The sequence below is a fragment of the Carya illinoinensis genome, chromosome 13, assembly GCF_018687715.1.
Source record: "Carya illinoinensis cultivar Pawnee chromosome 13, C.illinoinensisPawnee_v1, whole genome shotgun sequence".
NCBI lineage: Eukaryota > Viridiplantae > Streptophyta > Magnoliopsida > Fagales > Juglandaceae > Carya > Carya illinoinensis.
Genome location: NC_056764.1, coordinates 34,160,099 through 34,221,046, shown reverse-complemented (window position 1 = coordinate 34,221,046; position 60,948 = coordinate 34,160,099). Strand labels below are relative to the sequence as shown.

The 60,948-nt window shown below is 34.7% G+C and overlaps 4 protein-coding genes and 2 long non-coding RNA genes across 9 annotated transcripts in view; 2 read left to right on the top strand and 4 right to left on the bottom strand.

The window, feature by feature from the left end:
- Window positions 1–686: 686 nt before the first annotated feature.
- Window positions 687–20,267, bottom strand: LOC122292705. The gene is made up of 3 exons (XR_006236993.1): window positions 20,041–20,267; window positions 5,728–5,799; window positions 687–1,080 (listed from the first exon to the last, which is right to left on the bottom strand). It is a non-coding gene; the product is annotated as an uncharacterized LOC122292705 (long non-coding RNA).
- A 3,790-nt stretch (window positions 20,268–24,057) lies between these two features.
- On the top strand, window positions 24,058–27,264 carry LOC122292704 (probable cytokinin riboside 5'-monophosphate phosphoribohydrolase LOGL1). Its single transcript, XM_043101181.1, has 7 exons — window positions 24,058–24,213; window positions 24,352–24,449; window positions 24,639–24,669; window positions 24,763–24,862; window positions 24,999–25,069; window positions 26,356–26,499; window positions 26,944–27,264. Exons 1-7 carry the CDS (start codon window positions 24,118–24,120, stop codon window positions 27,004–27,006), a joined length of 603 nt encoding a protein of 200 aa, XP_042957115.1. The 5' UTR covers window positions 24,058–24,117; the 3' UTR covers window positions 27,007–27,264.
- On the bottom strand, window positions 27,176–30,235 carry LOC122292703. Of its 2 annotated transcripts, XR_006236992.1 has the most exons (3): window positions 27,868–30,235; window positions 27,462–27,546; window positions 27,176–27,323 (listed from the first exon to the last, which is right to left on the bottom strand). XR_006236992.1 is itself a non-coding variant. In XM_043101180.1 (2 exons), exon 1 carries the CDS (start codon window positions 29,546–29,548, stop codon window positions 27,872–27,874), a length of 1,677 nt encoding a protein of 558 aa, XP_042957114.1. In that variant the 5' UTR covers window positions 29,549–30,235; the 3' UTR covers window positions 27,362–27,722; window positions 27,868–27,871. The 2 variants fall into 2 exon arrangements, 1 of the variants encoding a protein (XP_042957114.1); XM_043101180.1 differs by lacking the exon at window positions 27,176–27,323 and having other exon boundaries at window positions 27,362–27,722.
- A 5,492-nt stretch (window positions 30,236–35,727) lies between these two features.
- On the bottom strand, window positions 35,728–39,402 carry LOC122291490 (IQ domain-containing protein IQM2-like). Its single transcript, XM_043099222.1, has 8 exons — window positions 38,443–39,402; window positions 38,233–38,347; window positions 38,086–38,151; window positions 37,901–37,989; window positions 37,705–37,795; window positions 37,372–37,611; window positions 37,133–37,234; window positions 35,728–37,018 (listed from the first exon to the last, which is right to left on the bottom strand). Exons 1-8 carry the CDS (start codon window positions 38,913–38,915, stop codon window positions 36,188–36,190), a joined length of 2,007 nt encoding a protein of 668 aa, XP_042955156.1. The 5' UTR covers window positions 38,916–39,402; the 3' UTR covers window positions 35,728–36,187.
- Window positions 39,403–48,292: 8,890 nt separating this feature from the next.
- On the top strand, window positions 48,293–54,120 carry LOC122290795. Its single transcript, XR_006236555.1, has 4 exons — window positions 48,293–48,669; window positions 51,730–51,832; window positions 53,029–53,141; window positions 53,929–54,120. It is a non-coding gene; the product is annotated as an uncharacterized LOC122290795 (long non-coding RNA).
- A 3,837-nt stretch (window positions 54,121–57,957) lies between these two features.
- The window catches only part of LOC122292103 (transcription initiation factor TFIID subunit 7), a 6,429-nt gene continuing 3,438 nt past the window's right edge, over window positions 57,958–60,948 (bottom strand). For all 3 annotated transcript variants that reach the window (XM_043100325.1, XM_043100324.1, XM_043100326.1), the window contains exons 3-6: window positions 59,935–60,068; window positions 59,291–59,410; window positions 58,814–58,883; window positions 57,958–58,354 (exon numbers count right to left, since the gene is read on the bottom strand). In XM_043100325.1, coding sequence (XP_042956259.1) covers window positions 58,191–58,354; window positions 58,814–58,883; window positions 59,291–59,410; window positions 59,935–60,068 — 488 coding nt within the window. In that variant the 3' untranslated portion in view covers window positions 57,958–58,190. The remainder of the gene's footprint in view (window positions 58,355–58,813; window positions 58,884–59,290; window positions 59,411–59,934; window positions 60,069–60,948) is intronic.

The following is a 60,948-nucleotide window of genomic DNA, read 5'->3' as shown; positions in this document are numbered from 1 at the left end:
TAAAAACGCTGCAATATCTCAATTGCAGCGTTTTTTAGTTCCTTGCACATTCGACACTATAATCCTTTCTTTTTTGATCAATTGCAACGATATCATAAAAACGTTGCAATTGATATCAATTGCAACGTTTTTTTTCCGTTGCAAATTAAATTGCAACACGTTGGAAATGAATTATGAAATTCGTATTAGAAACGCTACTTTTGAGCAATTCCAACGACATTAATCCTTGCAAAAGCTCAAAATAGCGCTGCAAATACCCCATATCAGAAGCAACGCTTGCCTCCTTCGTTGTATTTAATATTTTTTACAAGGACTAAAATCGTTGCAAAAGATCAAAAAGCGTTGCAAATATCCCATATCAAAAGCAATGCTTGCTTCATTCGTTGTATTTAATACTTTTTGCAAGGACTAAAATCGCTGCAAAAGATCAAAAAATGCTGTAAATACCCCACATAAGAAGCAACGCTTGCTTCTTTTGTTGCATTTTAATCTTTTTTCCAAGGACTAAAATCGCTGGAATAGATTAATTGCGACGAGTTTTGAACGATTTGCAACAATTAAAAATCGCTGGAAATACCCAATTACAAAATTAAAAAAAAAATACTACTGAAATTGTAGTAGTTTTTTTACACTTAAATATAATCTGCAAGACATTCATACATTCATCCAAATCCACTTGCACACTATTTCAACTAACAACTGTCCATTCCTTACAAGTCAAATGGAACTCTTACATGAATCATATGTTCAGTACATTTAGTATACAACAAACAAAAAAATGATCAGTACATATTTCTGCAGCATAAACATCAAGTCGAGCCTAAGTGCACTTTATCACTTTCAACTAAAGTAATTGCTCCCATATTCAAGAAAAGATGCTAGGCAGTAATAGGGTCTATGCTCTTGGCAATGGTGAGTGGAATATAGCTTCAAGATCACTGTAACTAGTTGCAATATCAGCAACTCTCTAAATATATTTCAATAGATTATGATAGAGAGACAAAAAATAGAAACAAAGGCATACCTGTATATGAGTTTTCTGGAAAGACACAACACCAACAAATTAGTAGAACAAAAAACCTGGAAAGATAAGAGCATGAAGTTATACAGACGGGAAAGCCTTATTGTAGGTGAAGAATGCATTGAAACCTACTTTCCATAGTAGTTGTAACACATCAGCATCAATCTAATTTATTGATCTCAAAGTAGAATTCCATTCAAGTAAAGTACAACTTTTTAATAAAACCTCTTTTTCATAAAATTCTGGAAAACATGTGTATTGTTAATATTAGAAGCTTATCAATAACTATCCAAACCAAAACTTCTGTGCAAATTTACAAACAATTTACTTAGATATTTATTTAGGTCTCCGCTGCTTTCAAACTACACTTTTATGATTGAGGTAGAGATAATTATCCATAGGACTTGCAGCCACAAATCTAAATATATATAGATTAAGCAAAATTAGAAATGATAATAATTTATGGGTAGACATAGCATAAACACAGGAGGAGATAATTCTTGATAAACCATAAAATTCTAATGAAATCCTTAGTTGTTATCTTAGTTATTAGCTTGAGTAGAAGGTAAACAAATATATACTGATCTCTACTAGTTTAACACATAAAAATGGAGGCCTAAACATAATCAAAAAGTGATTCAACCTTAGGAAGAATTATTGTTAAAACTATAGCAGAACTTTTTTGTAGAAACTTTTGGCATGGAACAGTTAGCTGTTTTCAGTTACAAAACTTCTTTTATTTCTTTTACCTCCATATGATGTCCATGTCGTGCTCGAGTACTAGGATGCATGATCTTTGAACTTTTTTGTTAAGTTCTCTTAGTATGAAAAAAATAAAAAATAAAAATTCTTACAAACTTAAACTTGTATTCACATACACTGCCAATATACAATCTTTTTTGCCCAAATACTTGGTCCAAATTTTGATGCAGTGTCGTGGTTTTGGTTAGAAAACATGTAGAAATCTGATCCATATATAGACAATCAGATGCAAGCAAATAGGACAACAGTAAGCTACCAATCACGTCCAACATCCCTAGAAGATTTTGTGGGTACTTTACATCTTAAATCTTGGGACTAAGCTTTTGCTTTTGAACATAAGGAAGTTGACAAACAGGTTCCAGACTGAGATACTACCATAGTAACACTAGCATGTTGATCTTTTTTTGTTTATGTTGTGTGTGTGTGTGTGTGTGTGTGTGTGTGTGTGTATTTATCTTTTTTCACACAGTTGACATTTCCTTCACAATAGTCGAGCAAAAGCCTTAATCTCAAATCTTGTAAAATAACACAATAGAATGAGAAAAAAAAAATAATGTGACCAACTTAATTTCTTTATGCAAGTAATTGAACATGATTTAGATAAATATTGAGTAATAATGCTGGGGACATCTACAAATCCCAAACTACTTACAACAAAGAAGATTGAACAACAAAAGGTTGTAAGCCACACACTTACCCTTATTGTATGGCCCAGAGAATTCCAAGTTAGAAAAAAATAACATAGGTTAATAAGTTGGACTAATAGACAAGGCATAAACATGCACAAATTAAGTACATAAAGTCTAGATGATTAGAATAAAATAATGACAAACAGACAAATGAAATTAGAATATGAACTTAAATCAGTTTTCATCATTATATAAGTTATATATATATATATATGAGTATACATTGCCTAACTATATCTAATACCGAGGAGTCCTTCTCTTTGCTCTGTGAGAGTGATAGAGTGAGGTGAGAGTTTCTTTGTACTTTGGTGCAAATTCATAATCTTCCATTAAATGGTATGAACCAGGAGGTTGGTGGGCAAGTTGGAGCCATCATTGGAAAGGTGCTGAAAGTTTATGTGGATGAGGAAGGTTGGGGATGGGGCAGGTGTCTGAGAGTTCAGATTGAAGCATTGTGGACTTATACAAACCATTGGTTCGAGGCAAGAGGATTACAGTAGGGGGGAAGTCTACTTGGGTTGATTTTAAGTATGAGAGGCTGCAATCCTTTTGTTTCAAATGTGGTGTTCTGAAACACATGGGGAGGAGCTGCTCTGGGCAATCTAATGATATCAAGCTTCAATATGGACCTTGGCTAAGAGCTCAACCAATGAATTCTACTATTTTTGATGCCAAGAGATATGGTGTTTAGATGAGGCTACAATAATCTTGCCTTAAAGTTGGGAGTGTTTGTACTTTACATATACAAACCTTTTTCACAATCAGCACAACTAATTAGAAGCAAAATCAACACAACCTCATCGTTGTTATTAGACTTGTTAAACCCAAAATTTCAACTTTTGTGTAATTATATATTTACACATGGATTTTGATGATAATAAATGAATTCAAAGAATAAAGAAGTCTCAACCTCAAGTTGTCTACACAATGGAGTCAAGCACATCAAAAAAATAAGCATGAGCAAGAAGGGAACAAATTCACATTAAAATTATAGAGTAATGTTGTAAATATCTTCAAAATTCGAAATTAGGATTAATGCTCAAAATTAATATTTTATCATAAAGTATTAAAATACATTTTTCACATGTGCATGAATATTTTTGAAAATTAAATTTGAAAATTTTGAAAGATGATTGACTGTCATCTTTTACATGTGCATGCCTTGATTAAAGGGTTGAACTTTGAAAATATTAAAGATGATTGATTGTCATCTTTCACATGTGCATGTTTTATTTGAATATTTTCAAAAGTGATTGATACTTTTTTGGACTTATACAAAAGGTAGATGATTTTGTTTGAAAAATTTGAAAAGTAAAGTGTGCTCATTTTGTCATATGCAAAAAGTAAAAGATTAGGTTTGAATTTTTTGAAAAGGAAAGTGTGCTCATTTTGTCATATGTCAAAAGTAAAAGATTAGGTTTGATTTTTTTTAAAAGTGAATGATGTTGTCTTTGACAATTGAAAAAGAAGAACCTTTTATTTGAATTTTTTGAAAAAGTGAATGATGTTGTTTTTGACATGTGAATCTTTTTAAATTTGAATATGAAGTCTCATATGCCTATAAATAGATCATTTGAGAGCTTCACATTCACAACACCAAGAGCATACAACATTCATTCAAAACTTTCATTCTCTCTTCTCTAAGCATTGAACATTAATCATTGTTCATTTTGAGAGATATAGTTTGCGCTGTATTGTTTTTATTTCACTCATTGAGGAGTGTTTTCTGATAACCTAGCCACTATCAGCTTTTGTATCAGAAAAAGGGTGTGTATCAATGTTTTGAATACCGTAACGGATGGCGTACCGGTCAAGGCACTGGAACGAAATATTTCGGTACCGGTACCGTTTCGTGTACCGTTTCGGGATAGTCGATATATAAATAAATTATATATATAAATATATATATAAATTATATTTCAAAATAATAATCTATATATGAATAAATTATACATGAATACACATGTATATATAAATTATAAATAGTCTAATATGAATTGGGATAAAAAATAAGATTATAACTTAAAAAAATGAAAAAAAAAAAACATGAAGGCCGAATTACCGAAATACCGGCCGGTACAAGCCGAAATACAGGCCGATACGGCTGGTATTTCAGCTGGTACGAAACAGGTACCTTACCTGTACCGGCCTGGTGACCGGTACGGTACGGTACCAAAAACACTGGTGTGTATAACCCTTGTGCGTGTAGAAAGTATTCTACATGGGGAATAGTTGAATCACCACGTGAAAGGTGATTGCAAGTGTAGAGGGTGTTCTACACGGATCCTTTGTAGTGGTGTTGTTCAAAGGTGTAATAGGTTTCTATCTCCACCTGAAGGAGGTTGAATAGTGAATTTGGGAATCCTCAAGGGGTAGCTTGAGGCGATGACGTAGGCAGTGGGGCCGAATCTCGTTAACATATTGAGTTTGCTTCTCTCTTACCCTTACTCTTTATATTTATTGTTATTTTATATTTTGTTTATATTTTATATTATATATTTGATTTAACTTGTTATTTTTTTTAAATACAACTCAATTTACCCCCCTCTTGTGTTAGTCATCTGGGCAACAAGACTCATAGAATAAGCAAAATCAATATAAATGAAGAGCTACACGTTTCCTCAAATTTCTGGATTCTTTTTTACAATTTTCTTTAATTTAATCTAAAAATCTTTTGGATGCCAAAAAAATTCTATTTATAAAAATAGAAATCATATGTGCATTGCATGCCTAGTTTTCTGTGGGAAAACAAATAAAAGATCAAAAATAGCTTTCACAAAAGATGCAAAACAACACCTTATAGAAATCTTATCCAAACAACTTCCTGGAGCCATTAATCTACATGCACCTACCTTTTTCTAAACGGAAAAAAGAAACATATAACACATTAACTAATCATGTTCAGCCTACTTTCACTAAACTCAATATAAACGCAAAACTGGACTCACAAAACTGGCCCAGATAACCCTATTGGATAAAAGGTAATCTCCATACAACTTCCAAATATATCACAATACCATTCAACTCCTAAATTCTAGTAGCTATAAAATATCTCCAGAAAAACATAATTAAGTACATAAAGTCCAGATGATTTACGATCCACTTCGCCCATTATTGTAAAAACTTGGAAGGTTTTTTATATTCTACAAACTGCCATCTAAAGACAGTAAAATATTTCAAAAAAACTCAAAACTTAAAAGGACCCACAATTATTAGAACCAGAGAGAGAGAGAGAGAGAGAGAGAGAGAGAATACCTCAACAGTCCAAAAGAAGAAATCCAGAGGTGTTCTTGATGCCAATCACTATCAAATGGACTGGATGATCACCTTTAATAAACCACCAGTCATGAGATGGAGAAAGGAACATTCTTTAATTAATTGGCACAACTTATATTGCATTCTTTTTAATTTTCTTTTTCTTCTGCATCTCTTGATGTTATGTTATAATGTTCCAAAGAGAAATTTTCTATCATACACTACTGGAAAACATTACTGTAAACCCACAGGTTATATTTGGCCAAACACTTTTCACCTAAAACCAACTAGGGAAAATCAACTACAAAACACTTTCCTTACCTACTCTTCACTTAGGGAAAATCAACAACAAAGCACAACCTCAACCCATTTAACTTCTCTCCATACTTAGCACTAAGCCAAAACTTTAAAACTACTCAAATTAAAAGCATTTATGATCAATTTATGAACATGACTAATAGCATGATTGCTGTCCAATAAAGGCCATTAAGTTTTCTACATGAAAGATATATAAAGATGGAGTGGTAGGTTAAAAATGTACAAATGATAGGAAATTACTTAGAAGTCCAAGGGAACAATGACCAATAAGCAAAATCTTGAATTTTCACCACAAATGGCATTTGACAGCTTTTTAGTAACTTGTTGGAACCTCAATTAAATGAAGAGCTAAAGTTCACAAGATGGATGGTTTTTGTCCCTTGTTTTTAATAGTTTTCATACAAACAAATATCTTTGGTTGAGCAAAATGGGGATGAATGGACTGCTTGAAGCCCCAAAACATAGTGCATAAATAATTTTCTGCACTAGCATGAACAACTAGCAGTTTTAGTACATTCATGCTCTTAAACATCCCTCATTTAACTACAATCTCAACTACATAAACCAATCATGTTCAGCCTGCATGCAGGAATAGTCTCCAGCATCCATGAAGGCATTCGAGAGTGTACCTAATGTTATAACTTTTTCATCATAAACAACTGAATCTAAGGTTGGAATCCATTAAGAACATTAAGTTAATGTGTTAATTTAACTTCGTCACATGGCAATGTTAAAGTAGAAGTTAAATTAATAGGAAAAAACATAACATCAGTTGAAATTTTGATAGTATGCACTTGCTTATGTTGAGGGGTCTGTGTTCACCTTATTTTTTTCAATTTTAGATAAGCAACTCTCTAAAACTGAGAATGAATATGTATATATATATATATATATAAGTATATGAGCTCATTGCATTTGGTTACATGCATGCATTATTGTTGTTTTCAGTAGCTTAATTATAAATTATCCTAGAGGATTATTAGCTTTAATTACTTGGTAAAATGTGAAACAATAAATTGATCTTTGTTGAGGGAAGGGCCACACGCATACAAATTAATTAGATTGCATGTGGTACTGAATGTTTAGTAATAATCATCATTCTATCTACCTCCTCAACATTTTCCAATTTAATATTGAGACATGTTCTGATATACATCAGTTTGGTGCTTGGAGACAGAGTTCAGGATAGTTGGGCATTTCTCAATTATGTATCTTTATGAAGATTTTCTTTGGCAAAAAGCGTTAAAGTTGATTGAGGTTGTTGTTGTTGTAAATCTTATTCGAAACTGGAGATCAGGGAGTCCATTAAGGGGCCCTCAAATTGGGAAGTGGAGGGGTGCTTTTCAAAAATAAAAAATAATTACTGTAACAAAGATGTAGGTGAGGATGCATAAAACATGTCAAGAAAGGAGTAAAGACAGCTATTAGCAGAATATAGGGGTTTTTTTACAAAAAAAATCAGATTCAGTTTTTTTTTTTTTTTTTCCTTCCCGTGTTTGAGAAAAATGAGTTTTTAGGTTGTCATTACCATCCCTTTCCATTATTCCTATATCATGTCAAGGTGCAGCACTATAATGGACATGTATGGATCACAAACTCTTCAGATGTGTACCTAGAAAACTAACATAAGCGCATAGGAAAGCAAGGAACACAGTTTGAAAGTGGTTCAACTAGAATAGGGAGTCTTTTCTCCTTTGAACACATAAGCTCACATTATACATACACAAACACATAGGCAATTTATGCATAAATTGAAAGAGCAAACCACCCCTGTTTCTACTTGACCTAAACGGTTTCATTAAGAACATTTTCTATCTGTCCAAAATAGAGTAAACATATTCTATTTGTCCAAAACAGAGTATCTTATCGAGTGGAGGGGACGATGGGATGGAGGCGAGTTGGATAACCCACTAATATAGGAAAAGGGTTTGCTTGTTGTCGAATGGCAGATTTGGGAATGTCGAAAGTCGCACTTTTTGAACTGGAACTAGCAGAAATGGGAGTCATGCACGACGATGAGTGGATTTTGATTCCATGGTCGCCAAATCGATGGAGTAGCTCCATTGTTATTGATGGATTTCGGTGGAAGAGACAGCTGCGTAGAGAGAAAATTAATGGAGGAGAAGAAGTTGGGGAAGAAAATGTTCGGGATTTGGGGGTGTATGAGAGCAAAGCGATGAGGAGGGGGGAAATGTGATTTTAGGGCATTTTGGCGCTCTTTCTTTAAAAATGTAATTGCAGCGAAAACACCCGTCGTTACAAAACTTTTTTCTTTTTCCAGCAGTTTTGTCTGCTGCAATTTAAGTTAAAATCGCATGTAATTATTTTGCAGCGAAGTTTTTCGTTGCAATAAGTAAAAATCATTGCAAAATTGAAAAAAGAAAACTGTTGTTGTAAAAGCCTGCAACGTACCCCAAAAACGCTAGAATTGATAATCAATTGCAGTGATTTTATTTCCAACAAAATTAAAATCGCTACAAAAAGTCAAATTCTTTGTAGTGAAAATTTATTCATCTCAGATAATATTGTGATCAGCTCATCTCATATCCATAAATCTATATATTTAGCAGTTCTACGACTAGTAATTGGACTCAACGATTAACAAATGGTAATAATAGATATAGAATTATAAGTTGATCAGTAAGTTTTCCCATGCATTAATGTGCAATAGATCATTGCAAAGCACACTCACACACACGAATTATTGATGCCTTCATCGTGACGCAGTGGCCAATAGTTAATCACATGATCCTTGTTTCACAATTTGATGGTGGTTGTAATTAATTGTATATGGCGTTCACCCATTCTTTAATAAATAAATATAATGTAGAAAAAAGTGAGGCACGGATCTTATGTATAGTTTGACATTAATGTGGTCTACTTGAAAGGAACTTTGGGGAGAAGTTTCATTATAAAATCAATAAATTGTGAAGCACAAGCTCTTAAGCTCTCTTTCTACTATGTTATAGTCGATAAAGGGAGAAGGAGAAGTTGAGGAAAAAGAAACTAGAGAGAGAAGGCCAAGTAGAAGTCCCTCCACCCTTGTTGTTCCTATCAACTTTTGAGTAATGATATACACACAATACATTTTCACAACATATTTCATAACAATGTGTTATAAGATGAGGTTATTTTTGTAAAATAATGTTACTTTTATAAGATATTTTATAAAAATACTCCATTTAACACATTGTTATGAAATATATTGTGAAAAATGTGATATGTAAATCATTTCCTAAGTTTAATTATTGTAGTGCACTGTCAAATCTTACCCTAACAGTTTACCTGTTAGTTTTTATCTTGACAGTTAAACTGTTGAGGACAAAACTGATAGTGAGTCCCACATTAATTAAAGGGAAAGCGTCATTGATAAGAAAAGTGTGAAAGTTGACGGAGGAAAAAACATAAGGAAAGAGATAAACACGTAATATATACTTTTCAAAATACTTTACATGACAATTATATTTTAAAATGAGGGATATTTTTGTAAAATACTTCAAAAAATTAACAACACTTTATAAAAATACCTGTTATAAACTATCTTGAATTGTATGATCACATTTATCTAGTCGTCAAGTGCATAGTGCTAGCATAGTGCCTGCATAGTACTACATAGTAACTGGCATAGTAAATGGCCGACATCGCACAGTGTGCATAGTGCCAGCATAGTACTGCATAGTAACTGGCATAGTAAATGGCCGATATCGCACAATGCGCATAGTGCCAGCATAGTACTGCATAGTAACTGGCATAGTAAATGGCCGACATCGCACAGTGCATAGTGCTAGCATAGTAATGCATAGTAACTGGCATAGTACATATGCACAGTACCAGCATAGTACTGCATAGTAATTGGCATAGTTCCCTTTGTACGCCTATATATATCGTTGAATTCTTTAAGAAATTCATAAGTTTCATAACTTCTCTAAGTTCAATCTCTCTCTCTCTCTCTTTCCTTTCGATAGTTTCATAACACGTTATCAGCACGAAAGTTCTGACGATCTTGAAGCTAATAGTCCTCTACTTCAAGTAAGTTTTTCAATATATTTTTATATTCTTGATTTATATATGTAAAAAATGTCAAATCTTACAAAATTGAAATTCGTTGCTCTTGACATTTCTGGGAAAAATGATTTATCTTGGATCTTTGATGCTGAGATCCATCTGGATGCGATGAACCTAGGAGATACAATTAAAGAAGGAAATCAAGGGTCCCTGCAGGACCGTGCTAAGGCAATGATTTTCCTTCAGCACCATCTTCATGAAGAATTAAAAACTGAGTATCTAACGGTGAAAGATCCACTTATTTTGTAGAATGATTTAAGGGAGAGATATGAACACCAGAAAACTGTAATCCTCCCAAAAGCTCGTCATGATTGGATGCACCTGAGGTTGCAAGACTTCAAGAGTGTTAGTGAGTATAACTCTGCACTCTTTAAAATTAGCTCGCTATTGAAATTATGTGGTGAAAAAGTCACTGATGATGACTTGTTAGAGAAGACATATACTACTTTTCATGCCTCGAATGTGCTCCTGCAGCAGCAGTATCGAGAGCGAAAGTTCAAAAAATATTCTGAACTTATATCTTGTCTTCTATTAGCTGAGCAAAATAATGAGTTTTTATTAAGAAATCACCAGTCACGTCCTACTGGTTCTATATCATTCCCTGAAGTGAATGGTACTATATTTACATCATTCCCAGAAGCGAATGGTGCATCTTTTCAGAGAAAACGAGGGCGTGGACGTGGTAGGAAAAACTATGGAAGTGGAGGTCCTAGAAGTGACCACACTAAAAGGGACAATAATAGATATACACCGTACCACCAGAAGTGGTTCAACTCAGAGAAGGGCAAAGGTCCCCAAAATAAATTTTTAAAGAAAGATGAAGATGGATGCCATAGATGTGGTATGACTGGACATTGGGCTCGTATCTGTCGTACAGATAAGCATTTGGTTGACTTATATCAATCTTCTATAAAAGAAAAAACAAAGAAATTTGAAACAAATTTTACTGAACCATCATATGCTTTAGATTCTATAGATAGAGAAGATATTACAAGTCTTGATGTTTCTGATTTCTTTGAAGATTCTAGTGGTAGAGTTGATCTTGAAAGTGTTCCTTTTTAATTAATGTATTACATTTATCTTATTATAAAATATTTTTATATTCTGCAATGTTTTGTAGTAATGAAAGTTTTATTTATTCTTTTATACTTGTTATAAATTATTGATGATATGATTTATCTGAGAATGGAAATGGAGCATCCCTGAAGGATCGCCCTAAATCAATAATTTTATTGAGTATCTCATATGAGTGATACTTGTACCAAAAGCTCATTATGATTTATGCACCTGAAGTTGCATAATTGAAATTGTGGAAAGAATATATATTTGAATGAACGTCTCGAATGTGCTCCTGAAGTAGCAATATCGAGTATGCTCCTGAAGTAACAATATAAAATGTAAACGTTCACAATATATTATAAATTTGTATCGGGTCTTTCAGTGACTGAACAAAATAATGAGCTTTTAATAAGAATCATTATTCACGTCTTACTAGATCTACATCATTCCCTGAAGTGAATAATAATGAATTTATATCATTCTATTCCCTGAAGTGAAAAGAATAATGCGTTTCATTCAAAGAAACTAAGAGATTGGACGTGATAATGAATATCTTTTCGGGCCAGAAGCTCGTATTGGAAAAGCTGTAAGCTTTCTCTTTGAGATGATATTATACAAATTATTGAATCAAATATTATGATGCATCAAAAGGTGATATGATTCAAAATATTTATATCTTTTCATGGTTATCTTGATCATCCAAAATCAATTACGATAAGTCGAATGATTTTCATATGGACGTCCATAAAAGAACCAGAAGATTCTTCTACTATAAAGTTTTACCACCAGAAATGAAAAGAAAAATTTGCTTGAAGCAAATAAGATGAAATTATTCGACGTTATCTTCATTATCATATGTGAACCAGAAGTTCAGATGATAATTAAATTTTGGATACAATAAGATAAAAATGTCTCATATTCTAGCTGCTAAAATCCCAGCGAGGATTGAAGTCCCTGTAGGACAATTAAGAAATTCAGCAGTCTAAAGACATGTATAAAGGCATGTGAGACTTATCGATACAAAAGATAGAGTATCTCAAAAGAGAAAGACACAAATAATTTGGTGCTCCTGAAGAGGCCATACCCACAAAACAAGTAATAAAGTCCATCCAAATTATCTGTATAAAATTCTCCTATATAAACTCTTGAAGAGTACTTCCTGAAGAGATTTTTCATGAAAATGTCTTCCCTTGAAGAGGGATAGGTACCTGAAAATAACGAGATCTCGATACATTTCATGAATAATGGAGAAATTATGGATAGAAATAAAATCGTTGTCGACAACGTATTTCCATATGAGATGACAATTGACATTACCAGAAGTAATGGAAAAAGTGAATCAAGAACCGTCGAAAAATACGACGTAAAATATTGGCCAAATTTGAAAGAAACAATTCCTGTAGAATTGATTCACTAGTAAAATATGATGCATCGGGACTTATAGTCCAAACACCTAAAGAGATGATGCTTGTTGAATGTCAGTGGGTATTTATGGAAAGGAAATAAAAATGTGATATATAAATCACGAGTCAGTTTCTCAATTCCTGCAGAATTGATATCACTAAGTAAAATGTGATAAATATGGACTTGAAGTCCAAACACCTAAAGATGTGATTTTTATTAAATATCAGTGGATATTTATATACATGATATAAAAAGTCTGAAACTTTTAATATGAAAATGTGATATAGAAATCACAAGTTAGTTTCTCGAAGAAACAATATTGATATGATTTTAAAATGGTTGAAATCATATTGAGATTTTTATTAGCTTGAAAGTTACCGAGAGTTTGGATATGCATGATTAACTGCATATTTATATGGATCATTGGATCATGATATATATATGAAAATCCCTGAAGGATAGAAAATGTCTGAAGTTTCTAATATGAATACATCTGGAAATATGTATTCTATCAAGTTTCAAAGATCCTTATATGATCTAAAGCAATCCAAACGCAAATGAAAACAATCTATTATTGCAGTTTATATATATGATTTAAATGTCATTGAAACTCCAGAAGAGCTCATAAAAACTGCACATATTTGAAATATAAATCTGAAACCCTTGCGGCTTCAAGGGGAAGATGGATGATGTTATTAGTCATGAAATACCATCTTTTAATACAATTAATATTTCAGATTCATATTATGGGTTTGATATGAAGTGTGTATTATTAAAGAAGAAATGAAAGGGAGCACACAGAACATCTACCAAAAGATAGAAACACAAATATGAATATTTGTGAAATATTATTTTATTATCTTGAAGCAAGAATTACAGAAATTTAAGGCACTTTGCCTCATTCTTCAAATGCTCTTGTTCTTCAAGAATCTGCATCGCATCCCTATCTAAAGCGGTGGGCAATCGAAAAGAAGATTTAAGCAAGGATTTTAAATTCCTATTCTCTTGCTTTATTGATTCTATCTTCATGTTGGACTCCAAAAGAAGTCGCTGAAGTATAGCAATATTCTCGTGGAGATTGTCAACTCCACAAGTTCTAGATTGCAATCGCTGAGAAAATGTGACAATGGATGATGAGTATCGGGTACCGAGACTCACAAGCTCATAGATAGCTTCATTATCTCACTTATGAGTCAGATCATTACATTGCATGATAGCACCTGTGGTAGAAGCAGGAACAGCTGATGAACGAGGTGCAGAGTACCTCATATATTGGCTATGAGAAGATCACTGAGCCATTGCAGAGTAAAAATGTAGAAAGAGATTGCAGAGTAAAAATGAAGTATGATTACAGAAAAATGAAGAAGATGAGATGCGAATGAAGATAAGCTGAATATATCTTTTATAGAGAAAATTATGATACAACATCTCTCGTGAAGCAAGAGAAAAGAGATGAAATATAGCTTCATAGCTCTGCGGCGCCTGACAGTTGAGGCGCCTGACAGCACGCATGACAGCACGCCTGACAGCTGTAGCCCCTGACAGCACGCCTGACACCTACAGAAGAGTTGAAAATCTGCGGTGCTTGTCTGATCTTAAAAGGCTGGCCACCGTTTTTATTAAAAATGAGGTTAGCGGTTTAATGTTGATGAATTCTCCACTAACTGTGTTATTTACAAGAACTCTAGAAGAGTACAACTCCAGAAGAGTAGTGATGAGCAGAAAGATCCAGTTGTGATTATTTTATCAACATGGATCAAGTCCACAGTTAGTTGGATGTACAGATGCGAGTTATCTTTCAGATACACACAAGAAGATCATTGCAATTCATGAGAAGAAAGTTGAAATTGATATCAAGAAGGTACGGTCAAGTAAAAATCTGGAAGATTTATTCGCTAAAGCACTACCAACTGCAACGTTTAAGAAGATTATGCAGAACATTGGAATACGCAGGTTTGAAGACCTGTTATCATGCATTTTTCAGGGGAAGTAATGCCTTGAAGACTTGCGCTGATTGTACTCTTTTTCCTTCGCTAAGGTTTTATCCCACTGGGTTTTCCTTTGCAAGGTTTTAATGAGGCAATCTTAAAGCACTCGGCGATACACATGAATACTGTACTCTTTTTCCTTCGCCATTGGTTTTTTCCTACAGGGTGTTTCCTTGGCAAGGTTTTAACGAGGCATATTCTTTAAATATGGTCATCCAAAGGGGAAGTGTTATAAACTATCTTGAATTGTATGACCACATTTATCTAGTCGTCAAGTGCATAGTGCTAGCATAGTGCCTGCATAGTACTACATAGTAACTGGCATAGTAAATGGCCGACATCGCACAGTGTGCATAGTGCCAGCATAGTACTACATAGTAACTGGCATAGTAAATGGCCGACATCGCACAGTGCATAGTGCTAGCATAGTACTGCATAGTAACTGGCATAGTACATATGCACAGTACCAGCATAGTACTGCATAGTAATTGACATAGTTCCCTTTGTACGCCTATATATATCGTTGAATTCTTTAATAAATTCATAAGTTTCATAACTTCTCTGAGTTCTATCTCTCTCTCTCTCTCTCCTTTCGATAGTTTCATAACAATACCTTTATTTTAAAACATAATTGTAAAATGTGTTATGAAAAATACTATGGGGGACATCATTACTCAAAACACAAAGGAAGCTGGGCTACAACAGAGAAAAGAGAGAGACTTTGACTGCCAGATTTAGCTTCTTTATCTTCTTTTCCTTCCTACATTCTCCCTGTAACTGTAATTGAGAGTCTCCCTGTAATTGAGAGTCTGGGAGCTTGAGAGATTGATGTCCTAAACTTTATTTATTCTGAATTTCACACCCAAACTTGTATATGTAGACCTTAGTATCGAACAACGTTTGCATTTTAGAAGTTATTATCCTAGATAGATGCTAACTAGGGGAATTTTCTAGGGCATTTTGTTTGATGTGCTAGCTTGCTCTATATATATGCTACCTAATATATATATATATATATATATACACATATATGCAAAAAAGTAATGACCAGATGATTGCAGTCCAGGGGAACTAGATAATCGGAGTAATGTGCAAGTAAGTAAATAAAAAATATTCAAAATACTCACAAATTATCAATTGAATTAGTTGCGGCTGTTCTTCATATTAGATGAACAATAATATATAAAAAATATTTAAGAATTATAAGAAGAGAACAAAAAAGCAAGAGAAGAGAGTGACTCTTAGGTTCTGAAACTCAAGATCTTGCCTTTTAACAATATCAAGCCCTCCTTATATAGGTAAAAAGCATTTTACTAGTATAATAATTATTGGGATGAATAATAATGAACAGTAATTTTGACTTTTTTTAACTATTCATTTGACGAGAGAAAAGCCATTGAAAGTAGGATAAAGTAGTGAGAATCTTTAACTTTGCAGTAGCTGGAATTACAGAACCAGCAGCGAGAATCATGGCAAAGTTAGAGATTCCTGCTGCTTTACCCCTGCTTTTAGTAGCTTTTCTCTGGTCAAATAAATAGTAAAAAGTCAAAATTATTATTCATCACTGTTCATCCCAAAAATTATTGTACTATTAAGCCACCTATATAAGAAGGGCTTGACTTTGTTGAAAGGTAAATTCTTAGGAACTTTAAAACCTAAGAGTCATTATTTTTTCCTGATTTCTTGTTTTCCACTTGTAATTCTTAAATATTTTTCATGTATTGTTGTTCATTTTATATGAAAAACAACCACAACTATTTCAATTGATAATTTGTGAGTATTTTAAATATTTATTTATTTTCTTACTTGCATATTACCCCGATCATTCGGTCACTTACTTTTTTGCAATATTTTACATTTTATTGTTACTTTACCTTATGTTTATAGCATTAATGTTTCTTACATATATATATATATATATATATATATATATATGAATAATGTTAGGGACAAGCTATAAATGTACAAGTCTTGCGCAAGCCTTTTATAAAAAGATAGGCCTTACAAAAAAAATTCATACTTTTTTTATGATGGTTCCATTTTTTTTTTATAAAAGGTTTACACGAGACTTGTACATTTTAAACTCGTATATATCATTATATACATATATATCAATCATATGACTATCAGTGTCCCTACTCGGACATGATATATATACTTGTGTGTGTGAAAGAACATGGTATTTTGATTGCAACATGAGGTAACTAATTTAAGATTCTTAGATTAATTTAGTAAACAATTAAATATTGCATTAACAAATTAATAAGATGGATTAATACTGAGAAAGTCTTATTTCCCATTAATATATACATTGAGTATTTTATTAATTAATTTGAAACAAGTCATCATGTACGCCAGCTAGAGACAGAGACAAGTAGTGCGTTACTATTTGCAAGTAGTAGTACTAGACCCAAATAGTGCTAGTAATTGTGCAAAGGAAAAATATAGTTACAAGCACAATTATACATTAATCTGTGTACTAATGTGATGTGATTGGTCAAAAAGTAGATTTTATTGAAAACAGTATTAATTTAAATTTTAATTATGGATGAATTAGTATTGATACACAGATTAGTACACAATTGTGCTTGTATATAGCAAAACTCTTGTGCAATTGAGAGTAGTCGTGGTAGTAGGACAACCTCCTTGAATTTGAAACATCGATCTGGAAACCACATGCAATACTCCATGCCATAGTGTTGCACCTCTGTTCTGTCCAAAATCACACAAAACAATATTTAAGTGGTTTAGCAAATTGCATACGTCCACTGGACCCTCTTTTACTGAATTTGTACGAGATTACAAAAAACTCTACAAATTCTCTCTCACGTCCTCTCTTTCTCTCTGATATTTGCTCATACACTTCCACACAATTGAGCTTTCCTATTTATATAAGAGAGCACATTCAATCTCTGAAGAATTTAATGCGGCAATTTAGTGCAGATTGTGGGGCGTCATTTGTTGCAGAAACTGTGGGTGGGTGGCGCCTGATACTCCAAAATAGAAAACGATGCTGAGTTTGCAGAGGATTGGTTTCACACTTAGGGTGGTTTGACAATCACCCCTTCCATCCAAGTATGCCACACCAGGCTGCTTACAAACTGATTCATTCTTCAAATGAATGCACCTCATTCTTTGACATGAGAGACTTACTCTTTCGAATACGCTCCATTTTCCATTTGAATTTAGAATATTTAGACACAAAATTTCAAAATTTTAACCTTATGGATGAGTTCAGAATGATCCGAATATTTGGAAAGCACTACTTGATCGTTAAAATTGGACTCCAAATGACTTAGATCAAGCCCAAAATGGATCTGGAAAATGAACGGTCTTGATCGTCTGGCGCATGTGATGCACGCGTGGCAGCAGTGCGACTGGGGGCGCGTGGGCGCGTGTAGGACATGAGCAGATTCCTTCTAGGGCGCGTGGGGGGGCGTGAGGGCGTGGACTTCACGCGTCTTCCTCCTTTTGGGTGCGTGGGGGTGCTTGTCTGCGCGTGGAGCTTGAGGTTCAATCGTCTTCAACCTCCAGATACGCGTCTGGCGCGTGTATGCACGCTCCAATTTTCTAGGGGCGAGTGTGAGCTCCTCCGATCTCCGTTTTCAATTCCGTTTGCGGCAACGGATTCGTCTCAACGCGAGGAACACCCTGAAGTTGTCAAAAGTTGATTTTGATCAACTTGATTTCTAGACAGTGCGAACCAAAACTTTGATACCAATTGTACATTGCTGAGCACCATCAGGTGCATTGGAGTGTATTCGATAGAGTAAGTCTCTCATGTCAAAGAATGAGGTGCGTTCATTTGAAAAATAAATCAGTTTGCAAGTAGTCTGGTATGGCATACTTGGGTGAATGGGGTGATTGTTGAACCACCCTAAGTGTGAAACCAACCCCTTGCAAACTCAGCACCGTTCTCTATTTTGAAGTATTAGGCACCGCCCATCCACAATTTCTGCAGCAAATGACGCCCCAAAATCTGCAGCAAAGTTGCTGCACCAAATTCCTCAAAGATTGAATGTGCTCTCTCCTATAAATAGGAGAGCTCAGTTGTGTAGAAGTGTGTGAACAAATATCAGAGAGAAAGAGATGATGTGAGAGAGAATTTGTAGAGTTTTTTGTAATCTCATACAAACTCACACTCAGAAGCGAACTCTTCTTCTTGGATGATTTTCTCTTCAACAATCATCTCCTATTTATAGGAGAGGTTAAGCTTCTCCCTCTACAGAACATAACATAGTGGAGGGACACATATCATAGCTGGAGATGATAAATACTTTCCAATGCACATGGATGGTTCTCAACACATAGGTGGATATCAACATATGGGTGAACCTCAATAATCACCCCCTCCGCCCAAGTGTGTCATACTAGAATATTACATGTTGCATCCTTCCAAACTAATCTTTTCCTTCTCATACAATAGTATCCTAGTATGATACATTTGGATAGAGGGGGTGATTGTTAAGATCCACCCATGTGTTGATGTCCACCTATGTGTTGAAAACCACCCATGTGCATTGGAAAGCATTTAGCATCTCCAGTTATGGTAAGTGTCCATCCACTACGTTATGTTTTGTGGAGAGAGGAGCTCAACCTCTCCTATAAATAGGAGACGATAGCTGAAGCAAAGATCATTCAACAGAGAAGTTCTAAGTATGAGTTTTTAGTGCCATTTGAGAGATAGAGAGTTGTTTTGAGAGAGTGTTTGTAATCTTATACAAACACATTGAATAGCAAGTTTTCGTTCCAGTGGACATAGGCAAATTGTCGAACCACTTATATACTGTCTCTATCTATTTTGTGTTTGATTTCTGGGTAGCTCTAGGCACAACAGATGGTGCTTGCTTACTTCTTTCTATTCAGCGCATCAATACGTACGCAGTTGCATTTCCTACATACAGAGCTTAAATTTCTCCAAAACTTTGCTCATACTCTTAATATATTGAGAAATGATATTTCCAGTCGTGGTTGTGCAAGCGTTACACAGTCTCTTTAAAAAAAGTGAAGGACCCACATGAAAAAAAAAATTAATTTTTTTAATCGTGAACCCCACTCTTTTTCAAAACCATTACATGGTGTTTGCACACTTTACGACTGTATATAATATTGTTCTAATATATTATATAGCAAGTCAAAAGAAATGCCCCTACAAGGCTACAACTTGAGACACTAAGAACGGAGGAGTACTGAGTTCGAGACTTTAGGCCCAACATATGATTTTGAGAGCTCTGTTTGCTCATGTGTTGGATGGTAAAAGAGAAAAAGCAGCACCCGGCCATTATATATAGAAACAATTTGGAATTTTAACATTCACAAACTTGGACAACGAAGTTATATATTATATGCAGATCATAACTCTGAAAACACCTAGAAAAGAAGAAACATGTTCCTTGCAATTAACTATTTAATTTACAAGAATATATATGACACAGAGCAGGAAAAGCATTGAAACTATATTATACGATTGATGACTTACCCGGGGGAAACGTCCAGCTTGAAACAAGAACAAACTGCATTAATGAAGAGCAGAGCTTGATCTGATCACAGTGATCATGAAATGGGGTCATGGAAAATCGATCTAAGCGAGTTTGAGCTACAAATGAAGAAGAAAAGGAATGACAGGCGAGGAGAGTTAATGAATGTTCATGCATAAGAAAATCTTCTATATATATATAGTTGGGAGCCGCGGGTTAGTTTGGATTGACCGGTAGTTTCGTGATCTGTATATAAATGTGGCTTGGGGAAGACTAGGGGCTGAACTAAAAATGTGCGACCAACCAAAAAGATCAAGGATTCGTTAGACACACCGACCTTTCTCTTGCACACCTGCTTATCAGCGGGACCGGGAGTTGGATATGTTAATATTCAGAGGACAGTCCCTTTTTGGTAAAGTTTTACACCCTCCAATACTCACTCGACATGTCAAGGTTTTATCTTCTTTACTAAAAACTAAGCCACGCATTATAAGTTGTTAGTTTCTAAAACCCTAAAATATAAACCATAAATTCTAAAATCACCAAATATTCCACCCTAATTACTCTAAATCATTTTTTACTATTTTCAGTCACCTCTCTTCCCGAATGGCGTAGTACGGTTCATGACCAGTACCCAAGGGCCACATGTGGTGGGAACTTGGCCCACTCACCACACATGAGGTGGTCAAGGACAGCCATAGGATGTGGGCCATTTAGGATGGCCGGCCAACTCCTCTCCATTTTTTAATAAATAACTAAATATTAAAAAGATATTGTACAAATTCATTATTTAAATGTTTTTAAAGTGGGAGGCTAGGTTGGCTCGAGGGTCCTTTGGTCACAGTATAGGTTTGCATAACTCTCTTTGTTAATTGATAATAAGCTATGGCCTATGGCAGATCACGCATGATATCCCTGATCTCAAATTGTTAACATATAAAATAATTATTAAAATTTAACCATTTCCATCGGTTTAAATTTTTGATATAATTAATGATTTTACGTAATATCATAATAGAAGTTTTGAATTTAAACTCTGATTCTATAATCTATACTCTATTTTATTTAATTAAATATTTTATATATTAAACTATTCATTAAAAGAGCATCTAGTCCACACGTAAGGAAAAGTTTTAAAATATAAAATAAATATTAAAATTTAATTTTTTTTTATCGATTTAGACTTTTAAAATAAGTTATAATTTTATACAAATTGATGCATGAGAGGAAAACTTCATAGCATGCATATTACAGGTGATTTGAGTCTATATATAATATGTATGGAGATTTGCTACATACAGTCGATAAATGCAGTCAGCGTGCAGTCGGCTATACGGAATGAATAAAAAAAATTATAAATTTTTTTTTTTATATTCAGGAGACCTACATGAATAAAAAAAATTATAAAAATAATTTTTTTTTCATATAAATTCTGTATTAATTTATTTTTTTACAGCAGACTGTACACCAATTATATCTACCGATTGCAAAAATTATTTCTCATATGCATGTGAACGTGTGGAGATTCAACATTGCTGATGAAGAGCAAAACATGAAAAGTTGGGTAGCTGTTTGTTTCGCCTGATCATTTCAAGTCACTGTTGTAGGTCGAGGTGGGGCTGTACGTACGTGGGGCACCTGTCGTTAGGCTATTAATTCCACATTAGGGATCAGATCCTACAAGGTGCGTATATCCGGTACGGTGTTTCAAGTTTCTGAAATTGCTCAAAAACGAAGATAGGATCGATGTCATGATCGAGCAACTACTTTTCTAGAGATGATATATAGATTCGTGGGATCAGTACGTACGTACTACATTTGTCATGAAAGCATTGGAGCAATAATGGCATCAGCTCTCTGGCTTCAGAGGATGCATGCAATGCTACCTTATTAAAATATATATATATATATATATATATTTATAATTATAAATTATATAATTATCACGTAATTATTTAAAAAAATTATTTTAAAAAATAATTATTTACGATAATTAAATCACATGATCATTTAAATGATAAGATTAATTTATAAAATTTAAATTTTAAATTAAATTATATCATATAAATATTTTATTATGTATATTTTATAAACCGATTTGATAATAAAATTTTAAAAATAACTATACATAGAATTTTTGATACATATATTATGTACACGGCCAAAGGATTTTCAAAGCATAAATCTTCTTCTCATGAAGCCAAGATCAGCATGCATCATGAGTCATGACTAGCTATCTCATTTTATTGTTACCAATTGAAAATTAGTATTCCTATAGAATGACATCGACCTCCCTCTAATTTGCTGTTATTAAGTACTGAAAAATAAATAATATATGCATTAATTAACTAACGCATTAGAGGACACATTTAATATTTCTTTAAAAATTTTAAATTTATTTAAAACATTTTTAAAATAGAAATATTTAATTATTATTATTTTTTTTTATCAAAATATATCTCATTATATTCCCGTACGTTTGCTGCAGCTAATTTATCTTCTAATATTACTGTTCTAGCTACCCACCTTAATTTGGGCCCAACTGCCTAGCTAGGGACAATATATATGCAGTCTGCACCTTAAAAAAAAAAAATTACTATTCATCATATTCATATATTATACATCACAATACTTATTTTATTTATTTTTAATTTTTTTTATTTCATTCTTTTTAAACTAATTAAATTATGAGAGTGGGCAAAGGGCCCTCATCCTGTCCGCCCCTCCCCCACATGGCCGGATGTGCAGCCCCGCCCCACCCATGCAGGGGGGCCTCGTCTCACATTTAGCAACCCTAGCGGGCGCCCCCTTATATATATATATTATATAAAAAAATAAATATATTTATATACATATAAATATATATTTATATTTTATAAATTGTGTATATATAAATATGTATATTACAATTTTTTAAACTTGTTCATAAAGTATGTAATAACAAATTTAAAAAGTACATAGTTTAAAAATTATAATTTATATAAAATATGCACTAACAAATTTAAAAATTATATAGTTTAAAAGCTACTACACTACAACTTATATAAAATATGCATTAACAAATTTAAAAACTAAAATTTTAAATTATAGTCATATTTACAAATTTAAAATTTACAATTTTGATCTAAAACTATAGTTTTGATCATTTTTAGACCTAGAAATAATTTTTAAACCTAATGTAATGTAGTCTACATTTTAAGTGAACATGAGGAGGGGCAGATTGAGAATTCGTCCTACACCTAGCCTAGCGGGGCTAGGAATTGGTATGAAAACCCCACTCCCCACCCCACCCCATGCGGGCAGGGGGCTATTCCACACCGTATATTATATTTTTTATAAGAAAAAAAAATGTAGTGTACTATGAGGATGATGAATAGTTTTTTTTTTTTTTTAATTCCGGTTGGCGAGAAAGTGCTGATGACCTTAATTTTTTTGATACAAACTAGCTAGCCACCAAACAAAGAAACGTAACAGGATTGGATTTTCCAAATCCAAGGAGAAGATAAATTAGCTCCATTGGCATCGATCACAAGCAGGCAAATATACAGTGTATAATATTATTGGTGCACCAATCAATTACAATTAATTGATCTGATACAGATAAGCATGAAAGGCGGAAAGGAAACTGAGAATCCCATTTGACTCAAAAACGTCCTTATAAGTGCATTATTTCATGCATATGGCCCACGATGAGGATCGATCCATCATGAATCTGATCTCACGCGTCATGCACGTTGCACGCAAGTCCTACGCATACAGCACTTGATCATTTACTATTATGGCGAGCGGGGACACATATAAAAAGGGAAAAATATAGTTGTAAGTATAATTATATACTAATCTGTATATCAATATAATGTAATTAGTTAAAAAGTAAATTTTATTGAAAACAGTATTAATTTAAATTTTAAATATGAATGAATCAGTATTGATATACAGATTAATACGCGACTGCGCTTGTATATAGTAAAACTTTATAAAAAATAAAATAATGTGTACTTACGTAGACTTATGAGGGGCAGTTGGCTGTATATATATAGTGAATTACTTAACTTGTAGTTGTTTGGGGTCAGGAGAAAATGGGTAAGTTCCAAAGGGTCTGTGTCTTCTGTGGAAGTAATTCGGGGAACAGAAAAATATTCAGCGATGCAGCTCTTGATCTGGGAAGAGAATTGGTCGGTGTTCTCTCTTTCTCTCTCATTTGTATATACTACAGTACATGATGACATGACATACACCCAAAATCAATATATATCTGCGTTTCGATCTTCTAACATTCTCTTTGCGGGTATTAAAATGGTCATAATTTGCAGGTGGTGAGGAAGATGGATTTGGTCTATGGAGGAGGGAGTGTTGGGCTGATGGGATTGGTTTCTCAGACAACTTTTGATGGTGGATGCCATGTTCTTGGGTAAAACTAGGTCATATATATCATGCATGGGGAGAAATAATCATACAACTTTCTTTTTGTCTTCTTTCTAGTGCATATATTTCCATATATATTGACCAAAAGAGTCTGGACTAATTGATCATGTTGTCATCATATCGTTTTTATTCTGACTTTCTTAAATATTGTTCCATTCTTTCGTTTTTTTTTTAGAGTTATCCCAAGTGCACTTATTCCTATTGAGGTATTTATGATCTCTCTCTCTCTCTCTCTCTCTCTCTCTCTCTCTCTCTCTGATCCGGTGTCGATTTGATTACTAATTATGACTTGTTCTCAGATATCTGGTCATGCTGTTGGAGAAGTGTTGATTGTCTCAGATATGCACGAAAGGAAGGCTGAAATGGCTCGTCGAGCTGATGCTTTTATTGCACTTCCGGGTATATATATATATATATACACATATATATGCAGATAGATATCATGTGTTAAGTGGATATATATATATATAATAAATAGTATGTTATATAAATAAAAGTTTTCCCCTCTCATTTTCTCTCTCATAAAAATATGAAGGTGGGTATGGAACCATGGAAGAGTTGCTTGAGATGATAACATGGTCTCAGCTTGGAATCCACGACAAACCAGTAAGCAAAATCTCCCCTTCAATATTTTGATACTTAATTAGTACTCTACAAGTACATAATACTGTTAAATTTCCCAAAATACTATGCTACACACACACACACACACACACACACATATATATAGTGCGATGCACTACAGCTAGCTACATCTATATCTAGGGGACCTTGATGAATGATTATGTTTCTTAGTTAATTTTAGTGACCTGTGACTTATTTAGCATTAAGCTATTTATTTCCCTCAAGTCCGACAAAAGGGTTTTGATGATGCTCGAATAGATTGAGGGACCTAATTCCTTTCCGCCTATCCAAATTAGTTTGAAATGAGTACTTTTGTATAGGCATGCATGCATTTCTGAAAGCGAGTAGATCATAGAATTTTTGTGAGATCCGGTATGTGTTTTCTTAGTTTTTTGGGGAAGTAATTCTTATGGTGTTTATTAAAATGTAACTTGAAGGTAGGATTACATTTAAACAATGATGAAAGGTTTCCTGAATTTAAATGGGAGAAAAAGGCCAGGCGCTAGTCAGAAATATTGCAATGTGGCATGATATATATGGTGAATGCTACACCTTCAAAATTCACACTTCCCTGGACACTCATTCCAAATTGCAAGCAAAAAGTAGAGTTTCTCTTTTCATTCTTTGTTGAGCTACTCACCATTATTCAAAGTTCCAGCTTGCCAGAGGATGTTGCGTAGGAATTGAGGTTCAATTCTCATCTTATCCTGAACTTTTGCCCAGCAGAATGCCTTGGATTTGATTGGCTCATTAAATGGAAGAGAAAGACAAGTTGAAGTTGCAAGCCATTAGACTCCAATGCTTTAAATTAAGAGAATAGCTGCATGTGGTTATGAACTAATTAGACAGATCTGACTCTCGAGCTTGACATCTGTCCAATTGAGACAGGGATGGACCCAGTTTAGGCCCTTAATACCTAACTTTTTCTTTGACAAAGTAGTTTATAGTGTCTTTATTGTCACAGCAATCACTCTCATGCAATGAATGGATTCCATATTAAAATGGGAAAAAGTTAGCAAGTACAAATCAAAAGGAAGTAGGTGAGATCAAAGCCATTGAGCATATTGTTTCAACTAAAAAACCAAGGAAAGATTTAAGGAACAAGAACAAGGAACCTTGACTTTAGTGGTTACTTGCACCGAGTTTTTACATTATTATTATTATTATTTTTGCCAGTTGTCAAATTAAGCTCAAAAAATTTGACAAAATACAAAATTTGTAATGTTAAAGCCGCCATCAAACTCAGCATATTTTGGCTGCAAAAACAGGTGGGTCTCTTAAACATTGATGGATACTACGATTGCTTGCTTGGATTGTTTGACAAAGGAGTGGAAGAAGGATTTATTAAACCGCATGATAGGAATATTATCATATCTGCAAATACTGCTCGGGAGCTGATACAGAGGATGGAGGTACTGATATCTCATTTTCTTTCTACATTAATCACAAACAAAATAAAAACAGCTTTTGTACCTTCCTAAAACCGCAGAACCATGTTCAATCATTGAAATAGTTAACCAAAAGAAGAAAATCCCACTGAAGTGCTTTCTCCTATGAGATTTAAGTCCCTAGGTGTCCCGCCCAACCTATTGTGGCAGAAACCTTAATCAGCTACAATGTTTGCTGGGCGTCAAAGTTCCAAGAACATTGTTTTGACAAAATGACAGGGCAAACGACAGAATGTTTTACTTTGAGTTTATTTACACGTTCCAACATCAAACAAAGGTGTTGAGTAGGCAAAGACATTCAATGAGAACATGAATAAACTATGCCAGTAACATCTTATCTTAGAGTCATATGATCAACAAAAGTCATATCTCTAAATTTAAATTGAAATCACTCGTCTGTTTCTGCAGGAATATATACCTACGCATGATCAAGTAGCACCAACACAAAGTTGGTGCATGGAAGAAAACTAAAATGCAAATTCTTAGCCGTTCCCTTCTTGTTTGCCCTCTAAGAGGAGAAGGGGAAGGGCTTATTGTAATGGCATCCTTCTAAAAGGTGCTAATGGCTGGTTCCGTGATATTCCAAAAGGTCAAGGGTGCTCATTGTTGCAGAAATCCTTTGGGATTTGTGCTAGATAGATTGACAGCACAAACTGAACTTATTTTACTTGAAATGGAATAAAAAGATAGTATACATTCAGCATGGCTTGAAGGCTGTGATGTACTTTATATTGCAGGGTTCAATGTTAATAGATTCCCATGTTTCTAGCTAACAATGTATCTGGTTCCTGTCACAAAAAAGAGGAACAAAAAGAAGAAGGAAGGATCAACCAAAACTAACTTCATTGTTCAATAGACACCAAATGAATAGATATAAGGAATCTCAAGTACAGGAATTGCAACTACAAGCCAAAAGAGCAAAGTACCCTGTTTCTCGTTACATAGCACAAGAGAAAAAGCACTGGTGTCTTCCAATATCATCCTGTGTGAGAGGTAAATTCCATGTGCGTGCTACACGGAACAAAAAGCTTTCATTGCCTGGCAGTCCAATCATTTGCACAGCTTTCTTCCCCTACCTATTAATTGTTTTCTTTTTTCCACCTTATAATAAACTTAGTTCTCATTCTATATTAATCTTTCACGAAGCTTCTGGGTTCAGGCCCATCATAAAACATTACAGATACGAGCTAGCTAGTCATAAAGAAAGATCATCAATGCAATAAAATAAATTCAAATACAAAACAAGAACCTAAATTGACAAAGTATCATTCTGGAACGAAAAAAGTAAAGACATTCATATTCAAGTAAAAAGCATTATAGGATAACAAAAACCTGTTCAGCACGTATTGATTCCATCCTTGCAATCTGTGGTCAAATTATAGAATGTTTCCACACGTGTCTTTCCCCTATAAAGAACCTCAGTATCCACAGCAACTCTCATGTAACCATCAAACTCAACTGGTCGTCCATTATTTAGAAGCATTGTCTCATTGTACCACTCGCTTGTATTTCCCCACAATTCATTAAAATCATCAAGCAAATGCACCTTGTACTGAGATCTCAGTTTGTCGAAGTAATTGTAAAAGGGTTCATTGGTGGCTATATACAGCTTCCTCCATGGCTGAACCATAACTTTAAGCTTTTCAAGGAGCCTGTCAGGGGATGTATCAGAGTCCAGATGAGGCCATAGCTCTTTATTCTGTGCCTTCTCCCCTCGAACCACGTGTACCGTATCAAAATCCCAGTCCATTCGCCCACTGATCTCTGAAACAATATTCATCAATCTCTTTGATTTCCAAAGAGCATGCCATGGCCTCTGGATGTACTTGGCAGCTTGCCCTTCACATACCCTATACCAATAATTCTCCGGCTCTGGTGCATCGAACTGCCTCCATACAATTGTGCTCTTATCTTTCTTAAGTTGCATTGGCGTCACCTTGTAGCTCACAACCTTCCTAGTAGGAACTTTCCTTTTATGGCTTCGATCCCATTTCTTCCAGCCTCCCAAAAACTCACCCTCCTCCACAATCGATGCTACCTCCTTAAGATGCTCAAAATCAAAATAATACCGGAAATCCTTTCCCTCCTCATCTTTATTACTTGGATTATAAGTTGCCGCCAAGCATATACTCAAATCCATCACAAATGTTCTATTCAAGTACATAGCCTCCCCTAAACCACATAAGAAACTCCAAAGGTGGTGATTCATTCCCTTACAATAATCCCCTCCGCGTGAATAGTACAGGTACCTCCCCTTGTTGAAATTCATCAACCCTAAACTTGGGATTGTGTCATTGATCTCCTCATCCCGCATTGGTGGGGGTGCAATCTTAGCATTATTCCCACCACCCCTCCTCATGCCATTACTGATTCTACTCCTAGGCCGCCGAGCATTGACACCAGAATGCCATGCACCCGCCTGCACCACTTTATACGTACAATTCTCTCCGATTCCAAATTTAAACCTCCTAAAATCCCTATACTTCCTCCAAGACTTCTCTTTCTTATTTCTAAACCTCCACGCCATGTCACACTCATCCGGTTTCGACCCATTAACCGTTGTCTGATACTCCAAAAACACAATGGACTTAAAAACCCGCAAATTGAACTTCTCAACTGCTATCAGAACTCTTGGGTCTGAACAATTCACAACATCCTGTAATTCATCACAACCGGATCGTGATTCAGGGGTCGTAGTGGCAATCTTCTCTTCAGTTTCCTTAATCACCGCCTCGGTAATCGGCATGCGTTCAGGCGCCAAGGCATGCACCAAGGGGAAATCTTCCCCAGTTTTGAGGATAGAATTGTCATTTTGGAAGGTGGCATTTTCAGATTGGGTGAATAGCTTGGTCAGGGCAGGAGCTGACTCAAGCCATGGGTCTGGAGGTTGGTAGGTGATGGCAATCACTGTAAATATGAGCACTGAGAATACAAACACTGAGAAACACACATTGCCTATCAATTTTATTAGGTTCTGCCCTATGGGCTCAGTGATTGGATTCGACTCTTTCATGGGTTAGTCCTGAAGGCTGTGATCTTTTTAACAAAACCCACACACTCAAGTATCCTTAGTTTTCGTTTCAGCTACCAATCAGATCCGACCCTTTCATGGATTAGTCCTGAAAGCTGTGATCTTTTTAACAAAACCCACACACTCAAATACCCGAATCCCTAGTTTTCGTTTCAGCTACCAATCAGATCTCGAAATCAGTGCAAAAAACTGGGTCTGTGCGGGAATTAAGATTCAAGAAAAACCCAGATACTCAAACCTTTAGTTTTCCCGTTTGAGCTACCAATCAGATCTCGAAATCAGTGCAAAAAACTGGGTATGTGAGGGATTTAAGATTCAAGAAAAACCCAGATACTCAAACCTTAAGTTTTCCCGTTTGAGTGACCAATCAGATCTTAAAATTAGGGCAAGAAAACCAAGTATGAATGTGAAAGAGACCAAGAAATTGAGGGAATTAAAGTGGAAAGACAAGCGGGGCTAAGAGAGTTTACTTACAATTGAAAATGGGAGATCCCAGATGGGTCTTGACAAAGATGAGTTTTGATTTAAGGGGCATTTGTTCCTTGCAGATGTTAATGTAATTCGTATAATATCAAGGGCAGTGTTTCGGAGCATCTTTCGGAGCTCTTGAAGTAAGGGGCCCGTGGGAGAGGGGTGTTGGATTGTCTACATCAAGCGAGTTTGCTTGTCCTCTTTTACACTCCGGTGGTTTAGCATCAGCCGTCGCCATGTCAGCATAATAATTGTTCATTCTTGTTTTTTACACAAATCATCTTGACAACTTCGCTGGTGATAAGTCACAAGATCGGCACTCGGCACCTCTACAATAACAAATTGAAAAATGCTGGTTTGCATTTTATTTTTTTTAAATATTTAAAAAATTATTATTAATGAATTTGTATATATATATAATTTAAATATTTAAAAATATTTTTTAAAAAAAACTAACGGTCGCGTGATAAAAACTGGAGCCCTGCTAGCACGACCCTTACAAATTTATAAAATAAGGAATGACCAACTATGACCACAGAAAGAATAATACCTGAGGTTTACGTATGTATTACTGCAGCATAATCTGATCCTCCCATGTACATCTGGCCTTCTTTACATTTTCACGGTTTTCTTTTTCTTGTTTTCCAAGAAAGAAAGAAACCAAGATATGCGCAAATCTATTGTCACCATCGATAAACGCAAAAATGTTGAGAGGAAGTCCTTGCAGTCCTGATCTTCACTTTTTTTCTTTTTAAGTGTGGACCTCATGCGCTGTACTGCCTTTAGCTCACGTAGCCTCCATACACCGTCGGCTTTCACTGTTAAATTCGCAATTTGATTGTCCTTCTCGTCAAGATATCGACATTAACGTGGGAATGGAGATGAACAACGTTCATCTTGGTCTGAATTATTGCAGAGTGCCCTTCGCAACAGTCCACTTATGCTTCGACTCCAAAATATTCCTTGCAGTGATCATTTCTTATCATCAAATTTGAGATTTTGTTGGATACCCAACCCAAGTATTCATTTCCCTTTCTTTCTAAATTCTTATGATTAATGAATATAATGTGCAAAAAAGACGCCACCGAGATTGACAACTCTGTGTGATGATCTTAATACAGTTTCAAAACCTCGAGCAGAGCTTTCCATTCACACCCGTTGACATTTATTTACCTAACCGGAAGAAGAACTAACATACCATGCATCTCTAGCTTTCACGCTCGTATACTGAACAAATTCCAATCATTACATACACGCCCCATATTTATCAACTTCTGTAGTTTAAGCAGTGAAAGAAGCAGCCATGGAATCTATGAAATCTTTGTTGGGAATTTGGACCTCCAAATTCACCCCCTTTAGGATCTACTCTTTGTAGGCATAACAAGAAAAATAGAGAAATAATAACAACACAAGAAATTTACGTGGAAATTCCAAAACGGGAGAAAAACCACTAGACCCAGAGAAGAAAATTCACTATGTGAAAAATTGTTACAATCACACAATTTTTCTCCTCACCACACCCACAAAGCTACCCCACTAATAAAACTTTAACTTTACACTTCTTCCCCTTTTACAAAAGGTTAATAGATGAATTTAACTAAAATCAAAAGTTACTAGATAAGCTTTCAACTGGTGCACTTAAACTAAGAGACTAAGTCTCTTATTTATAATCCTAAAAACATGCCCCTTTGTTATTTTCCACCGGTGTGGGACTAAACCAAGGAGCAAAAAACAACAATCTCCACCTTGCAACTTTGACTAGTCCCACAGCCAAGCTCCACCTTAATGAAGATCTTCATAGCTTCCGCCATCATGTTTCACCATAAAAGCATACCCACTCAGAATAAACAATTCCAAGTATTTCACTTCAGCCCATGTCGAAAACAACTTTGCTGAAAATTATGGTGTAACTTCTACGTTTGGCTTTCCTGGAAGTTCATCAGCCATTGATATGAATTTCCACCACACACCCTGCATCAATGCCAAACCAATGCCTGTGTGCAAACTTGTGGACCCGCTAATATTAACACATCCTCTATCATGGCAACTTTGGGAATTAGCGGCATGCCATGAGGATGTACATGTCTCCTTTTAAAGATCAAAATCTTCCATGGAGAGAGACACAATATTAGCATCAATATCAGTATCTCCATTTACTGACTTGGAGCCACTTGCCGAACCTGCTCCAGCTCTTGGACAATTTTTCTTGACGTGTCCAGATTGTCCACACCCCCAGCAGACTACTTTTTTCTTCATGGAGTTCTTCATCTTCTCATTTCCAGCTGCTACCATTGCTAAGTTCTCAAGTGGAACATTACTTCCACTACTTAGTCTTCTCTCTTCAGAAAAGATTTTACTGGCAACTTCTGAAAAAATTATTTTCTCCTTCCCATTTATCAAAATAGGTTTCATGTGCTCATACGAAGGTGGAAGAGACCAGATGAGTCTCAAGGCTTGATCCTCATCATTAATTTTAACTCCAATAGCTTCTAGCTCAGCGACAATGCCATTGAGAACACTTAAATGATCTGAAATAATTGTACCTTCACTCATCCGCAGTGTATGAAACTGCTCCTTCAGGTACACACGATTTGAGACGCCCTTCGTCTGATACAACTCTTCAAGTTTTTCCCAGAGTTTTTTTGCTCCATGCACATTTGCAAGAACATTTTTGGCCAAGCACAGACGTATTGCACTTGCTGTTCTCAAATCCAGATCCTCCCAATCTTCATCGCTCATTTTAGATCTGCTACTTTCACCAGTCATACTAGTACTAGTGCTAACTTTATGTGTTGGTCTGCCCTTCAATGCTTTGTGTAATCCTGATTGAATTAAGACATCCTTGACTTGTACTTGCCACAAGTCAAAATTGATTCTCCCATCAAATTTAACAAGATTTGAAAGCCTAATTCCTGGCATTGCTTTGATGAATTTACTGTAGAAATGAATAGTACCTCACTAATTCAGTTCCCAGGAAATATTGGAGGGTCACAATAGACACACTTAAAATTTTCAATCTCCTAGATAAAACCTCCTTAGACTGTACGTATCCACACTACCACACCAAATCTCTATCCCACAAAAAAGAACCTAGTGGCTCTAATACTAATTGTTGGGAATTTGAACCTCCAAATTCACCTCCCTTAGGATCTACCATTTGCAGGCATAACAAAAAAAATAGAGAAATAATAACAACACAAGAAATTTACGTGAAAATTCTAAAACAGAAGAAAAACTACCAGACCCAAAGAAAAAAATTATTATGTGAAAAATTATTATAATCACACAATTTTTCTCCTCACTACACCTACAAAGCTATCCCACTAGTAAAACTTTAACTTTATACATCTTTCCCTTTTACAAAACGTTAATAGAGAAATTTAACTAAAGTCAAAAATTACTAAATAAGCTTTTAACTGATACACTTAAACTAAGAGGCTAAACCTCTTATTTATAATCTTAAAAACATGCCACTTTATTATTTCCCACCAGTGTGGGACTAAACCAAGGAGTTAAAAACAACAATCTTCTTAATTAGTTCCTTCACTTTAATAATCAGAAGAACTGCGGCTAAAGAACTCAATACAGAGATCCCATGTTTCTTGATATTCCATTTCACTGCAATTCCCTGTTCATCTTTCTCATTAGCTGACAAAAACCAACCAAATATTCGAGGGTTTTTGTGCGTCTATATTGTCGGTGTTTTGATGGTTCTGGTGATCATAGCCCTCCGGTAATAACTCTCCCCTATCGGTCCTGCCACCACGCCGCAGAACGGGAGCTCGTGTGGAACCTTTGATTTCTGGCGTAACAGCGGTGGAAGGTAACAAAATATTACGGTCGCGTAACATAAAGGCCGGATGTACTGTAAACTCGGACTCGGATAGGATAGGATTGTGCGCGCCGGGCCCTTCGGGTGTCATATTTTGGCCGAGTTTACCCCTTGCACTTCGGACAGCCGTCCGTAGCATCATAAGGAGGACCTCCCTTTCGAGGTAAAAAAATGGTACGATACATAGGAGGCTGGTTTTTCAAAGCAAGAGAGGAGCTCTTCTGGTCCCGAACCCACAACTGGCACACAAAAAACTCTTGATTAGAGCCTTCCATCTTGGACTCGTCTCTGTCCGTCTACTTCTATCCCCTCCACTGATTCTATTGATTGATTATGAGTGTTGGGAACTTGGGATCAACATTGCGAAAATCTTTTTTGCGTGCTTTCTGCTTCTTTTGAGTATATTTGTATATGATGCTTTTAACATAGGTGGAAAACTTGTCGAGAATTATAGTCTTTTTTTTAATATTAGGCTGTGACAACACTGACAAGAATCCAACTTTGGATACTCTGCGCATGCCTTCTCGTGAACTACACAGCACAATCAGTTGCAGTGTAATACAGGTACGCCCATTCAAGAAAGCATGTGCAGTTGGTTATCCAAGTACAGTGCAGAACGACATTGTCTTGTTTTGGCCGAACACCGATCCTCAATACAAGGATTTATATTCTTATGGACAGAAAAAACTTCTACCTCTCAGAACATATCATTTCATATACTAAATTAAGTGGCGAATTGAGATATTCCGTATGGGTTTTGTCTGCCACTATCTTCTGAGTTGAACCTCTTTTTTACTATAAAATAGAGGAACCGTAGTTCCTATTCATGTAACTATAAACTATATCTGGCTCTTTTTTATGTTATACTTAGGCACACGAAACGTTGAAATATTCGCAATTAATACTTTCCTTTATGACTTTGGCTAATATCGAGAGAAATTATAACTTCTTGCCTTATCTAGAAAGCTGCTTCTTCCTTCCCATTAGGCATAAATATTATCAGGAATCTATCTCTAAGACTAGGCGTCTCATTTGGGTTTTTTTTTTTTTTTTTTTCTTTTACCTATTTTATCTTTTGCAGACATGATAGAGTATATTGATTTTGCATTCTCACAGTTGAGGTATTGATTGAGAATCTTATGGACCCTGCTCATGTTCCATATGCACGGTATGGAATAATCTAAACCCAACAACCCAAAAACAGATCAACTACTTTCGGATAATCCTTATTCCAGTAAATTTGCTCTGTTCTCTTAATTTGTCAAGAGCATTAGATGCAGATCGGGATGTGAATTTTGCTTCCCCGAGCTAGAACCTAAAGGGTATAAATTAGATTGATCAAATTTTTACCTTATGGTGATCAGGGAAACTTGGCATCCATTTTGTTTAATCCTTGTTCAATATTTTACTTGCCTTCTGTGGTCTTACTCCTTGGTACTTCTTTTTATTATGCAAGTTTTGGTTAATGCAGAAAACGTCAATGCAGCGGTTAGTATTTATTTGTGTTCCAGTTAGTCCAGGCCGTCGTAGCAGAATGATATGGACCTTCCCAAGGAACTTTGGTATTTGGATTGAGAAAGTTGTACTATGATGGACAAAACCTGAATCTTGATTTAGATTTACATCTTCTTCATGCCGAGATGAATCCCATCTCTTATCACTAAGCCTTTTTTCTATCTAGATAATGGGTCATCTCGTTATGCATGACTGTTGCTTTTTATGAGTTAACATCAAAGCCACTGGTAAGATCACGAGATCAACCATGTTGACAAGCTACTGGAAAAGATAACATGTATGATATTACTTTCAATGTTTTATTAATTCCATCTTGCATTACATGGATAATTTCAGAGTGAAAAAATAAACTGTAGATGGCTGGGAAAATTTTTTTTCTTCTTTTCTATTTTATTGACATGGTTTGAACATAAGACTTATCCCACCCCTACCCTTTACAACTTGAGCAGAAGCCAACGGGCTGGGTAAAGATAGTCGCCTATATCCCTTATAAAAAAAACATCCAGGCCTTTTCCCACAAAAAGTAATCACCTGTATTATGCCTGAGAATGTTCAATTACACCATTGTATTTGTAGAGTTTAGTAGTAAACACTGCTAGAGAAAATTTAATACCTTCTTTTGTATTAAAAGGGCATGGAGCCCACAAAATTGTACAATTATCCTCTTCTATTGTACAAGATGAAAAAGTTAAAAACAAAAAAATGTATTAAGTGGTTTTGAATGAAAAGAATGAGAAAGAATTCCTATGTCATCTTTTCTATTCACACAAAAAGAATACATCAATCAGGAAATCTTTTCTTACTCATTGGGTGTTACCAATCGAAGTTATTGATGTTCCTCTCATCAATGGCGAGGACTGTGTTCTTGAATGGTGATTGATTCTTTGTGAGAAATTTCCTTCCTCAGGTGTAGGTGATGTTATGGTTAGTGCCATTTCCTCACCATAACTTCTTGGTGTCATTAGCCTTAAACTCAGCCCCCTGATGAGTTCAGGAGATATGTATGATCTAGAACGAGCAGCACTTCTTGGAGACAAGTTCACTTGCTCCAAAGCTTGGAACTGGAGCTTTGAGGGATAGTCCCTTACACAACCAATGCGGGGTCCAGCTCCTGTTGTCCACTTGCAAGATAATTGCTTCCCTAATTGATATGACTTCATTCCTTTATGCGAATTAATCCTTTCCAGAATTGATTCTTCGGGAATGATTTCCACTTCCATCTCTTCATGTTGTTCATTAAACTTGTTCTGCTTTGGAATCACGTAATCCTGTTCAGAAGGAAAGGTTTCTTCTGCCGTTTCATAACCATCCACTGGAGATTCTGCTGCCAAACTGTTACAACTTCGTCCCAAATTTTGATTTTCTCTGTCTAACCTCTCAGACAGTTCATTCCTTCTCGGTATTTTAAGGTTAGCCAAATTTCTACCGAGACTATGTAACTGGCTTGTTATGGGCAGTTCCAATGCAGCAGTAGTCTCATCTTTTATAAAATCAATTTTCTCTTGATTCAAGTCTTCAACATTGGTCTCTTCGCTACCCAACTTTTGAGTCAAGTCCTCGTCAGATGAACTTCTAAGATGAATACTGCTTCTTTGCTTGCTAAACAATTCATCCTCCTCATCAACTGGACTCATCTGAATATAACAGAAAAAACATTCTCAGCATATTAGCTAGTGTCTAATGATTCTCTATAAGAGAGAAAAAGACACAATAGCATTTCAAAGAAAATTAAGCCCCTTTGTTTTTACCTTTACATCTTTGAGATTCACGTTGTTCTCTTTGAGGAAGGAGACAAAGTCCTCAAAATTTTCTTCAGTAGGTCGATAATGACCACTGTGAGGCCAAACAGCCTGATCAAAAGTAGCAGAAATCATTATTAAGAAACTATGGTGAAAATGGAACTATGGTTGAACAAAAGAAAAATCTATAGGCTTCTTCCATTATTTTTACCATAAGAATTCCATGAGATATGATGCAACAGGTGTACCTTTAGGATGCCATCCTCAATAACCAATCTCCCAGCAGCAGACGTAGCTCCTCCGGCCAAGAAGCTAGAATGCTGGAAAGCACCTTTCTTCTTCTTGCCAACATACAAGGTCATAGATGTGCTTAGGACAAAAATCCACTTGGCATCCTTGGCTTCTCCAGTGGTGTCAAGAAGCTCCCCTGATTGCTTGTAGAAGAACTTTCCATCCTCCACAACAACTTCATAGGCCAACCTTTCCATCTAGTGAAAAAAATAGAGAAGAAACTATCATTAAATAACATTAAAAAAAAAAATCGGAATATAGGATGATAAAGTAAAGAAATAAAGGCTTACCGGACCCAAATATTTGATACACTGCTGTTGAAGTCTTGATCGAGGGCATCTTTCAACAAGATTTACTTCCTTCCCTTCTCCTATATCCAGCCTGCATTTCCAAAACCAGAATAATTATATTCAAATCCAAATTCTTGACATCTGGAATCAGAATTCTCAGTAGTGAAGCAAAAACATTTTGATTAAAGAATATTACCAGTAGAAGAAGGGTTCTTTGCTCTGACAATGAAGCCATTTGTCATAATAATAGTGTAAATTATGTCCATATCGATGCCGTGGGTCAATCTGTTTTAGACAAATAAAAAAAAAAATCAGCAAAGACTGATGAAGAAAAAGGAAAAAAAGTTCTTAAGCTAATTTTTTCTAGTGCAATTGACTTACAGCCTCAAGCCAGTGTTGTAAAGCAAGTTTCTGAGCTCTATCATTCTTTGATAAACCTTTTCCGACCTGCAATAACAAAGAGATGATTAAACTCCGAAATAAATCACAAAACATAAAAGCAAGCATATGGCAATGTCTAAAACTTACCTTGGCTGCTCTGGTTCTTGCTCTTGACCATCGCGAAAGGGCGGTTTCATGCTTCTCTATATCAAAGAATGATATAGAACTTCTTTTGAGTTCAGCAAAATCTAAAAGCTTCCACCTATAATCAAGACATAACCGCATTAGCACACGAGAGAAAGACATCAGAATTTGTATAAAAGGATAGTGTCGGTGCATGTAAATAGGATGGCATACCAGCTCTGCTCAACTAGAACTGCACAATCTGCTAGCTTTCTTCTGGTTCGGAAGCTTTTGTACACTTTCTGCAACTTTAGTGCAGCAACATGCTTGGGATTGGTGGGATCCAAAATTGGCAGTGATTGGATCATTGCCACATGACTGTCTGATCTCAGGGATTGATTGCACATCACATTGCTTTCTTGTATTTTTGATTCAATGTGCATATTATTTTCTAATGGATGAGCCTTGACTGAGAGCATTTTTTCCAATTCTCCACTCTTAAAGCTAACAGATGCTTCTATTTTCATCTTCCCACAACTTAAGGATTTGAATATCTTGGGTTCAGAATCTTGACTGTTGAAACTGACAGATCGCACTGGAGTTTTGATTTCATCCTCCCCAAAACTGATGGAATTGACGATGATAGATTCTAAGCCATTTTCCACATCACTGTATTTGGAAAATGGACAGGAAAAACATATCCCCATTTAACAAGGAAAGGTGGCTTGGCAAAAATAAACCAAATTCCTGTCAAAACAAAACGAATACATAGATGTCAAGGGATGTAACATAATTTATAATGCATCATAAATAGCAAACATATCAAAGAGAGGACTAGAACAAGATGCTGTCAATATGAACTCTAAAATCTTTGAAATTTGACAAAGCAGAGGAAACTTCAAATTTCAAAACTGACAATCAACACATGAGCTTCGATCTACCAAACCTATGGGCTTAAAAGTAGTTGACTGAAACAGAAAAGAGTTAAGAAAAATCACTTTCTCTTGATAGCGTTGTCTTCAAGGTAGAACTATCAATGTTTGATATAACTAGGCAAGACTAAGCATGTCATTCAACCTTCAACCCAGCACTAAGTTGCTGGTAAACCCATTAGAAAGAACCACCGATCTGGAAAACCAATTATCCTAAAAATAATTTTCAAACCGGGAGAAAAAAAGGAAAAAAAAAAAAAAAGAAGAGAGAGAGAGAGAGAGAGAGAGAGAGAGATAAAAAAAAAAAAAAAAAAAAAAAAAAAAAAAAAAAAAAAAGAAGAAGAAGAAAAACACTTCCCTTTGAAACACAAAACCAACTGCAGAAAATATTAACTACCCTTTTCATTCAAAGAGGAGATTAATCTTCTTGAGCGGAAGAATCTTCGCAAACCCATCAGCTGAAAAACCATTTCTCAAGCCAATAATATAAGAAATCCATGTTATCACAATCCGATTCAAAGCACCCAGAGCACGCATTTGATATGAATATGATAAAATAAAGGCTAATGCAGATATATGAATGCATATACCATTCAGTGGCTGCCTCTCTATGAACTAGAAAATAGATTAGCAACAAGAAAACCAAACAAAACAGAACAATATAAAAGAAAAGAACTTCAAAACCAAAAGATAATGAGTGATGTACCTCAAATTGAGGATTATTGAGAGGGTTGGCTTTCAAATGTTATTGCAGAGATCGAGAGAGAGACAGAGTAAATGCTTTTCTTTCTCTCTCTTTCTATACAGAGCTTGCACATTCAAAGCTGAAACTTGAACGTTAATAGCCTCGTTCGCTGATTCTATTATATAGTGTACAGAAGAGAGAGAGAGAGAGAGAGAGAGAGGTTTCCAACCACGTGGGGGAGGGAGGACTAGTCGAAAACTTGAAGGAAGTAGTTTGGAAGCCCACGACCGTATTTCCCTTTTTTCCGATTATTTTTATTTTTATTTTTTTAAAATCTCTTTTTCCGTATTGATTTTCTTTTTTAGTATATATTGTTATTAATGGTAGAGGGATCAGGAAAACACTCGGCATGTACACTGATATGAAATGCATGGACATTATTAATATTTAATAGAGTGACATATTTCTTGACATTTTACTGATAGTGATCTTATCATGTATAAAGTCAATTTAGTAGTACGTAGGTAAAGTGGAGGAAGATCATACATATGCATGCATGATTTTCTCGGAAATTTTCACTAATTATTTAGTAAAGGTCAATTTCATAACAAGACATATATAGTTACTTGGAAAACAAAAACTATATTACTAAATGTTTCATAGGACTTGTTTCATCATATATAATCGCCACTGCATGCTTATGTCAATATTCCATTCGATGATGATCTAGAACTCTTGTGCGTAGTACTTCAACTTCTTGCATGCATAGAAACTTGGCTTGGAAGCAAGCAGCTTTTTGTTCACATGAGTATGATATTAATTTCTACATGCATGCCTTGTAACTGGTTGGAAAATGAATAGAAACTCTTACTATATATATATATATACTATATATAGGGAGAGAGAGAGAGAGAGAGAGAGAGAGAGAGAGAGAGAGAGAGAGAGAGAGAGAGAGAGAGAGAGAGAGAGAACAGTACGTACTAAGACTAATTTGTGATCGATCAAATATTATTACCTAATTTCAATAATATTTTGAGTGGAGATGAGTGTGAAAGCTCGCGCGAGCGAGCGATCGATATTCGAGGTCGAATATCTTTGAAACTTGGATCAATGCATATATTGATGTAATTAATTCTGGTATGCCCCACGTAAGTACGTACATGTTGACTTGAATATCCCAAAAGAAGGGAATTCGATGCTTGGGATAATAACAACAAAAAGTCCATTCTAAAAAACAACGACAAAAAGTCCTCCATCATCATCCATCTAAAAGTCGAATTAAAGCGCGCTCAGCTTCTCTCTTATATATAATTTAATAACAAACATATTATATTTATATATATATATATATATATGAAACGTTCAAGCTTAATTATATATATATGGTGGGAATAATTTAATAGAAATATTTTTAAATGATGATCTGTCCATGCTAATTAATTTTTTAAAAATTTTATATGCAGTCATTTTTGTATTTTTTTTATACATTTTACTAATATGATTGGCTACATTAATTTTTTTAATATAAAATAACTACTTTGACCAATATATCATGATATCAGTAGAGTGTATAAAAAAATACGTAAAAATGATTGTATGTAGCAAAACTTTTAATTTTTATTTGTATGCATAATTAAATATAATGCTATATATATATATATATATATTATATGTATAGCATTCATGATTTTGATACAAGCTGGAGGATTAATTGTTCACGATGTATTTGGTCATATATATATATATATATATATATGTGTGTGTGTGTATGTACTTGCATGTCATGTATAATTTGCACTACACCGCATGCATGCCTTAAAATTAATCGGCTAGTACCCCACTGAAATCCCATATTATAATATGATCTCATATATATATATGTAGTACTACTGGTTGGTTTAATTAGAGGTTTCTGCTAGCATGCATGCAGCTATATATATATATATATATATATATCTATGAGGATCATGATGATACTTCCCATATATATATATATATATTTAGGATAATATTGATCACTGGAAAGAAAACTAAGAATTTGAATAGAAGGAGGGTTTGATTATATAATATGATTTGAATAATATAATCCCAATTAATTGTAGAGTACTGCGATCGACTAACATATAATTTTGGGTGCTTTCCAGCTATTAATTTCTTCCAATAATTCCCAACCCCTCAATATGTACATTGTGTACACTATTTTTGGACCCCATGAAAAGAAAGAGAAAAATAAAATAGACATCTGTTGTCGTGCATCTACTTCAGATCTTGTATTATATATATATATATATATATATATATATATATATATCTTTCAATTATATCTATAAATGAACTACTTTTCTGTACATGATTTTGGTGGATACTAGGATATTATACGATGTCATGTGCACTATACTACTTTAATCTTATAATTTAATGATGACAACTAGAAAATAGCAAACAAAAAAACATGAAAAAATCAAACACTAATTTTAACTAATATATCAAGCGTAGCCAAAAGATATTTAAAAATAAATAAAATTGTATGCGTCGGCAAGTAGTGTAAATACACCAAATTAAAGAGTATATGATACATGAGTACCGGCATAAATGCATGCATTTTTATTATATTAGCCCTAGCTAGCTGCCTAATGAACTTTTGGACAAAAACCAATTCGATTTCTCTGATCATGGTATTGCATGCTCATCTCTTTCAATTCTTTTGTATAAAGATCTGCAATTTCAAGTATGAAAGATATTTTTGAATTGAAAAAAAAAAATGATCTGTAAAGCAAATGTATATATATATATATATGGAACACGTACACTTTTGCCAACGTGGTTCATAAATGATCACATTATAATCTATTAGTCAACCCGGCCACCCCCTAGCTTGATCGAGCCACTTCACACCATCTCTGTGTCTCTATAATTTAATAATTATTTTATTCAAAATCTAATCATTTTAGAGAAATAATATATGTCTAAAAGATTTTTTTTTTTTAAAAAGGTGCACAATACTCGTCACTCCAACTGTCATTTGGGATTGGGATCTGATCCATGCAGTGAGATAGATGGGTACTTTGCACCGTACGAATTGTCAACGTGATAGACGGATTGATCTTCAACCGCGTGGTATTGTCTGCCTTCCTGCCTCGTATGAGTGATACAAACATACCTAATACAGGGCCAACCCTTGGACCAGCAAATCCCTTGTCAGTCGGTGTTCCTGTTTATTTTAAAACAGAGCTGGCAGGCTCACTGCATGTAACCCCTATTTAATTTAATTGAACATATCAAGCGTGCGCCTAGCTAGCTAGCTGGTAACCAATTTTTCATGGAAATGAAACGATCGATACACCATGTGGCGCGCCCAGGGACTCATGTATACCTAGCTAGCTAGCTAGATTCATTTACATATAGACTCATGGGATCATTAATAGTGTTGATTGCAATATATTATACCATGCAAAGAACTGAAGCAAAATGCATGCTGAATAATTAATAGTGTTGATTTGAATTAACGTCGACTGATCATGATCATCGTGTTCGAATTATCATCGTGTTCGAATGAATGGTTTACTCATTTTTCGATAGAAGTCTTTAATTTGTTTAATGTTCTTAATTTATTTCCAAGTACTGGAGGTGGGTACGTACGTACTTTTGTGAGGAGTACTCAGAAAACGGCGTCGGATATATAAGAGCTAGATCATGATATTGCGAAAAAAACAACTCGATCGGAAGAAAATAAGGGAAACGGCGGCCACCAAACATGGCTGGACAGCACCGACCTATATGTATATTCTTTGGCTCATTAAATAAGAAAATGACAGCTAACTAGCTAGCTAGGTGGTGGTCATGTATGTACGTGTCTGAAATTCTCTCACGTGTCGTGACTCATGAGAGTACATGTACAGTTGACTTGGCTTCGTTTCCTTCCTTCTTTTTACCAAGTATGAAATCGAAAACGCGCTTTTATATATATATATATATATGTTTTATCATTTATGCAGAAGCACCGACGTGATCGTCGATCGAAGAGTACTGTATACATCACCAATGTGTTGTATTGTACTCATGTACGAAAATAATTATTTATTAACTAGGACGACTTCTGTTGTACGTGCTGTGCTGTGTTGTGTTGTGTTGTGTAGCACGGGCCATGATACGATCGACATTACTAAATTAAAGCAGCAAAAGTACTGCATGGGTGGAAACTGGAATTAGTCAAAGAGACTATACAAATATATATTATTAAACAGTACCCAAACCGACCGCGTTGTGGATAAAGAGATCCAACATATTTGACTCTGTACATGTTATTTTGGGTGGTTTCATTGGTGTGGAGCCCACGTACAGTACTGTGGCTATCTACTCCTCCCAATTATACCGTGTACGTAAGTACGTCTTGTTTCAGGAAATTAAAGCAGAATGGACGGTGGTGGTGATCATAAAGATGGCCAGCCATTCTGGGACGTTGGAAAAGAAAAAAACATCAGTGTTTGAGTGAGTAGCTAGGCCTGATAAAAACGAGTGAGATGATAACTTGGTGTGGCTGGCAGATATATCATCAACTTGACTAGAATTCACGAGTATACCTCAAGTCCTCCTAGACATGAGGGTGCAACCCCTAACAAGTTTCGTGGTGCAACCCCATGACATTATGACATGAAGAACTTGGACCCCAAGGCAATCACTTTCTCACTCTCTTTCTTCTTTAAGTAGAACTTGTCAGGCAAGTTAATTTAAGTCTTGCACACCAGTACACACGCAGCTTGTCAATTAAGCCAGCACTCGACTCGATCTTGGTTACGTAGATGATGAGATAAAAAAATATATATATAATATTAATACAATAATTTATAAATAGCATTAAAATAATTTGAATTATGTTTTTTTATAGAATTTTAGAAACAAAAATTCTATATGCAGTCATTTTTATATATTTTTTTGTGTACTCAAGTGATGACGTGATTAGTTGTGTATTAAAAAAAAATTGATCCAGCCAATCATATTAGTGGAGTGCGCAAAGAATATGCAAAAAATTGACTTGTTTAAAAAAAGAAGAGAGAAGAGATTGGATAAAAAAATTATAAAGTAAAAAGAGGATTAATAGAATATAATTTTTTAATATAATTTTTATTTTAATATTTAAAAAAATTAAATTATTTTTTATGTTTTATTTATAAATTTAGAAAAATTATAATATTAAATAATGATGAGATGAAAAAGTTAAAATTTTAAAATAAAAAAAATATTTATATTTAAATATTAAGATAAGGTATTTTTAAAATGTTAGTAAAATCAAACCGGGCCGACAAAAAGTGCGAGTATTGGTAAGGAAATATTCCAACGTCACACCTCTGAAAATCATACGAAAAGGTCAGCTATAACATATCTTTTTCCCTTGTAAGTTACCAAGTTCTAACCTTTTCTAACGCTAAAATGTCGCATTTCTTTCGACAGGAAAATGACATCGATCTTCAACTTGTTTCATACGTGTCCGGCCTCATGATCATGATCATCTGAATGGAATATTGGGGCAAGGAAAGTAATATTGAACCTTTCAATCCTCAAAGTCAATCTTCTTAGATCTTAATCTTCAGTACTGTCAATATTGCCACAAAACTTACGAGAAGTACTACTATATATTTTGTTTTCTGATAAATGGAGACGACTGATAGAAAACTGCATTAACACGCCATATTTTTCTGCTTTAATGAATGGCATCAGCAAAGACTACTTTGAATTATCACGAGAATTGAGTCTGTAAAAACTGCATTAACACATTGTCTCCCTATCTTTTCATTATTGCTAAAGAAGTGCTAAGTCGTTTGCTTAACAAAAGTGCTACAGATGAAAAAATGCTGGGCTACAAAACCAACAGAGGATGTCCTTGTATTTTTCATTTTTTTTTTTATTTTGTATGCAGACGATCTTATAATCTTTTTAAATGGCTTCAAAAACTCTTTGAAGGCATGTGTGGATCCTTTACACACTTAGGAAAGCATTTCTGGTCAAAGGGTCGATCAACCACACCAAATCTGCAATATATTTTACTAAACAAGTTTCCCTAACATGGAAAATGATTGGGCTTCAGCTTATAGGTTTTCATGAGGGTTCTTTTCCCTGCTTATATTTGGTATGTCCAAGCAGTATAGGAGCCACTCACGTAGAATCCTTAATTCAGAAAGTGCTAAAGAAGTCGGCCTTGTGGAAATGTGTTTTACTCTCAAAGGGCGGTAGACTTGTTTTATTAAAATATTTGTTGTCCAATATTCCTATACATTTGTTAACTGTGCTTAATACACCTCAAAGTGTCATACACAAGTTAAAACAGATTTTTGCAGACTTCATGTGGAGCAATAAGGAGGGGAAGAAGAAAGAGAAATGGGTGGCATGGGGTACCTTTTGTCGGCGTACGGATGAAGGTGGTCTTGATATAAGGAAGTTGAAAGACATTGAGAAAGCTCTTCATATGAAATTTGTTTGGCAATTTTTGTATGGTAATTCTATTTGGGCTAATTTCTTCAGAGCCAATATAAAGCTCAATATCACCCTTTCTCCCTAAATCATATTTCTTATGAATCACACTTTTAGAAGGCTTTAATATCATTGATAAAGTCGGTGATTAGAGGGTCTGGATGATTAGTAAATGAAGCTAAGATCTCATTCTGGCATGAAAATTGGTCATATCTGGGGATTCTTTTGAATTATTGGATGTCACAGATCCGTCTATGACTATAGCTAGAGTTTTTTCCGATATGGGAGGTAATTGGGAGAAAATTCAAGAGCTGGTGGGGAATCACATTTGTGAAGAGCTAAAGTCACAACATATTCAACTTTCCTCTAGTTTAGATATTCTTATATGGAGACTGGAGCAGAATGGAAATTTTTGTACCTCTTCAGCTTCGCATTATAATCATGAACCTAAGGACAGACAAACCACCATGGGCCAAATGGATTTGGCATAGATTTCTTCTAACTAAAATATCTACGTTTATGTGGAAAGGTATGTATGATGGCTTGCCTTTTGACCAAAATATAATGGAGTTGCATATTTCTATGGCCTCTAAATGTGAATGTTGTAAAATGGTTGATTGTGAATCTTTAAATCACTTGCTACTTCTAGGAGAGATTCTAGCATTTGTTTAGAATTATTTTAAGAAAGCGCTAGGTCTAAAATTTGGGTCAACTTGTAAATAAGGTGGTAAAATTCATCAATGGATATCCAAGGCTCAGACGGTCTCATAGATTAATGTAGTGATTGGTATTCTTCTTTCTTTAATAAGTTGGTTCCTATGGTTATACAGAGGTAGAGCTCATATGGAGAGAATTGTTGAAACAGGAGAACAAGTGGTTTATAAAGTCAAGTATTTGTTGACTCAAATTATCCACACAAAAACGAATAAGCCATTAATCAAATGCTTAGATCATGATGTGATTTACAGCAACTAGGTCTAATGAAGATTCTTATACCAAGAAAGAATATTCAGATTTTGAAGTGGATGCGCCCATCACATGGTTTTGTGAAACTTAATGTAAATAGAAGTAATCTTAGTAATATAGGCAGAAGTGGAGGTGGCGGTATTCTTCAAGATGTGGATGGCAAAATGATCTTTGCTTTTGTCAAGTTCTATGGTATAAACTCCAACAATATTGTTGAGATTAGAGCCCTCTCAAATGGTCTTAGATCATGTGCTTAGATGCATATTACCCACATAGAGGTTGAATTTATTCGAAACTTGTGATTAATTGGTGGGAGAAAGATTGGCAAGTTCCTTGGCAGAGTCAGAGGTACTGGAACGAGGCAAGATTGACGGCTGGATCAAGGTTGGTGAAGCTACATCATACTTTTAGGGAAACAAATCACGTTTTCAACAAATTAGTCAAAATGGACTCTAAAAATATGGACTTCTTCTTTAATCTTCCCAATGACATTCTGGGAGTTATTCGCATGGATCAAACAGGTTTCCACATAATTCGTTGTCGATAACAAGTATGTTACAAGTTTTTCTTATCTTGATTTTTTGTGCAGGTATGTTATGTTATTTTGGTTTTGTATTTATTAGAATTTTGATTTTAATATTTTGTATAATGGTTTGTAATTTTGTTTTGGGTCTTGTTTTTTTGATACCTGGGTTTGAATGTTTTGATTATTTGTAACCCTCAAGTGTGGATGTAACCATGGTTTTTCTCCACTATAAATTAGGATTATCAATAAAATTAGAATATCGTCCTCTTATTAAACACTACAAGAAATCTGACTTTTTGCAGCGTTTTTTATAATGTTGCAAATAAATTCGCTGCAATAGATAGCTTTTTGCAACAAAATATACGTCCTTGCAAGTATTCGTTGTAATAGATGAATTTAACAGAGGCGGTCACTTAATTTATTTTTTTGCAGTGTTTTTTTTTTTATTGAGGCGAAAGTATGCGTTGCAATAGAAAAAATCTTATTACAACGGGCTACCATCGTTGCTAATTGATCGAGGCGCCTACTTACTTACACAAAAATGAAAAGATTTAATTTTCCCCCCAAAATCATACCCACTCTGTTACCGCGTAGCTCCTTCTCCACTTCGTCTTGCTTTTCCATTGCTCGTACCTTCAATGCCCCTGTAACCAACTTGATACACACAGGGTGAAAATCTACCCCCACTGTCGACTACGTCCCGAACCCTAGATTCTCCTCCACTTCAAATTCCATCAGCGGAAGCTACGGTCATGTTTTCCTGAGTAGACGAGCTCTGTTCCTCCATCGTTACTATCGGAGTGATTTCCTAAACGATAGCTTTTTGTATCGGTAGCCAAACGGGAGGACGAGACTCTTGGGTATTTACATACCCAACGTCACCGCAGGTATCTCTGAAACGATTTTGTCCTTGTCTCCCCTTTCATCCGCCCTCGTTGATTTACAAAAATGGAAGCTTTTTTTTTTATACTATTGATAGTTGCTAGAATCTGAGTGCCTAAACATTCTTGCACAATTTTATTTTATTATAACTGCATTTTGGCTACGGGTTGATTTGGGTATTTGATGTTCATAATTTTTGGAGTCTAGTTTTAACCTGTGTGTCCTCTGATTTGTATAATTTTTTATTGAAATCAAAATCCCTAATTAGATGACTAATTATCCAATATGAAGTTAGGTTTTGAAAAGCCTAGAAAAACAGTTTCAAGATACATCTGTCCCTGCAACAAAATCTAAAACTTAGACATGATAAGCCTTAGCATAACACATGCATCTTAGACGATTATCATTGTTCCACAGTAGTTGAGATCAAAATAGTGATCCTATCCAGAATATATTAGGAAAGGAAAAAAGGTGAACAGAACATACAAGGCAGATACTTACTGTAGCAAAACTAGTGGGAAATGAGGTGTGTGTCCAAGAGAGACAAAGCATAGCAATTCTCCTCTGTGATGAAGCGACAATGGTCACCATTGTCATATTGCAGCAGCATCTTGTGTTATTTTGGTTTAGAAATATATATATGATCAGTCTATATATATCTATAACACATATATTCATAAGGATGTAATTAATGACTAGTTTGGCATGTTAGAAACTGTAGTTCTTTCTCTTTCCTCCTTTGTTTTTTTTTTTCATTAGATAGTTATCCTTTTATAATGGTTCAGGAAAAATTAGCTTTTCGAATGGCATATATATCTGTCAAACATCTTTTCTTTGTGATATACTAAATTTGTTATTTTAGCTTCATGTTCTGTTTCTATTGCATCTTTTCTTCTTGAATGGAAAAACAATACCACTGTGATCCATGGATGCTACTGTGAGCTCATGGAGACTGATATTAGATAGGATTCTGCCTATCAAACTCTCTACATGGCTTTGGATGAATTTTAATCCTTGCTTCTCTTTGCATCACTATTAACTTTATATATTTAAGAGATTAGTTGGCTTTGTTTTAAGATGCAGGGGCATACATTCTAACTTAAATATAATTTCCTTTTTTACCCCCTCTTGCTTTGTTGTCTTATTATTACAGTAATTATAATATGCAGTACTAAGTCAATATAATAATTATACAAATATATATATATATATATCCATATATATATATATATATATATATATATATATTCAAGGGAGCATTTCTTGAGGAATTACAATTATGGTTTTGTATCTATCATAACATCTTTCAAACAAGTTTTAATGTTTAGGGGTCAAACCAGATTTTGTTTTTCTGATCACTATCCTGGTACTGAAAAATTGCAGAATTCCTTGTAGTTTGGAAGACACTTGAAAGCTTATAGAAAAGGAATTCCTACTACTTTTTGCATTGTCTCCCATATGTAATTCAAGTATTCCAACTCTAGCAGGCAGTAAGTTGGGTACCATTTAAAGCACCAATGATCACATGACTAATTAACACTGCATCCATCCAATATCATGCATTATATTGGATGTTCACTTAACTAATCACTAGGGCCTTATGCTAAGGGAACGTCAGACAAAGATCAGCAAGAAGAATTTCTTTACCACTTCATTTCCCTTTACCATCCTTTCTAAATTCATTTGCTGCTTTGTAGCCTTGTGTCCTCAATTCCCCCCATCATCTTTGGTGCTTTAAATGTTTCTTTATGTGCAAAAAAATGAGGATGGTCCAGATCATATAAATTGTAGCCTATTCATACGTGAATGCTCTTACTCTTGGCACGCATGAAAGTACCATCCTCATGGTCCCTCTAGTGGGACTTTGCACTCAATAACACGGACTGCACAACAAAACTTCAACATGGCAAATGCTACATATTCCATGTATATTGTAGTTTTGTGATAGATAGAAGATAGACAAGTACAGTTGTGATTGCTCTTGTGAGAATATATTAACAAAAAATTACAGAAACTTTGTAATAATGTATACTATTTTTTTTCTTAGAAGTAATAATTTTCTTTTCTGAATAGTCATATAGTTTAGTACACAGGTCTAGTATACAAAGGATAAACCTACAACTTCCAGAAACAAAAGGAAAACAAACCCAGAAAACATATCCAGGTTCAGGAAATCCTACCATTAGTTTAACTTTACCTGACAAACCCAAAGTACTCAAGCAAAAATTCCTAATATCTTCCAAAGAGCTCATCTTGTGCTATCGATATGATCAGCCATTTCTTTTGATCCATAAGCACCACATGAGTTAGGTAAAATCATCTGTTGTTGCCCACGCTGCCTTCTTACAGCCCTTCAAACACTTCCACCCTACCAAAAAAGAGCACCACATCTTTGCATATTACCCTATGTAAACCTGTCCATGTGCAGAACCTATTTAGGAAATAGGTGTGCAGTTTATACAAAGATGGCTTTTAATAAAAGTTAATCTTCCCCCCTAGACAAATAGATCCTTTCCAACCCGCTAATGAAGCATTCCTCCCAAGATACCTGCAAAGGCAATTATCAGATTCTTCCACCCCAGTAAATTTCCCAAATCTGATAAATTCTGAACATCACCCACAGGAACAGTTTCAGACTTTGAGGTCTTAACTCCAAACCCAAGAATCAGCTTCAATAATTAACTCCAAAATGAAGCATTATACCATAGAGACCAATGGCTCACTTTGACTTCCATATATTAAATAAAAAGCAGTAAATTTTGAACTTTATTGTGAAAATTGAAGCTAGTTTGGATTTTCTTGCACCTTTCTTTGAAGAACTACTTTTTATTTAATACTATATTGCCATTGCTTGTAAGGATCAAATATTTAATTCACTTTTACTCAAGGATACATAAAAAAACATTGGATGTTCTTGCATTTGTTCTAACTTCATTCAGTGCTTTTGCATGATCTTTTCATATAATATTGACTTGTTAGATGGAGTTAAGCATTGTTACAAGTTGATATTTCTTTAAAGGATATGGTGACCTTCTAATTGAAATTCATGATCTTTTTGCATCTAGGATTCCAACGTATCTACTCCCTCTACTTGCCATTGAGAACAAGGAAAAGCCTTATGAACATCTAAGGCATACTAGCTTAGGTGCTATCGATTCCTTAGTGAAGGTAATCTTTCTTTCAACCTCTTCAATAGTCTTTAAGCACTTTGTTTTCCCAGGTAAATGGATATATATTTCTCACCCAATTTGATTGTTGATAATTAAAGTTTGTTTAAAAAATTGCACAAAAAATGTATGTTCCAATCAGAACACAAATATTTCCTGTATTATGTACAGAAACAGAGTTTGTGCTTCATGGAAAATATCCATTCTCCGTATAGGCTTGATTGCTTTTTAACTATATGAACCTGTTACCCAAGGTAGCTTCTCTAAAAGTTCCAACATCCTAAACTGCTAAAATAAATAACCATAGGAGGACTTTTGAATATGTTTTCAATAATTAACTCAGTTCTCCTAGTCCATACCCTATGACAGATAACAACCACCAAATCTAAGTCTTAATAGTTCAGTCCATGGACAAATTGTTAGTATTTATTTTTAACCTTTTCCTCAACCTAATAACCTAAGTATACATATAGGTTATTGGCTGTAAAACTCGAATGAAATTTCCAATATGCATTCTGTTTTAGTTCAAATCAGACCATTTTCATTTCTATCTTCCATTTGATCTTCCACTCAACTAAAGTTACTTGCTAATTTCTGTGATGAACTACTTAATATCAAGGGAAAAACTAGCTATCAAGTGATCCTTAGTTCTTAAAACTTTTTGGTTTCAACAAAAATACCAAAAGCTGTCAAACATATACACAGTAAATTGATGGATACAGAGAATGTTTTAGTTGTTGTCATTCCATTTTTTTTTTTATTTTATAAATTGCCTATGCATGTGTTTGTGTATGTATAATGTAACTGTGGCCACTTAGGTATCTAATTCCATGAAGTAGCTAGCTTTTACATCCTTTGCCTTCCTATAAGATTAGATGTTGTATTTTTTACTTTTGTGTTTGCCATCAAATATATCAATTAGAGATCTGCAATTTGTGATAAAGATAATTTCTTAACTAAATATATAATACAAAATTAAGAACAACTCAGAAGATTATATATAATAGTATCCAATCAGAAGTTCAAATACTGTTTGGATATTCTGCACTTGCCCTCTATGTGAAAACTGTTCAAAGTTTCACACACATACACACTCGTGATGGATGTTGCAAATAAGCGCCCATGCCCCAGATAATTAATAGTTTTTTAATGGGTTGTTGACTAGTTTTACATCTTAGTTTCATTACTTGCAAACAGGGCAACAGGACTTACATTGGTAATTGCATTTGCACTGCTTTTGGATGGTACTTCAACTTTCAATGGTGGCAGAGTAGGTCTCTTTAATCAGCACTTCTTTACTTGCATTTGAGGTAATATGTGAGGTCTCTTCATCCACTGCTCCCCAGTTTGCTCCTCTGATAAAGACTGCCCCTAACACCTTTCAATTTTTGGACATAGGTTATTCATACATGATATATATTCATCATGTCTTCCATTTAAATAGCAAGTTCACCTAAAATCTGTCACATTAATATCATGGTTGTAATTTTTTGGAGTTTGTAATTTTTTTCCTATAATTTGGAGCTATATATATATGTCATTGGGTGTGTGTGTGTTTGTGTGTGTGTGTGTATATATACAACTTATATAAAAAAAGTGTATATATACACATTTGAATTTGTAATATATACATCTCTTTAGAGAGCTGGTTTAGAACATTGTATATGTTGGTGTTATAAGCAATAGCTAATGCACACGAGAGATAGGAGTACATATATATATATATATATACTCTAACTGATTAGGCCCTTCTTGGACAGCAGTCACTACTTTTTTATAAATAAATATCTAAGCAAATTGTTTGTAAATTTGTATAGGAGTTTTGGTTTGGACAGTTATTGATGAGCTTCTAGTGTTAACAATACACATTTTTCCAAAATTTTAATAAAAAGAGGTTTGATTCTAAAGTTGTACTTTACTTGAATGAAGTTCTACTTTGAGATTAGTAAATTAGATTGATGTTGATGTGTTACAACTACTATGAAAGGTTTTCATGCATTCTTTACCTATAATAAGGCTTTCTCCTGTTTGTATGACTTCATGCTCCACTTTCCAGGTTTTTTGTTCTACTAATCAGTTGGTATTGTGTCTTTTCAGAAAACTCATATACAGGTATGCCTTTGAATATGGGAGCAATTACTTTTAGTTGAAAGTGATGAAGTGCACTTAGGATCGACTTGAAGTTTCTGCTTGGCTATGTACTGAACATATTTCTACTTGTTGTATACTGAATGTACTGAACATATTTTTACTTGTTGTATACTGAATGTACTTTGTTGTTATTTTCTATGTACCCTTTGTATTATTAAGTAAAGAGAATTAAATCCTAGCTGATCTACTAACTTTGCTTCTAATACAAGTGAAAAAAATTACTGAAACTGTATGTTTCAGTAGTAATTTTTTTTTAATTTTGTAATTAAGTATTTGCAGCGATTTTTAGTCGATGCAAATAGGCCAAAATTCGTTGCAAATCATCAGTTTCAGCGATTTTAGTCCTTGAAAAGTATGCAAAATGCAACAAAGGAAGCAAGCGTTGCTTTTGCACATTTGCAGCGCTTTTTGATTTTTTGCAGCGATTTTAAACCTTGCAAAAAGTATCAAAAGCAGCGCTAGAATGGTATGTTGCTTTTGAAGTACACAAATTGCAGCGCTTATAAATCAATTGCAGCGATTTTAAGTGTTGCAAAAAATGGCAAAAGCAACGAACCAAATGTAGCGCTGCTGTTGTTGGGAGGCTATTGCAGCGAAATTTAATGATATAGCAAGGATAAATTTCGCTGCAATTGATCAAATGCAGCGCCATGGCAGTCACATGGGGTGGCCTTTTGCAGCGTGAAATTAGTGACTTTGCAGCGGTTCAAAAACGCTGCAAATGAAGTCTTTTGCAGCGTTTTTTCAATAACGTTGCTATTGATCAAAAATATCACTTTTATACCAACGAACATGCAAGGAGGGTAATAACGCTGCAATTGATGAATTACAGCGTTTTTTGAATGTATTTGCAACGATTTTAAGCGCTGCAAAAGGGCTAATTTCTTGTAGTGAAATATATATATAAAGTAGTACTATATATTAGTTATTGTTAAAATCCAATGTTGATTAATTACCTAATTAATTAGTAGATTAAGTTAATAAGAAATGATGAATTTGAGCACCATTTAATTAATTAGTTATATTTCAACAATTTTCAGTTCCAAAAGTATAAACGCATGCACAAGGAAGATAACTAGGAATAATAAATTTGTAACTATTTAAACATCTGTAGTCCGACAAGCAAGCTGTAAGTACAATAATTATTACTTGACAGTTTAGTTATGGCACTAAATCAAAAGGCAGATGTTCGTAATTATTAATTCATGTGTAATAATTTTTTAAAAAAAAAGGGAATAATATTTAATTAGAGTTCATATTACAAAAAACTGGTCCATATATAGATCATAGGTTTCCAGCTTTAATAATAACTCTGAAGTATGCAATGCTAGCTATACATTTTTTTTCTTTTAGCTTAAGGTTGACTTTAAGTTTGGGGGCCAACACAGACCCTAATTTAATTAGTGACGTTTAGGGTTTCTAGATGAGCACATGAATTAATTAGCAGATTCCTACCCCCAACATACTTAATTTCATTGAACTTACCTCCATACAGTAATTTCATTGAACTTACCTCCATACAGTACTACTTGCTAATCACCAACCCTAATTCCTAATTGCTAGTATTTCAGCATTTTTTTTTATATTATTCTTAATTTCAAAAAAAAAAAAAAATTGTTCATCTTAAATTTTGTCATGATTCTCAATTCATGTTTTAGGCATGATAAGTATCTATCATGTATATTTTGATGTGTGAAGAGAGAGAGAGAGAGAGAGAGAGAGAGAGAGAGAGAGGTTATGTGATTGTTGAACTTGTAATAAATAGTACAAGTCACGTTATCCCGACCGATCATGCTGCATGCATGTTGGATCTGTGGGATTAATATATACATGAATTTCATAATAAGAATGTAAGTAAGACCAGAATCATCAAGCAATTATATTGCAGATGGAGCGTGAATGCATCCCCTAATGTTCAAGTAAAATAGCTTGCGAAGGAGCATGCATATATGATATGCATGGGAACACCTACAGCTAAACAATACAGATCAAACATGTTTAATTAGTTATAAGTGGTTCATGAATTAATGCCTCTCTCTCTCTCTCTCTCTCTCTCTCTCTCTCTCTCTCTCTCTCTCTCTCTCTCTCTCTCTCTCTCTCTCTCTCTGTGCATATTTACATATAAACCCGGCCAGTACTATATCTAAAGTAATAGGAAAATACCAGTACTACTGCAACATGATGATCAAGTATATATCTATATACCCCCAAAAGGAAAAAAAAAAAAATACAATTGCAACAACAAACTTGTGATCAGTCCATTGTTTTGGTAATCAAGTCCCAAATCATTGATCATATATTTTACAAAACCCCAAAAACATTTAATAAGAGATCATGGGAAATCAACTTGCACATTTAAAGGGTCTAGGATCAGGATGGGATCAACCTACACAGTCACTCATTATATACCTTTCCTAATTAATAAGCAAGCTGGCATGCATGCATAATCCACCAACCATCCCCATCATCCATGTAGATATAGCATGCATTAATTACACATGATTTAGATGATTATTAATTATTATTATTATTATTATTATTATTATTATATGTGGGACTGCCACGAGCACAAGTTCTCAATCATATAATTCTTGATCACACTGATATCTAGGCTCAAACGTCGTCCCTGCAGCTTGTCATTATTTTCTATTTTCTAGCATCATTGGATAGGATATTATGAAGAAAAGAAAGTCTTGATCCGATTAATGTGCAGGTAGAGTAGCCACAATTTCAAAATTAATGACCATTATTACAAGGTTGAGAACATGATGGGCAGATGGAGTGTTACAGTACTATATATAACATATAATAATTGGGTACGAAATTAAGCAGGCATTTGGTACCACGGAAAACTAGATCTGGCAATTCATTTTAAAGGAACAGGTGTTCCATCCAGGAGCGAGAGAAGCACATGGAATTTCTAAGAGAGTTAAAAGACATGTTCCAGAATTTTCCAACATGACACTCGGAATATCAGTTGGCTGTGGCTTTTTATGCATTATAAAACTCATAGAACATACCGAGAGCTGGCCCAAGTTGGCCCCAAATTTGCACCATAAAAACTTAAAAAGTCAACACGTCCACATGCTTTTTTCTTAGTAAAAATACGCTTGTTTTGCCTCTTCTTCTAATGTAAAGTGAATGCGCAATAATATAATACACAAATTCTAGGATGGTACAAGGGATGAAACTGATTAGGCATGACTCATGTATACTTCCACCAAAAAGCTATCATCTTGATATCTAGGTGGCATGCCTAATATATCCATCCCTCTTACTAGGTCATGAGAGTAATTATAGACCTTAATTTTCTTCATGCTAGAACTAGAAGCCTAGTAATTCCTCCATCTCGTTGCCATTGTTATCCTATTCTCAAATGGTCTCATCCATTTGCACATTTAAAACTGAACACAATGTATGAGAGAATCTAAATTCTGATTTCACACGTCTCCCCATTCTTCCTCTCTAAAATCTTCTAAACCTATCCCTCAATCAATACCCGCAGAGGCTTCGGGCTAAGGGGCTTATAATAGGCAAAACTGCTTTCATATTCCCCCAACAGAAGACCAAGTCCACAATATTCAATCCCTCCTACTTGCAGGACTGCAAATTCTGTAGCCCAGGTAGATTGCAATATTCTAACACCCTAATTTCTCACTGAAGTGTAGTCTGTAGAGATCCTGATGGCCTAGGTTAAGATAAAACATAAAGTAGTAGGTGAAGACTCAGAGCAATACTCTAGTTCGTGATCGTATTTTACAGAATCCTACTGATCCATTTCTACTATAAACAATTTCCATAAGCCAACAGAAGTCCAACATGTATATTGTGAGAAATCATTATAATGAAAAGTTGTAGCAACAACTTAGCATATAAATTATTGTGATTTTTCAAGAAAAAGTATGTTTTCTCAAAAATATCTTACCTTTCTACAGAAAATTATTTTTGATAAACAGCATACAGCTAAATATTTTATTTTGATCGGTAATCAAGTAGTTTTATTCATAATAATACGCAAATCCCAAGTACACAGGGAGTATGCTTGAGAAATCCTTACTAGAGTTTACAACTGAGCATACAGCTAAATATTCAGTAAATTAAATCAACAGATATTACCTATTCAACGAAATATTCAAACTAAACAGGAACCACAGGAGACAGCTCCTATTAATTCTATACACCTTTTAAATTCTAGAAGAGGCTTCAAGTCAAATTGAGTCATCAGATTCATCAGAGTCGCTTCTGTCAGGCTCCCCAGCATTAGTTCCAGCTTCTAGGGCATCAGTCTTTGCAGCAGGCGCAGGCGCAGGTTTTTTACTCACATTACGAACATTTCCTTCTCCATCTTCTTCTTGTTCAGCAACTTCAGCATGTGAATCATTTAATCAAGGAATAATCAAATCAAAGCACAAAAAACAGTGTAAGTCCTTGAATCACCACAGCTGCCAATCCAACTGTGTTACATTAGCAACTTTGACTTATCATATGTTTCACAACAAGGAAAACCTCAATTCACACATGATTTCAATTGAAACAATAATGTAATAAATGCCTTATACTACCACACAGCTTAGAGACGCGTTAAATCGGAGGGTGAACCAAAGATACAAAAGCATCATAACAAACTTCCAATTGAATTAACAAATATCTATTTTCACCCTCCATGTGTCTCTGAATTCAAATCAAACACTGCAGTCATTAGTGCAACTGCTCCCCCAATCATCCACTTGAATCTTAAACCAACATTCAGAGCACATGCTACTTCCCTACTTGTAGAATTTTGCAGCAGGAAATATCAATCAAGTGAAAAGCACATAACATATAAGGATATCAGCATTATTGGCTGTTGCACCAGCGTTGATCTTCACTAGATCTTTCAAGACTCGCTGTACAAGCTCAGGCTGGAGAACATAACAAAGTTGCGGTCAGTACAAACATGAAAGTGGAAAGGACAGTGGACGGAAAACTACACACTAACATCCTAAGAACCATAGACTTCAAATATTTACAATTTTTAATAGAGTCGTGACTTCTAATTAGAAGAGATATTTCATGTGTTTTTTTTTTTTTTTCATAAGTAGACATACACTGTATGCATAAATGCAAATTCTCAATTTTCAAACCCTTTCCTTCAATAAATGCTAATTTGCAATTACAAGATACAAAATGAAAAGAGCCATATTTCTCCCAGAAATGAACGTCCCTATGCCAACATGATAGCAGATTACTCCTTCCCTCCCTCCTCCCCCTTTTTCACAATCTACATGTCATGTTTGTTAAGAAAGCTTTGCAATGACTTATTTAATACATTTAGATCTGGCTCCCTGCGAAATCTCCGCTTTCGAGCATCCCTCATAGAAGGGGTGAGACCATGTCTGTATTCCACCATATCTGGAGCAGGATCACCTGCTTCTCTAACCATAATCATCTGGTACAAACCAGCAGATAATATCAAAGTATTAGAAATGTAGCAATCTTAAGATGAGATGAGATGAGATGAAATGAAAAATCTGTTAATAGTTGGGAAATAGTTTCGGAATAGTCGTGAAAGTTTGGGTTAATTTTATAGGGTTATGGATTGATTCAAAATACTATAAAGTTAAAATATTGTTAGAATATAATTTTTTAATATTATGTTTGTTTTAGGATTTGAAAAAGTTGAATTGGTTTTAGTGTTTTGTTTGGAAGTTTGGGAAAATTGTAATGATTAGGTAATGATTAAATGAAAAAGTTAAATATTTGAATTTTTTTATTTTTTTAATGTTGGGGAACCTCTCCAAGGCTAGGGCCCTTCGGATCGACCCCTGTAGAGTAAACACTAGTCCCATGCACTGCACACTTGGATGTTTCCCTACACGGAAGTTAAATATTTTAAATTGAAAAGTGTGTGTGTTGAAGTCATGTTTGGATGTTGGGTGAGGTCAACCAAACGGGACCTAAAGAACATTTTACCTGACCAATGTCTGCAGTCTTGATCAACACACTGTCATCATATGTTTTATATGATTCCACAACAGAAGGAAGATCCAGAAGAGATGCAGGGAAATGATCATTGGCAATGACGAATGTCCCGCTCTTCCCATCCTCTGTAACATAAGAAGTCTTAATTCCACAAGCAAACCAAGAAGGTAGGTCACAATTAACAACTCCCACAAAAATTTATTTACAGAACCCACTAAACAACATAGAAGATACAACTCTAAAGAAATCTCAATAGTGAATTGAAGAGCACAAACAAATAAGTGGATTTGACATGCCATAGAGAAAAGGACCGCTACAAATATATATGTTGAAATTTGAGTAAATAACAACTGTTCCCACAAAGTAGCAGCTAAACTCAGCATATAAAGTTAAAGTTCAGTAAGGCAACTTCACTTCAATGGAAATCATTCCTTTAAGGGAAAAAGTTAAAGAATAAATAAAACCAAAGAACCACAATTTATAGACTTTGTTCCCACATGATTTTTTTTCTTTTTCCGGGGAGCCGTTGGGGGGGGCGGTGGTGTTGGAGAAGTTAGTAAGAGGTACGTAACTGAAAGAGGTTCAAAACATGAAATAGTTTTTCCCAGAACCAGCTACTGAACAACTAGCAACTATTAGGGATTCTCATTCTGAATCAAAAAAGCTTGAACATCTTATTAGTAACAGATAGCAACAAGATAAACCGCAACTTCACACATAGAGCACTTAAGTACATAAATGGATCAATATAAAATCTAAAGCACTCCTAACACGTTATATAATTCAAGATTTGGACAATTAGAAAAGCAAAGAAATTGTACACATACAAAATACCAGTCATGCCATTTTTAATCGAAAAAAGGATAATAACATTAGGTTTATCTTTTTCTTGATAAGCAAAGTAATCTTATAAAGCATAGAGGGTGCAATTCAAGTACAAAGGATGATAAAATTAGATGCAATGGATTCTGCTTCCCTTTTCTCCAATCTTTCTCTCTCTTTCTC

Excerpts from the sequence above, each read along its gene's own strand:
- LOC122291490 (XM_043099222.1), bottom strand. The coding sequence starts at position 38,915 with ATGGGGATATGTTTTTCCTGTCCATTTTCCAAATACAGTGATGTGGAA. Across the intron at positions 37,990-38,085 it reads TACAACACTGGCTTGAGGCT|ATTGACCCACGGCATCGATA; the intron begins GTAAGTCAATTG and ends TGTCTAAAACAG. Across the intron at positions 37,796-37,900 it reads AAAGAACCCTTCTTCTACTG|GCTGGATATAGGAGAAGGGA; the intron begins GTAATATTCTTT and ends TTGGAAATGCAG.
- LOC122292704 (XM_043101181.1), top strand. The coding sequence starts at position 24,118 with ATGGGTAAGTTCCAAAGGGTCTGTGTCTTCTGTGGAAGTAATTCGGGG. Across the intron at positions 24,450-24,638 it reads GGTGGATGCCATGTTCTTGG|AGTTATCCCAAGTGCACTTA; the intron begins GTAAAACTAGGT and ends TTTTTTTTTTAG. Across the intron at positions 25,070-26,355 it reads TTGGAATCCACGACAAACCA|GTGGGTCTCTTAAACATTGA; the intron begins GTAAGCAAAATC and ends CTGCAAAAACAG.
- LOC122292703 (XM_043101180.1), bottom strand. The coding sequence starts at position 29,548 with ATGAAAGAGTCGAATCCAATCACTGAGCCCATAGGGCAGAACCTAATA.